Source organism: Vombatus ursinus, unplaced genomic scaffold (assembly GCF_900497805.2).
Source record: "Vombatus ursinus unplaced genomic scaffold, bare-nosed wombat genome assembly UNPS02014799.1, whole genome shotgun sequence".
NCBI lineage: Eukaryota > Metazoa > Chordata > Mammalia > Diprotodontia > Vombatidae > Vombatus > Vombatus ursinus.
Genome location: NW_020954577.1, coordinates 28,104,573 through 28,176,661, shown reverse-complemented (window position 1 = coordinate 28,176,661; position 72,089 = coordinate 28,104,573). Strand labels below are relative to the sequence as shown.

Below are 72,089 nucleotides of genomic sequence, written 5' to 3'. Positions count from 1 at the left end.
GCTGGGGGTGTAGGTATGAGAGGACTGGCAGCTGTCTGGAAAAGGCCTCCTAGTCTCTAAATAAAACCAAAGTGGGTTTGTGATGATGGCTGATGCTTAAAGACGAGGTACCAGACAAAGCCTGTCTTTGATCCTGCCTTCCTCCCACCAGTTGACAGATGGCGGGGTAAATGGAGGCAGAGATGGCCCAGAGGAGGCGAGAGGCTCCAAGAGTAGCTTATCCATCATTGTAAAGTGTGGCTGTGTTGGATGGTGGAGAGCAAAGGGTGATGATCTCAGTAGCTACCGTGCATATAATGCTTTAAGATGTGTGAAGCACTTCGCATGTCTTTTTTGATCCTCACAACAACCCAATGAGGTAGGTGCTATTATTACAGATGAGAAAACTGAGGCAGACTGAAGTTAAGTGATTTGCTTGAGGTCCCACCATATCTAGTAAGGGTCCAAGGCAGTATTGGAGCTAAGGTCTTCTAGCCTCCCGGTCAAATGTCATATTGCTGCCAGGGTGCTCCTCTCCCACCCCTCCTTCCCCCGACTCGCAACCACCTCCTCCCAGACCTATCAGTGACTCTGCGATAGACAATAGCCCCTAATATCAAAAAGGAACAGTGAGGTCAAAGTGACGGGGAATTCTTCGGTATCGGCTAGGTACAGAAGCCGCACTCTCCTTTCTCCCCTCTGCTGCCCTTCCTCGGCCGCATTTGCATTATGCTTCTGGGCTGATTTTCATTAAGAATTGATGTCGTGGGCATTTATTTTTACAGTAGCCGGGGGAGAGAAAAGGTCACCATCCTCAAATGTGCCCATCCATATGCATGACTCCTGCCAGCTCTCAGAGGTCCTCCCTTTGATGCTGCCAGCGCTCAAAGGCTGCTGGGGGATCTCGCTGAGCCTTGGCCTGCAGGGAGAGGAAGTAATCCAAATGCAATCCCCTCTAAGTTGCTAAGCATCCCTTCTTCCCCCCAAAATTCTCTCTCCCCTTCCCCCCTCTTCCCCTCCCCTTCCCCCCCCCCCCCCTTCCCCCCCCCCCGCCCCCCCTTCCCTTTTCCCTCCCCCCTCCCCCTTCCTGCTCTTCCCCTTTCCCTTCCCCTTTCCCCTTCCCTCCCCAGGAATGGGAAAGAGAGAGACAGAGGCCTAGCAACACCAGGCCCCCCACCCCTGATCATGAGCTCCTGTGTTAGAATGGAGGCAGAATGCAGCAGCAAGCTGGAAATTTTCAAGGCTGGCCTAACTCTGCCTGAACTTGGAATAAGCATTTTGGGAGAAAGGAGCAGGACTCGATGTCCCAGCTCTCAAACCCTACATTGGGGAAGGGGCCAGCCTGCATCAGTAGAGGGAGTTCCCCATACCAGTGAAATCCCAGGCCCGATCTTTATTGTGGCCTGGGTGACCTCTATTTCCCTTCCAGCTCTAAATTTATAATTGTTTAGTAAAGACAGACAACAATTCTGGATTCCACCTAGCAGGAGGTGGGAGCTCGGAAGATGAAAAGAGCTGGCTTAAGAAGCCTAGAATTTGCCAGCCGGGGACTTCGGAGATGCTCTAACCCAGGGGCCTCCGTTTACAGGAAGGAGGAGGCTCAGGGGAGGGGAGGGGAGGCTCAAGGGAGGGGAGGGGAGGGGGCTGCCCAAAGTCACAGGCTCCGGGCCCCTGACTCCCGGTCCCGGATCTGTCCACTGTAGCAGCGTGTTGTCTGTTCTGCTTTGTTCTTGGCATCTTTCTCTAGTGATTATGAGATCGCCTCAAAGACCTGTTGGAGACTCTCTGTCTCCTCTTTCTCACTGCCTACCGAGAGGGAGCAATTCCTCACGGCAGCCCTGGAGAATCGTAGGATTTGGGGATTATGCCACAAAGGCCATCTAGTCAGGTGATTGATTGTTTTTCAAATGAGGAGACTGAGTCCTCAAAAGAAAGTGACTTGCCCAGATAGTCAGTGGCAGCTGGAGTTTGAACTCAGGTCCTGTGACTTCAAAGCTGCTATAACCCAGCTGAAGGGAAATAAGATGATGAAACCGTTTGCCTGGGGCCTGGCAACAGAAGGTCTGGTCCTCCCTACATCCCAGCCTGTCGTCCCGGGAGGCTGGGCTCCAACCCAGTGCACTCCCTTCTCAGCTTGCTCTCAGCTTTTCACAGAGGCTTGCTGGCTCCGGGCTGCTGGCTTGAGGGCCAGCTGGGCACCGACTGGGGCAGAGGCCAAAGGGGACTCTACTCGCTGAGTAGATTTTTACCCTACGTCACCTGGGACAAGGCAGGTAAGCCTCTTCCTCAGGCTCCGTTTTCTGTGGGAAGTAGCTTAAGGTTGATCCTTTGGCTGAAAGACACGGAGCAAGGGAAGCTGGTTCAAGTCTCACCTCCACTGTTTGTAAGCCCCTCTGTCTCACAGGGTCAGTCCCCTCATCTGCAAAATGGGGATAATAATACCTGGGCCCCCTGCCTCACTGGGATGTTGGGCAAGCACTTTGTAACTCTCAAAATGCTGCAGAAAAGGGAGTTGTTTCATTCTTACTGCTTCTAGGCTGCCCTCAAATGCTTCATCGACTTCTAAGTTTGCCTGCATGGGAATGCCGAGCAGAAGTTGGGCATACGGTGGTCTCCAGGACCCTGGTCTTTGAACCCTCCATCACTCTGTTGTTTGGTGGTGTCCAACTCTTCATCACCCCTCGGACCACAGCACACCAATAGTGTCCCTGGGGTTTTCTTGGCAAAGATACTGGGGTGGTTTGCCATTTCCTTCCCCAATGGACCGCCTTTTGTCCGAACTCTCCACTACGATTTGTCGCTCTTGGGTAGCCAGGCATGGCATAGCTCAGTTTCATTGAGCTACCCAAGCCCGTCCACCATGACAAGGCAGCAATCCAGGAGCGGATCCTCCATCCCTACTCTACCATAGAAACCTCTTCTCCTTGGGGTTTACCTCATCCCTGTACTTCTCACACTGGAAGTACCTTCCCTCCCCTCTGGCCTTTTTTCTATCCGGTCCTTCTAGAATCTCCATTTTAAGGAAGATACTCAGGCTAGCCATGTCTTCATTTCTCTCCAAACTTTGTCTACCATGCTTTTAAGCAGGTACCTCCCCTGCTCTTCCCATCCATCCATCCATCTCCATTTCTCCCCTGCCCCAAACATACACACTTCTGCTCTTCACCTTCCTTTTGTGCATTGTCTTCTTCTATTAGAATATAAGCTCCTTGAGGGCAGGGACTGTCTTGCTTCTGTTTGTATTCCCAGTGCTTAGCGTGGTGCCTGGCACGTAGTAAGCACTTGATAAATGTTTATTGACTTGTGTTCTCAGTGTTGTTGAGTTGTTTCATTAATGTCTGACTCTCTGTGATCCCTTTTTGTAATTTTCTTGGGAAAGACACTGGAGTGGTTTGCCATTTCCTTCTCCAGCTCATTTTACAGATGAGGAAACTGAGGTAAACAGGGTTAAGTGAGTTGCCCAGGGTCACACAGCCAGATTTGAACTCGGGGAGATGAGTCTTCCTGACCCTAGGTCTGGCACTCTATGCCACTGTGCCTGGCACATAATAAATGCTTAATAAATGCTGATTGACTTGACTCCATCTTTCTCGGGATGGATTCATTCATTCAATGCCTTCTATATGCTGATATATAGTGCTTCCCACTAATCTAGGCACACGCAGACATACCAAGATTAAATAGGATATGGTCCCTTCCCATCGTGGAACTTACATTCTGGTAGGGATGATGTCAGGGCAGGGCTGTGCATGAATTTTGTACTAATGGGACCCCAGAAAATCATTAGCATCTCTGGGTCTCAGTTTCTTCATCTAAATTTAGAAAATAATATGACCTTATGATTGTGGCAGGGAGAAGACCCTTGCCTCTCCATCCTTCAACCAATGTCTCCAACTAATGACTAGATGCTCTGTGTTCAATTGGGTGCTCATTAAGGGTGTAATTGCTTTGTCTGATGTAGAACTTCAGATCCACCCACTCTGGGCAACGTCTGCATGAACCCTGTAAGCTAAAGGATGAACCCTCTTCCTTCACTTTTCTTGACCCAATATCTCCTAGCCTCACCCTTCTGCACCCCATATATGGCTGCTATAGAATCCTCAGGGTTTATGGCCTTGCCCATAGTAGAAGCCTAAGAAATGGGGAATAGTATCTTTCTCACCAGCATAGTAAAAACTGATACTTACATAGCCATTTTCACTTGGGATGGTTTTCATCCTCTTTTTACAGAGGAAGCGGGTTCAGAGAGGTTGTAGGGTCATACAGCAAGTCCATATCTGAGCTAGACCTGGGATCCAGGTCTGCCTGACAACCACTGAGTCAGGCTGGCTTCCCTTCTAAATAACTAGGGGTAGGAGGCTTCTATCTGGGATGGGCCAGGATCCCCAAGTGTCCCCGGGGAGCCCACCCCCCACATCATCCCCACCGTCCTAGGGACGGCTCACTTTGTTCACCAGATTGTGTCTTTGTGGGTTTCACTTCACAGGAAGCTAAATGGTGGTTCTGTGTCCACAGGCTGACAGTGGGAGCCAAGAGGTCAGCCCCGTTTCCTCCCATCCACCGTACTAAGCAAATAACTCTCAGCAGGGCAAATGGACTGTCGGCCCATTTGTCCAGGGAGCTTCTACCCCGCGCCCCACTGTTTGCCTAGCTGAACGCTGGCTGCTGACATTTGTAGAAAGGTCAGTGCCCTCTTTGGGGACCCCAGAAAACCTTGTGGTGCTCCTGAAGGTCTCTCTGCCAAGACGTCTGATTGGGCGTGGGCCTGATCTGTGCTGCCATCATCCTCGCCTGGTCCTGCAGTAAAGCTCCCCCCAAGCCAGACCTCTTCCCACACTGCCTCAAAGAATTTTGGAACTTGCAGGGATCCTGAACCCCAAGTCTTTGTCTTTCTGATTCTCCCTATTCTTCACCATTTCTGCAGCGTCTTTAGTTAGATGTCCTTCCACCCTGTCAAAAACAGCCAAAAATCCTTCCTTCACTGAAGGATTTTGCAATCCCTTTGCTTCATCAGCTCCAGAGAAAAGAAAGTCCTTATTCTGAAAGCCTTTGATTGTATCTGGAAGAGCTCATGGAAATTCATTCAAAACCAACTGGACCAGGGGTCCTTGTTCCATCTGACCATCTGAAGCCTAGGAACCCCTTCTCAGAGTCCCAGTTTTAAAGGCATAAAGCAAAATAAATAGAATGACAGAGGAAACCAGTTATATTAAAATACAATTATCAAAATGAAGAAAAAACAAACCCACAACCAAGTTCACAGAGCACAGGTTTAGAATTTCTGATTAAATCCAACCACTTCATTTTACGCAAAGAGAAACTGAGACCCAGAAAAGACCATATGCCTCGTGCAAGTTCAGATGACTGAGAATTGGGATTAGATCCTTGGCTTCCTACTTCCCTCCCCTTCTAGGGCTCTTTTCACTGTTCCTTGTTCAAAGATCATAGGTTTAGAGCTGCAGGGGGCTTTTCAGGTCTTTCCAACCCTCTCCTTTCAAAATCATTCAATTGGTTATGCAACTGGTGGCCCAGGGTATAGAGTGCTGGACCTGGAGTCAGGAAGGACCCGAGTTCAAATCTGGCCTCAGACACTTATGATCTGTATGACTCTGGGCAAGTCACTTAACCCTGTTTGCCTCACTTTCCTCAACTGTAAAATAAGGATCATAATAGCATTATGGTTGTGAAGATCAAATATTGGTAAAGGGTTCAACACAGTGCCTGGCACATAGTAGGTGCTTTAAAAAAATGCTTCTTCTCTTCTCATCCCCTATTCAACATGCAAAATGAGTTTAATTGTAACATCATTCAAAGCCACCCATCTCTCTCTCCCTCCCTCCCTCCCTCCCTGCTTTTCTCCCTGACCACTACCACTCAACTCTACCCTTTATGTCTTGCTAGATTCCAGCTTCTCAGACTTGCCATCTCGTCCCTCCAGGGATGATTTTTCTCATCGCCTTGGCCATCCATTCTCCAAAGTACCAGCCCCAGCCTCCTTATTCACAAAGAACCCCACAGAACTGACTGATGCAAAGGGAGACTTTAGCTTAAAGGAATCTCATTCTATTAATTAATCGAAGAAGAAAATTAAAATGGAAACTAGGGCCAACCAATTCCCCCAACAGAGAGCAGCAAATATACAATGCTTTTTGAAGAATAATTAAAACTCTATGCCAAAAATCATTTAAACGCTATTAAAATGAAAGCACTTCAATTTCCTTCCTTGTAGGGACACCCTAGAGAAGGCAAGGCCTTGAATCTGACCTACTTTAAAATCGTAGTAATCTTTTGGAGGGATTATCTCACGGATGGAAAAGAATTTGTTTTTTTTCCCCTCCAATTCCATCGGCGTTGCTGTGACTTTTTAATAACAGTAGTTCTCTCTGTGTGTCTCTGTCTCTCTCTCTCTTTGTATCTATTCCTCTCTTTCTCTGTCTGTCTCTATTTCTCTCTCCTTCTCTTCTTGAGCTTGAAGTGAATTTTTTTTCCCTTCTGCTCCTCCAGGGAATAGTCGTCCCTGATCGTGTGCCTCTGAAATAAATATCCAGTTTCTAGAGCAATGCTTTGCTCTATTAGTTGCTGATGGGAAAACAAAAGAGATTTCTGGAATGTTGGGGGGTTTGGGCTTTAGAAAGACCAGGCAATTGGAGGTGCCAAAGGAGGGAGGGAGTGAAAAGAGGAAAAATAGAAATATGAACTTGTGTGGTCCCCATAAGCACCTCTGGGTGTTTTCTACTGAGAAGCTTCTCTTGGGAAATACCTCAAAGTGCTTCTGCAGAGTGTGGATAGAATGGATTTGTTTGGAATAAAGGAGAGAAATTAGGATCTGAATTTGGAGCTGAATCGGTTCTTGGAGGTCATCTAGTCCAAACCCCCACACGCACACTTGATTGAGAAACTTGCATTTTAACACCACTCACAACCTGGCCTCAACCTACCTTTGCAGACTTGTGCTGGATAATTGCCCTTCCCCAATCTGCCTTGTTGCTATTCCTCATGTAAGCCATGCCATCTCCCATCGACTCGTAACCGGCCTTCAGCAGTCATTGGTGAATAAATGCTTCCCCAGTTTGGACCACTTGTAGGTAGAAACAGTGTTTTCAATTCCACAAACATTTATTCTGTTTTCTTCAGACACTTGTTTGGTCTCCCTTTAAATGTGCTAAGGATAAATGTAGAAGGCTCTGCACCTACAGGATAAATAAATGAACAAGTGTTCGTTCTTATAGGCAGGTTTAAAAATAAGGCTTCTGTGGGTCCCTGAAGCAATAGTCCTGTATTATTCATTTAACTAGGAAGGCTTCCAGAGATATTTCTTAGCCTTCAATAATATGTCTTGCATCTATTTGATTCAGTTCATAATCACACATTTATGCTTTAAAAAAATCCAGCCTAGTATAAATTGAGACTACGGGAGCTAGAACAGGGGGAGGAATGGAGAGAGGGACAGGGTGATAAGAAAGGTGGCGGTAGTACCACTTCCTATGCATACCAGAGTTAGACTGAAAACAATGGTCATGGTCGTTTAGAAGCTTCAGGAACTGAGAGACCAGAGTGTTTGAGGGGCGCAGGGGTTAGGATGGAGATTATGTAGATTTATTGACAGGGAGAGGGACAGTTGAGAGATCTCTGGATGTCAGCATGAAAGATCCAGACAGGATGGAGTGAACTTTCAAGGAGGAGGAGTTGTTGAGACATGGTGACCAAGGGAGGGTCTGAAAGTAACCATTGGGAGCAAGGAGTATTCCCCCTCCTCCTGGTCCCTTGTGTCAAGGTTAGGGAAGAAGGACCAGCCAGTGTTGGAGAGAGTGTTGAGATGTGCTGCTACCTTCTGGAGGATGTGAGGTTTCAGGGAACACCAGAAGATGGAAGGAGAGATTTAGGAAGAAGGGAGTTTGTAAGAGAGGAAGGTTCCACAGGGCACAGAAAGGGATGGCAGGTGAGGATATAGGTCCTAGGGAGGGTTGTGGCTGGGTTTACAATGAGAGATTGGGTTACCGGAGGCTGGCTTATGCTACCGTGGGGCAGTTAGGTGGTGGTTGTTTGTCCTTTGTTCTCGAAGAGGACCATGACATCAGGGAGGTGATGCCATGACATGCAGGTGAATTGGATTTAAGTGAGGGAGGGCAGTCAGGTATCGTAGTGGATAGGATGCTGGTCCTGGAGTCAGGAAGACTCATCTTCCTAAGTTCAAATCCAGCCAAAGACACTTACTAGCTGTGTGACCCTGGGCAAGTCACTTAACTCTGTTGGCCTCAATTTCCTCATCTGTAAAATGAGCTGAAGAAGCAAATGGCAAACTACTCCAGTATCTTTGCCAAGAAAACCCCAAATAGGTCATGAAGTCAGACTTCATGACTGAAACTACCGAACAACAAAATAACAATAAAACTGGTAGTGTTGACCTTACCAGGTTAGTGTTAGACTGAAATTAAGATCCTATGTAAAGTTATTATAACAGTCCTCAGGCTCCCTAAAATGGTATTATTTTTCTGGCTACTTTTCACACCAGAGGCTATCCTATAATGTATTTCTAATTGACTGAGAACAGGAAAGTATCATTTCCAAGTACACCAGTGAGCCTTCGCCCTTTGTCCGTTCCATGATATCTAGAGGCGTCTGACCGCTTGAAAAGGAGTGCGGTCTGCCACCAAAGGGTCTAGTGCTCCGTCTTCAATTTCTCTGCAGTTCTGCCTGCAACCATTAACATTTCCAAATGGAGATGTGGTCAGAGACCTGTAAGTGATTTCAATTGAGGGGAGTGACAATGGAGTTGCGTGTTTCATCTGAGTTCTTGATTTTATGAAAGCATCATTTATAAAAACCTATCTTTATTTGGTCAATGAGGAATGTCATGTCTCTTTAAGAAGGACATAATAGAGCTGGAGAAGGATCAGGGGAGGGCAGCAAAACTGATCTAGTGGCTTGGTCTTTGATGTGAGGTGGAAAAAAAAAGAACTAGGTGGTGCCATGGTGCACAGAGCACTGGCTCTGGAGTCAGGAAGACTCCTCTTCCTAAGTTCAAATCTGACCTCAGACACTTCCTAGCTATGCCACCCAGGCAAGTCCCTTAACCCTGTTGGCCTCAGTTTCCTTATCTGTAAAATGAGCTAGAAAAGGAAATGGCAAACCACTTCAGTTTCTTTTCCAAAAAAACCCCCAAATGGGGTCACGAAGAATTGGATACAACTGAAAATGACTGAACAACAAAAAACCTACTGAACTTCCAGTTGGAGAGATGAAGGCCAAGGACAGATGGTTAAAGTCTCTGGATAAGATGAATATGGACTTGCACTCTAGCTGCCTCTAACTCAAAATAGAGGACATGCACTGGAACTTGAAAGAGAGGAGTTTTAAGAAAAATAATAAGTCTTTGCTTCTATAGCAGGTAGTAGGATGACATAGGATGACTGATAGAGCCTTTTTAGAGATTAGTTTAGGTAAATTAATGAATTCAGCAGTGTGAGATCAAGTGATGTCACCATCACTGTTGGAGATCCCTTCCTCTATGGTGGTTCTATACTGCAGTAAGTGGCCTTTGAATGAGTTAATGTGACAAAAGCAAACAAAAAACAAAACCAAAAAAAACCAAAACTTGTCCTTGTGGCCAATACGTAAGTGATGGGAGTCTCGGGACTCAGCCAGGCAGACCAAGCATTTTCTACTTTCAAGGACCTTCCGGGGCTTATGAAACAGAAGATCACCGATTGGATTAGAGACACAGGACTAGAAGGGACTTCAGAGGTTGTCCAGTCTAAACCCCTCATTTCACAGATAAGGAAATTAAGATCCAGAGGAGTTAAATGAGTGTTCTAAGATAACACAACTGTTGTTATTGTTGTTCTGTTGTTTTTCAGTCATTTCTGTTTCTTCGTGATTCCATTTGGGGTTTTCTTAGTAAAGATCCTGAAGTGATTTGCCATTTCCTTCTCCAGCTCTTTACAGATGAGGAAACTGAGGCAAACTGGGTTAAATGACTTGCCCAAGGTCACGCAGCTAGTAAATTTTTGAGACCAGATTCTAGCTCAGGTCTTGTTGAATCCAAGCCCAGTGCTCTATCAACTTAGCCACCTAGCTGCCCCAAATAAGGATAGGGATTTGTTGTTCAGTTGTTTTTCATCATGTCTGAGTCTTTGTGACCCATTTGGGGTTTTCTTGGTAAAGATACTACAGTGGTTTGCCATTTCCTTCTCCAGCTCATTTTACAGATGAGGAAACTGAGGCAAATAAGGTTAAGTGGCTTGCCTGGGGTCACACAGCTAGTAAGTGTGAGAGGCAGGATTTGAATCCAAGACCTCTCCTGACTCCAGAGTCAACAGTCGTTCCATCATTGGTACAGTGGGTACATGGAGAAGGATTTGAGTGAAGATCTAATATGTGTTCATTTCAAGTCATTGAGAATGGCTATTGACTCTAGACATGAGCACAAAGTATCAAGAGAAATTAAAGGGTAAAGTGAACAAGTCTGGGAGAGTTTTTACTTTGAGGGAAAATTGGCCAGTGACATCATGAGAGCTTTTGAGCTGCTCTCGTGACAAGTAATTAAGATCCTGCAACGCCCTTGGCTGTGACAAAGGAGGTTTCTAAGAGGCAGCTTAGTTATTTTCTTAAGCCATTATCGGCTTCACAGCAGATGTAGGGTCCTGTCTGTTAGCTCTGTTTAGAAATGTCAATCCCTGGTCTCTAGTGGAGATTCATGAAGGCTGTTGAGTGGTGCCTGTCCCCAGCAGGCCAGGCCTGCTCCCCTCTTAGTACCTACAACCGAGGGGTGAGAAGTTACCAAGTTAGTCCTCCCCTCTCCTACTTACTTCTCTGGGGAAAACATCTCTTTGTCTTAACTGCGTTTCATATTAAGAAAATATTTCCGGATGTCCACTCAAAACACTTTTAATTTGACCCCGTTTCCATACTTGCTCTTTGGACACTGGTGGAGGAAAATTCCCAGTGTGGCTCCACTCTTCACCCAGGCAGATCTGTCCCTCCTCAGACTCTGCCTGGGGCATTGAGAGGTGGAATTTGTCTAGGGTCCCATGGATCGTAGGTGTGCGAAGCTCAGAGAGCTCCCTTCAAACATCATAGGATCATCTATCCAGAGATGCCAAAAACTGCAGACAGCTGCGAGTTCAGCCCTCTCCTTTTTCAGACGATGACAGTGAGGTTCAGAGAGACTAAATAAATAGCGTGAGGTCACACAGATGATGTCACGTCAGGTGAGAGGTGGGATTCAAACTCAGGTCCTCTAGAGTCAATATTCTTTTCCATTGCAGCCCCACTCCCACTTCCAACCCTGCCAGTCTTATTCCCATTGTGCCATGGAAATTGGGCCAGTTAGGGTTGCTCTCCTGACTTTAATTGAGGACATCTCTACAGCTGATTGGCCAGACACTTCGAAAAGGGATGGGAAGGGTATTGAGTAAGGGAATGTGGGTGACTTGGTTTAAATCCCTCTCTACTAACGAAAAAAATACAACTGAAACCTTATTCTCTGTGAGCTTTTTTTTGTATCATACTTTTGAAACCAATATTGATTCAGTTCAATTAATGTTTATGAAACATCAATGGAAAAATGAAACAGATCCTGTTTTCAAGGAGCACACATTCTATTGGGGAGTGCAAGGTACACACAATCAAATACAAAATTATTGAAGAGGAAGCTCTGGAGGAGTTAGGGAAGGTGGCACCTGAGTTGAGCCTTGAAGGAAGAGGATTCTGAAAGGCAGAAATAGGAAATAAATGAATTGAAGATGTGAAGAGCAGCCCGAGGAAGTAGGTCAGATTGGAAATGATTCAGTTGTGTGATGGGGATTAAAGATGGTATAAGGCTTGAAAAGGTAGGCTGAAGCAAGATTATGATCTTAAATTTCAGGCTAAATTATCTTTTATTCTAGAGGTCATACGGCGTTGTTGAAGGGTTTTGAGTGGGGGAATGCCATGGGAAGACCTAAGCATTAGGAAGGTTATTTGGACAGTTGTATGAAGGAAGGAGTCCAGTGTGCTCTTTGGCGCATCCCCTATTTTTTTATTTTTTACGCCTGGTACTTCGTCTCCCCCCAGTCTCAAACAGGAAGATTGTAGGATCTCCATGCTAGGAATCTCTAACACTGATCTTTTAATTTAACATAATATTTTATTTTTTCACCAATTACATGTAAAAATATTTAATATTTTTCTTTAAAATTTTTTTTTTAAGTTCCAGATTCTCTTCCTCCTTCCTCCTCCCACTGAGAAGGCAAGCAATTTGATATCCGTTATACATGTGCAGTAAGAATGGTCTTTTTTAAGAATAGACTCCCATGTGTGTAGGACAATTCAGAACTTTATTTACCTGAAGATGGGTTCTGAGGGTGGGGCAAGGCAGGGCAGAATCCAGATGCCCTTCCTGACTGTTTTTCCAAAAATGAAGCAATTTTCTTTCAGCTCTATATTTAAAACTTACAAATTAGGTAGGTAGAATATGGGCCTGACCTCATTGACCCACAATGCTTAGGGCTGAGAGAATCTTATTCATTGGGGGAAATCCTCTGAATTTCCTTTCCTAGAAGGATGGTCATGAACCCACAGAGTTGTGACATCATTCTGCCTGCAGTCTGATTAGGTGAAGGCAGAATTTTAAAATCTCTAGGAGGGTCTTTCAGGCATGTTGGTGAAGATGGGAGTAGTGGCTGTGTGGAGAAGAGAGCATGCAAAGACATGGCATATTGTTTCTGAAATGCAGACCTTGATGGTGGTCAGAGAGCCCCAGAAGCTTTGGTATATTTGGCATGAGGTAAACGTTTCTCCACCCTGCCAAGTGAGTGAGAAGGGGAGATAATTAGGTAATGGAGGTCTGAATTCTAAGCTGAAGCCAAGAGTTAAAACAGTCCATTTGCTATTTTTGGAGTAAAAGAGGATTGAGGAAAGTTGATTAGCACTCTGGCAGTTATTGGTGTATGGCTGCTGAGACATTTTACTACCTGATCCAACTCCTCAGTAGTTGTCTCCCTTTTCTGTTTTAATTAATGCTTTTTGCTTTGAATTTGTATTTGATTTGCCATGGTCTAGTTTAGGAGAACATCAGTGGGGGCTCGGGGTTGTGGCATGCAAAGATGACCAAAACAGTACTCTGAATATGGGCGCAACTGAGAAGAGTGTTTCATTTCAACTTTGCAAATAAGTGAGAAACATCCAATTCATAGACACTGCTACCAACTTACCTTTGGCCTTTTGAGGTGCCCAGAAGCAGTGATAATCATAGGTTCATAGAGCTAGAAGTGACCTTAGTGGCTCAGTGAGTTCGATTCCTGTCCTTTCCCATAGGATGCTCATTTCCTGTGATATTTTTATTTTGTCTTTCAGGGGGAAAACACAAATAGGAAATTGGTTTATTTGCAGCAGGGTTGGCTCGGTTCTCGAATGAATTAAGTAGCCAATCAATGCTTATTTTTAAGAAGATGGTCCAACAGTGTTGACCTTCATTAGTAGTTTGAGAACCTCAGGCGCTGTTAAAGGGTCCTTGCCCAGGAAGACGGCTGAATATTTCACTGACAAAGCTATATACAGCTCTGATCAATGACTCTCTTAGACAGGGCCAAGACCCAAGCTCAGGACAAAGCAAGCATTTTGGTGCTCAGGCTGTCAGGCCAGGCTGGACCGATAATGAAGTTGGTGTTGACGGATCTAATTGACTTATATCCTGGAGCAAAAAAGCGAAGGGATCTCTCTCCCCTGCCTTTATCCCATTTTCTTCCCATTCTGTTTTTCACCCCTCCTCAAGGGAGTGTGATGAGACAGACAGCTCTGCCGAAATGGAGCAATTTCACTGAACTGTAAATAGGAGATTCTTTGAAGGCTTGTCACAGACTCTACCAGCCAGGGACAAGATGAAACTGCCCTCGGCCCTCAGCTCAGCAGACTAGCCGTGTGTGCCCACGCAGCCAAGCACATTCTTCCCCACAAGCAACACGCCCCTTCACCCATGTCCCTCAGTCTGCAGACTGGCAAATTGCTGTTTTTCTGTTTCTGTTTTTGTTTTTAACCCACTTTCTTCTTGAGTATTAAGCTACTAAAAAGGGTGGATATAAGGGGAGAGAGAGAGAGAATCCTATGAAATACAGCATACACATGTACAAATCCTTTTCAGTTTGGAGAGAGGGTGAAAAGCTGCTTTCTAGCTTTCCATGAAAACCTCTCCTTGCTTTGTAGAGAGGCTTGAAATAGAGATGGCACACACATGTTGGGGACTGTGGTAAGTTGTGTTCAGCTGCATCCTATTGGAATGAGCAGGAAACTTGACCAGCCCAAGAAAGGATTTAGAGGCCAAAGGGACAAGTCCTAAGGGAAGAACTGTGGTAGTTAAGGGACATTTCTTCTTTCAACAAGCATCTGTTACATAGATACTATGTGCCACACACTGCACCATGCTAGGCACAAAAACAAAACTTTCTCTGCGCTCAAAGAGCTTTCACTTTCCTAGGAAGAAGAAGCTTGTATACAGATATCATCTATGGCATCTGCCCATGACTAGTTGCCAATTTATATCAATTATTCCTCTTCAATATGTCTAATTTCAATTTCAATCTCTTTGACCTGGAGTTTAATTTCTGAGGGCTCCTGGCAGTGGTATGCTGGTAAATGTTTAACAACTGGTTCTCTGGTCAGGGAGGAATGGACTTATAATACACTTTTAAATTTAATCTACATTACTAACATTTTCTCCATCACATTCTTAAGTCTAGACAATTAAGACAATAAATCAAGCTCTGATTTGTAGTATTTTCAATTTTTGGAGGTGTTAAGGCCCACCCTGAAATTTCTGAAGGTATAAATGCTCACATAGAAAATTTAATACCCAACTCCTATGAGAGGAGCTGGTTCCAGCACACCCTCGGTTTCTGGTTTTGATAAGAACGCTCAAAAAGGTGGTTAAAAGATTATGTCTTTGTTGATATGGCAAAGACCAACCCTTTGAGGGCTTGAGACTGGGGTTTTCTTAGCCTAAAGTGAAACATTAAAAATCTAGACTAAAAGTCAACAATATTCATCCCTTTCTTGGTGGTGGAGACTTGGTTAACTAAAAGACTTTGCATGAGATCAAATTAGAGAAAGACATTCATGCCAGGGCTAGGCAACCAGATACAGCCCAGATGGTTAGACTGGCTTGAGCTTTTCAGCCTTAATATTTGTCTGCTATTGTGAGAGCTTCATAAGCAACCAGATAAGGTCTTCTTTGGTCCATATGGGTGGTGGTCTCACTGTAGGGCTGGTGGATGTTGTCCCTGGGTTTGGGGATCGAGGGCATGTTCAAGTAATCCAGAGGAAAACTGCTGTTCCTTGGGAAAGGAACAAGAGAAACCAGTGGCTTGTGGTCATTGTATGGGGAAAAAAATTAGATGGCACCTAGAGAAAGCCTAGAAGATATCTAAATACTTAATTAGAAGTATTTGCCTTATAATCCATAAAGATAATCAGCTCATTTCCAGTTGACTTTCCTGATTTCTAACTCTTATTCCTTCTCTTCACTCTAACATAGGAATCCCTAAGGCTTTTTCCCTCAGACCTCTTCTTTTGGTCTCCAATAATAGTAACCTCACATTTATATAGCGCTTTAGGGCTACAAAGTGAGATCCTGACTAATTCTTTGAGGTGTATTGTGGTGTGTGTGTGTGTGTGTGTGTGTGTGTGTGTGTGTAGCCATCCATTTTATAGATAAGAAATTGAGACCTAGGGAGGTCAAAATACCTTATTCAGATTCATAAATTCTAAAAGTTAGAGCTAGGATTAGAATGTAGGTCTTCTGACACTAAGATCACTTCTTTTAACTATATTTTCTTTTCTTTCCAGTTTCATCCATCCCGCTCGCCCCCTCAGCTTTAACCGTATTATCTCTATGTGAGTGACTCTTAAATTTATATTTGTAGCCCTGTTCTTTCCTCTCAGTTGTGGACTTGCTGGGTATTTCACTGGCACCTCACCGTGTCCCAAAGAGAGCTTAATTTTTCCTTTAAAATCTTTTCTCTTGGCTTTCTTTTACTGGTCATGACATTATTATCCCCCAGTAGTGCGTGTTTCCTTTTGTCATTCAGTTTCTCTTCCTTTCCTCCAATATTCCATCAGTTGCCAAATCCAGTCAATGCTTTTGTTATTGCTCAGTCATTCAGTGGCATCCAACTCTTTGTGATCTCATGGACCACGGCATTTCCAGAGTTTGTCCAAGCTCACGTTCATTGCTTCCATGACACCGTCTAACCATTTCATCCTCTGCCATCTCCTCCTCCTTTCGCCTTCAATTTTCCCCAACACCATGGTCTTTTCCAATGAGACCCATCTTCTCGTCATGTGGCCAAAGTATTTAAGCTTCAGCTTCAGTATTTGACCTTCCAGTGAACGGCCTGAATTAATTTCTTTAAGTATTGACTGATTTGATCTCCTTGCTGTCCAAGCACTACAAGTTGGAAAGTATTGATCCTGCAGCACTCAGTTCTCCTTATAGTCCAGCTTTCACAGCCATATGTTACTATTGGAGAAAACATAGCTTTGACTATACGGACCATTGTCAGCAAGGTGCTGTCTCTCCTTTTTAGTCTGCTGTCCAGATTTGCCATAACTTTCCTTCCAAGGAGCAGGTGTCTTAATTTCATGGTTGAAGTTGACACCTGCAGTGATCTTCGAGCCCAAGAATATAAAATTCTGACGCTGCTTCCATTTCTTCTCCCTCTATTTGCTGGGAAGTGATGGGACCAGTTGCCAGGGTTTTAGTTTTTGTTTGTTTGTTTTTATGTTAAGCTTCAAGCTAGCTTTTACACTTTCCTCTTCTGTTGCCCTTTAGATTTTGACTTGTGTTTCAGTTAAAGTTTAAAACAGAAAACACACACCAACAAATCCTATTAGAAGCTAACAAGTACTGTACTCCTGCCAAAGTCCCCCAAATTATCCTGTACTTTCCCACCTCTGTGCATTTGTTCTTGTATTTCCTTGTGCCTGGAATGCCCTCTCTTGTCATCTTGGCCTGTTGAAATCCCACAGTCCCCTGACTTCTTCCTTCCTTTATTCCAAGTTCCTCCCCATCCAAATGCCTTTAGCTGTCTCAAAATTCTCCTAGTCCTCAATATTTGTCCCTGTGTTTGGGCTGCAGCTTTCTATGCTCATGTCTTAGAGCCTTGTAAATACCACAAGGTCAGGGGCCCATGCTTATACCCTTGCCTTCCCCAACCTCCCAAACCTAGCACAATGCCTAGCTCAGAGTAGACACTTGCTAAATGTTTGTTGGCTTAAATTACCTTTTAGTTCTGATCCCTTGAGGATTTATTCTAAGGGATTCCCACTCAGTTATGATTGGAATGATGGTTCCCTTGTACCTCCACCTCTTAGCTTCCTGGACTTCCCTCAACTATCAGCTGAAGTCCAATCTTCTGTAAGGTACCCTTCCTGGCCCCTCCTAATGCTAGCACCTTCCCCTTGAGATTATCTCCGATTTATCCTGCATATATTTTGTTTGTACATAATTGTATGCATATTGTCTCCCCTCTTAGACTGTGAGTTTCTTGAGAGCAAGTACTTATTAACTGTTATTAATTTTTTGCATTTCTTTGTCTCGCTGGTGCGTCAATAGTAGGCCCATAGTAGGCACTTACTAAAGTTTAGTTGATTGATGATAACTGGCATTTATACAGTGCTTTGAAGTTTGCAAAACACTTAGTATACACGATCTTATATTATGTTTATAACACTCCCATGAAGTAAATGCTATTATTATTATTGTATTATGATTAATAATTATCACCATTTTCCCTTAGACTGGATAGTCTCTGAACTACCTTTTGCTTCTGAGATTCAAAGGTCAATTCAGAAGCCATTAAATTGAAATTCTCTCTTACTGGATTCTTTGACTTTTTGTGGGTGTCACGGACACTTTGGGCAGTTGGTAGAGCCTAGGAACTCCTTCTCAGAACCTTAAAACATATTCAAGGCAATGTTAAATTTTAGTGGGAAGTTAGTGAAAATAAACATGTGACTTTTTTTTTTCCATGCAAGATCATAAAACCCTCCTTAAATCTATCCAGGGATCCCAGATCAAGAACCCTTGCTCAATTACCATGTGGGCTAAGAATTTCTCATCCGCCCTTTGCTAGAGAAATTATTTTATAAGGGAAATTTGTTGTTGTTCAGTCATTTCCGTCCTGTCTGACTCTTCATGACTCCATTTGGGGTTTTCTTGGCAAAGATATTGGAGTGGTTTGCCATTCCCTTCTCCAGTTCATTTTACAGATGAGGAAACTGAGGCAAACAGGGTTTAAGGGGTCACATAGCTAGTAAGTGTCTCAGGCTGGATTTGAACTCGTGAAAAGGAGTCTTCCTGAATCCAAACCCAATGCTCTATCCATTGTGCCGCCCAGCTACCCCATAAAGAAAACTAATTTGGAAAACATCCCAAATGAAGGGAACTAAGTTATTTTGAAATGTGGCTGCCTTTCTTTAACCTTTTTTTTTTCTTTCCGGTAGTCACTATAAATGTTGATTCCTGCTTTCCCCAAATATCTGGCATGCCCCATCCAGTTGTCACCTACATTCTTACTTTCTTTTACAATGAATCTTTTAGCATCAGCCTCAGAAAGCAGCTGCACAGTCATGACACAGTCTGTCAGATTCCCCAGAGCTCAGCTTTTGAGGAGGTGGGTTGGAAGAGACACCGGCTTAACGTTAATAAGAGAGTTTGAGTGAGCAATACAGCCTGGATAAATCCCATCAGACACCCCAGACCTTTCTGACTCTCTCTCAGAGATGATGACAATTTTACTTACACATTTCCTGTGAAATAAGCTAGTTTTTCTTCAGAGTCAAATTTATACTGATGCACAAGCAGGCAGTTATTGACTTGGTCCCATTAGCTGAGTCGGAAATATACTGCTGTCAAAACTGCTATGAGAGAGTGGTATTCAGTTACGCCCTTCTCCAGATCGGGAATCCTTGTCAGTGCTAGGTCAGAAGTTTGGGGTTTGGCTTAAGAAGTCTCATTACCCTCCTTGTCCTCCTCTCCCCAGACACTTATAAACATTACAAGGGCACTAACACTTTCATGTAGAAGTTGCTTCTGGAGCCTGAAGGACAAATAGAAATTCTTTTGAACTGAAAAATAAAAACATTTTTTGGGGGGAAGAGGAGAAGTAGGTTGACAGAGGAGAGAATAGTTGGATACAGTTGTGCCAGGAGAGAGGGCAGCCCACCTCAGAGTATGACCCCTCTCGTCAGTGCCCTGTGGCAAGGCCCCCGTTGTCCTACCCTAGGTTAGGACTCAAAAGAGAAATTATTCATCTTTGTCTCATTCATACCCCCAAAATGTGCCAGTGAATCTCACAAGTCTTTTCTGAACCAAAGGTGGCAGCCAAGTTGAAATAATTTGCTTTTGTGCTGCTAAGGAATGCATGTGTTAAGATTAATTCAGCCTGTCTTTTTTACATGAGCTTCCTCATTAATCACAAAAAGGAAAAACAAAAAAAAAGAAAGAAAGAAATGAGTGGTACAAAAAGCAGCTGCTGCTCCTTCTGAAATGACATCTAAGAGCAGAGGAAGAGAGCAGAGCCAAAAGCCAGGAAATAATGAAATCCGGGCCAGTCACCCTCACACGTAACTAATGTTCTGTAATTGACAGCGACGCTTTAATCTCCTCGTTATTCCAAGAATCCAAAGCTGTGAAGGCAGATTCTGAGTATGTGTCATCATTCTGTCCTGTGTGGAAAGAGCCCAGTGGTCTGTTATTATGGGGCCTTGACTTGACTCTAGTACAAACGTGTCAGGAGAGACCGCGGAGTGAGCCGGGCTGACAATGGGGACTCCACATTACCCAATCCTGTCTTTCTACCTTCTGCTCCCTCACATGGCGACCATCCCACTCAGGCCTTCATCCCCTCTCACCTGGACTAGTGTAATCGCTTCCTGATTGATCTCCCCGCCTCATGCGTCTCCCCATCCCATCCATCTTCTATTCACCTGCCCCAGTGACTTTACTGAAGTAGAGGTGTGACTCTCAATCCCCACCCTCACCTCTACTCAGCGGTTCCAAGATGAAGCATCAAGTTCTCTGTTAGTATTTGTGCTTTTGGGTTTTGGAAATCCTCCAGATGGGGAAAAAGGAGAGATGGTCCAGGGTGGTCAGTGAGCTCCAGTCCTTTCTGTTAGGCCAAAGCTTTTCTGCTTCCTGTGGGGAGGCTCTCATTGCTGGACCACTTAGAAGGTGCTTTCTTCACGACAACCATGTTCAGATATCACTCCCATCTTGAGGAAATGGATGTTGAGAGATGTTGTGACTTGACTGGAGTTAAGTGGCAAGAGTCCAGGACCACACAACATGTCCAGTACCTTCTTTAATTAACCTTGCTACTTTTTTTTTTTAACTTTTCTGGACCTCTGTGCTAATCCATAAAACAAAGGTGTTGGAAAAGATTAGGTCCCTCTGGCAAAAAAAGATTTTAATGTCTGCTTCAAGCAGACTCTAAGCCCCTTGAGGGCAGGGATACTTTTTGTCAAGCATTTTTCTGCAAGGTCATGTAACAGATAAAGCTCCTACTTCTAGGTCAAGTTTTTTCTGATGCCTCCCCACCTTCAGCTGCTAGTGCCCTTCCCACCCAAAATAACATTGTCTCTATTTCATATGAAGTTACATATGTATATCTTGTCTCCTCTATAAAATGTAACTCTTTGATGGAAGGACTTTGCGCCTCCATATTCATTGAGCCAGTACAGTGTCTGGCACATAGTAAATACTGAACCAGTGATTATTGGCTTTCTTCTGTAGTTAAGTCTCTTTCTACATGTATACCTGGAAACATGGACTGAATAGCCTTAAGGAGACTCCGTGAACACCAGATCTTTGATTTTTAAATAAGTTTTTATTGACGTCTTTTTAAAACTACAACATCATAGTTTTTTCTGGCATCTCTTCCTCTCCCCTCCCACCCCATATAACAAACAGCATCTTATTAAAAGACAAAAAGAAAGAAAAAGGGGAGAAAGCAGGACAATCTATCAGCGCTGGAAAAAGTCTGAAAACTTTGCAATGTTTTTGTACTTTGCAACATTGCAGTGTGCACCACCTTGGACTCCTTCCTCTGCAAAGGTGGGGGTTGGCAGTGTCCTCATATCTCTCCTTTTGAGCCTTGCTTCATCTTTATAATTTTGCAACATTCACTTTTGATTTTGTTGTTGTTCTATGTTGTATGACAACATCTACACTGTTGTAGTTACTGTGTATCTATCTATGTTAAAGGTGATCCAGTAGAGAAGGAAAGGGCAAACCACTCCAATATCTTTGCCAAAAAAACCCCAAAGACAGTATTGAGCCTGGTATGTTATGGTCAGGAAGAGTCAGACATGACCACACAGTTACTGTGGATGTTGTTTCTTGGTTCTGCTTACATTACGCTGTGTGATTTCATACAGATCATTCCATGCTCCTCTGTAATCAACACATTGATCATTTCTTACAAGATAATAATATTCTATTCAATTCATCACCACAATTTGTTTAGCAATTCCTCAATTGATAGACATCTATTTTTGTTCCCAATTCTTTGCTTTCCTCAAAAGTGCTGCCATAAATATTTTGGTATATTTGGAGACTTTGTTTTTAATCAGTGGCTTCCTTTGTATATAAGCTCAGGAGTGGATATTTAATCACTTTGTTTACATAATTCTAAATTGCTTTCCAAAATAGATGTACCATTTCACAGCTCCACCAATAATGTATTAGCATGCTTATCATCCCACAGTGCGTCAATACTAAGTATTGCCCTTTTGTGGTCTTTTTCAAGATGACAAAAAAATTTCACCTCACATCCAGTTGTGCAGGGTTTGATGTGAAACTTGAAGTTTGTTTTCATATTTTTCTTATTATTAGTGATTTGGAGCATTCTTTTGTATGGCTTTTAATACTTTTCAATTCTTCTTTTGAGAAGTTTTTGTAAATATTTTTTGACCATTTATTTATCGGGGAATGGCTGATAGTTTTATATATATATATGTATATATAGAATTATAATACACATAATTATATATAATTATAATACACACACACATATATATTGTTCATATATCTTGGATGCCAAACCCTTATCCGAAAAATCTGGTAGATATTTTCCCCATTTTTTACCACTTCCCTTCTTATCCTAAGTACATTTTTATCTGTGCAGAAGTTTTTCCATTACATGTATTCAAAGTTATCTATTTTGTCTTTTCTAATTGCCTCTATCCATTGTTTGGTTAAGAACATGTCTCCATCTTGTAGCTGTGAGAGGTGTATGATCTGTTTCTCTTCTAATTTTTTATAGTATGATCCTTAATATTAAGGCCATGAATCCATTTGGAATGTGTATTGTGAAATACGGCATAAATTGTCGGTCTATTATCTGTCAGACCATTTTCCAGTTTTCCCGGCACTTTTTTTTTTTTAAATCATATAGGGAGGCCTTTTCTTGGAAATTTATGTTTTCTACTTTATTGAATACTGGGTTGTGAGCTCCATGGTTTGTGATTCTCTCTTATTAAGTCTGCTTCATTGACCTATCTCTATTTTTCAACCAGTGCCAGATAGTTTTGATGACTGTTGCTTTATAATGCACTTTGAGGTCTGGAAATACTATTCCCCATTTGTCCCTAACGGTTTCTGTCATTTCCTTTGACATTATAGATCTTCTATATTTCTAGATGAATTTTATTATATTTGATCAAGTTCTACAAAGTATCCAATTGGTAATTTTATTGGTATATCATTAGAAGTGCAAATTGACTTTGGTAGTATTGTCATTTTTACTATATTGGCACAGCCCAACCATAAGTACTGAATAGCTCCCGCTATTTGATATTTACTTTTTTAAAGAACACTTTGAAATGGAATCTATCGAAGGCTTTTGTGTGCTTTGGCAGATCAGTCCCCAGATATTTTATGCATTTTGTAGCTAATTGGAATGGGATTTCCCCTTCTAGTACTGCTTCTTGGATTTTGTTACTATTACAGAAAAATGCAGTTGAATTTTGAGATGCTATTAATTATCTCAATTAGGATCTTTACTGATCTCAAGAATAGTCCAAGTCTACCTTCGGCAAATGGGCATAGTTTTAGCTCTTCTTTACCTATCTTTATGCCTTTAATTTCTTTCCCTTTTCTTATTGCTGTTGCTACCATTTCCAGAACTATATCAAATAAGTGGACATCCTTGTTTTACACTCATATTTAGTGGGGAATGTTCTAGTGTATCTCCATTGCATAGGATGTTGATTTTGGTTTTAGATAGATGTTTAAGATATTTTTTTAAAAGGTCCATCCATGCCTGTACTTTGTAGGGTTTTTAGCATAAGAGAATGCTATATTTTGTCAAAGGCTTTTTCTGTATCTGTTGAGATGATTATGTGGTTTTGGATGTTTTGGTTTTTAATATGATTAATTATGTCCCAGTGTTGAACTATTCCTTGCATGCTTGGCAAAAATCCAATTTGGTTATAACGAATAAATGACTTCTTAGATAAATTTCTGCAGTCTTTTTTGACAATATTTGGTTGGAAACTTTTGAATCAATGTTTATTATTTATTATTATCCATATTTAATCAATGTAATATTGGTCTATACTTTTCCCCCTGTTGTGTTTTATCATTCCTCAGTTAACGTATTAAAACTGTATTTGTCTCTTAAAAGGATTCTGGTAGACTGCTCTCTCTCATTTTTTTGAGAATAATTTGTGTCGTATGACTACTAATTGTTCTTCAAAAGTTTGATCAAATTCTCTCATCAGCACCAGGAGTTTCTCCCCTCCCCCCCCCAACCCCTTTGGCAGTCCCTTTAAAGTAAATTCTATTTCTTTTTCTGAGATTGGGTTATGATTTTTATCTGATCTTCTGATAGTTTGAGTATTTAAAATTTTTGAAGATGTTCCTCTCTTCTTTTGTGTTCTGAGTATTCTTAGCACATAACTATGTATAACAGGTTCTGATTATTCTTTTTATTCTAGTTTTGTTGTGACTTTCCTTTGCTCATTTGCTATTTTATTGATTTGATTTTCTGCCCTCTTCTTTTGGATCAAATTAGATTTATGATTTTTATTAAATTTTTTTCAAAGAAGTAGGATTTAGTTTCATTCATCATTTGTTTTTTTTTTAGTTTCCAGTTAATCTATTTCTCTTTTAATTTTTAATATTTTCACTTTTGTGCTTATTTTAGGCTTGTTTGTTGACTTTTTTATTTTTAAAATGCACATTAGTTTATTAATCTTCCATTGTCTTAAATTTATATTTGTAGGGATATAATTTTTCCTCTAACACCTGCTTTAGGTATATTCTAGAAATTTTGTTGTTTTATCATTTTTAAACATAAATACTGTTTCTATGATTTGTTCTTTGACCCATTCATTTAGGATTTCAATGCTAAGTCTCCATTTGCATCTCAACAATGACTTATTAATGCATTATGGTCTATAAAGGATACATTTGCTATTTTTTCCTTTTCTCCATTTATTTGCAATATCTCTGTGCCCTAATACAGTCAATTTTTGTAGAAGTTTCATATCATACTAAGAAATATGTATATTCTTTTGTAGTCCATTTAGAAGATGCCACAAGTCTTTTGGTTCTGGATTCTCCAGCAATTTGTTCAATTCTACATTTTGCTGTTTTGTTTATCTTTCTGTTAAAATTATCCAAAATGGATATCAACATCTCTTTTCATTAATATGTATTATCTATAGATAATGTTTCTTTTTTAATTTGGATGCTAAGGCACTTGGAGCATTTAAGTTTAATATTGATTCTGTTGTTGTCTTGGTTCCTCTCAGCATAATGTAATTCCCTTGTTTGACTCTATTTCTTGAATTTTTTTTTTTTTTTTTTTTTTGCTTTGTCTAAGAATGTTATTACAACTGCCTTTTTGGATTCGTTTAATGCACGGTAAAAAAAAAAAATTCTAGTCCCTCATTTTTATTCGTATGTCTTTGTTTTTAAAATATTTCTTAAAAGCAACAGATTGTGGAGTTTTGTTTTATACAGTCTGTCGCTCTTTGTTCTATTGGATTGTTTATTCCAATATTCCATATTTAATGTTGAAGGGTGTGTTTATATTTTCCTCCATTCATCTTTAAATTTTTTTAAAGTTATGATTTTTCCCCTTTTCTGCTGTAAACACAATTCTTCAGTTATTTTAGTTTAATTTTAAAAAAAATTTCCCACCAGCTCTCTTCCCTTCACCCTTAAACCCCACTCCCATTTGTTGCCCCTTTTCTTTGGACTTTTGCTTTTTAGTTTCTTTTTCTTTCTTGCTTTTATCTGGTTAACTAATTCTACCTTCTTTTTCTACCTCTCATTTAGTCAAGCAGAATCTCCCTTCACTTCCCTTTCAATTTGCTTTGTTTGTTTTTATAAATCTCATTGTGCATTTTTTCTAGAATGTTTCCCTCCCCTCCCCTTCACTCTCTTAATTATTTATCTTTCCTCTCTACCTAGTGTAGACTTTTATTCTCTGGTTCAAAGCCATTATCATTTAGTTCTGTTTTTATCCTCTGTATTCCTCATGAAATCAGAACTTCTGATGTACCTACTTTGGGTTCTCCCTTCTAGTGGGTTACTGTCTTGCAGTTTGCTCCCTGAACCCTCTGATCCCAATGTGCCTCACTCTTAGAAAAATGCCAATTCATGCAGGTGACAGAGAAGATAATGGCCCTGGCTAGGATTCTTCCTATGTCCTTGACGATGCAGCTCATCACGGACCTTTGCCCTACCCTTGGTAATTTTCCCCATTTGTCTCAAAATCTTTCCTGGGTCCTTCTGTGTCCTCCCCTCTCTTTTGGGTATCGATTGCCTTCAGGACCTCTGATTCCCCTTCTCCTGAGGCAGGATTAGTGGTCTCTCTAAGCACCACATCCTTTCAGATAATACCCATTGAAAGGTCCTCGTTTCCCTTTCTAAATTATCTTCCTTCATTGTCAGGAACATTCATCAGTGGTACCCTCTCCAAACCATTGAAGCAAGGTTTCTCTTTTTCCCTTCCCCCTTTCCAATCTCTTCTATCTTCTTCCTCTTTTTATGCACCCTCCAATTTTATAGTTTAGTCCAACAAAAAGCACAGATTCACCTGTAGGCCAGGTGTTGTAAAGTCTACTCCATGATATTTCAGGCATGCTTCTCCACCATCACATCTACTTTGATTTCCTTCTCCTTTGTCTCCTGATGTACATTTAGAAAGAAGTCTCTTACTGGTGTCTCTGATGTTATCTTCTTGTAATCCTTTGCTGCTTTCATTTACTTCTCTCTTTTGAAGTAAATAATCTCATTAGGACTGGTTTTTCTAAGGATGTTTCAAATGCTTCCTTATTATTAAACATCTATTTTTTTTTTCATTTAGGATTAAGCTCAAATTTCAACCACAGTTCATGGGCTATATCTTGAGCACCATTGCTCTTTGGAACACATTAATCCATTCCTTCCTGCTTTTTCTGGTGAGTGAAGAATAATCTTGTGTTATCTGAATTTCTTTTACTTCGTATTTGAAGGTCCTTCTCTTGGTCCTTTGCAGAATTTGTTTCTCAATGAAACTACTCAATTTAACCATTATGCGTCTTGGAGTTTGCAGCCTTCGGTTTTGTTTTGTTTTGTTTTTTCCCTGGAGGTGATCTATGGATTCTTTTGCAGTCAGAGCAAATTTCTGCCTTTTGGAGGGTGGATCTTTGTGGCACTAGAAGGAAGCCAGGGGTCAAGGCATAGAGTTTAATTCTATTACAAGCCCTGACATATGTCCTGCCCCATTCCCTCTGTTCCCGGCTGAGCTCTATTCAAGCACAGAAAACTGCCATATGAACTACTGCAACCTCAGCAAAATTCCGGCCTTATGGAGTTTGGATTTCCCTGGCACTGGGAAAGGGGGTGGGGGCATTGGAGTGTGGAATCATGTTCTATTGCAAGACCTTGCTAGCATCAGGCAGCTAGTGCCACCTTGCTGCCAGTCACTTGATGGCTAGTGGGGAAGGAGATGCTGTGAGTAAATGTTAGGTATTAATTGATACGGTTCTTACCTTTTAGGGATACTTTGTGTCCTAGACCATGGCGAGAGCTGAAATTGATTTATTTTTGGTTCATAATTTCTCTTTTGGAGAGATTTGAGAGGTTATGAGGATTGGAAATAATGTCTGGTCCTCCATTTTGTTGGCCATGTGACACAGCAGTCCTGTGAATACTAAATCTTAATTAGTTGTAGGAGTCAGGCTGGTTTCCTTGAAAAGTGTGGTTGATTCTTTATAATAGTGGCAATTCCCATTATTAGTATTTGGCAGCTACTCGCTTATCAAAATTTTATTAATTTGAAAATTAAGTTTATGATTACAGTTATTTCATTGTTTGAAATGGCAGAGAAGAGTAAGCTTAACATAATATAATGTGCTGGCCTAGGGTAAGGGAGGAAAATTGCATTGTCTGGTTGTTAGCTTTAAAGACAAAACAAACTCTCAAAAAACGCTGGGATCCCTTCTGCTTCTCCAAAGAAAGTACTACAAGGCAGACGAGATCCCATTTCTCTTATGACTAAGCTTTTTTCAATGTCCTGTCTCAGCACATTCCCTGAGGTTTCTTAGGTCATTAAATTCCTATGATCTGCAGCTAATTTTAGGAGCAGAGGTAGGCAACACACTTTTAATCTATAAGAGAAATCAATATTTTAAGTCTCAAGCCATAAACAAGGAGCAAAACGAGAGGCATATAACCTTCTAAAGATGAGTATTTTTTAGGAAAAAGGACCTTTTATTAAAACTATACATTAGGCCAACTGAAAACTCCTCTGCAATGATAATATATGGGGTCCTAGTTCACTTAAAACTCGGATAAATTCATCTTAAGAAAATGAATGCATCTAAGACTGGATAAGTACAATAGGTATTAATTCCTCCTCCGACTCTGAGTGACACTGGGTTCTGTACCTTTACAAGGCACCTGCCATGTAAAATGTTGAATCCCAGGGATGTATTTCCGTTTTTCAATGCCCGTGAAGGCAGGAGTCCTGTCTGGTCCAAAATAGGATTTCTTCCAGGACATAGCAGAATTCCTTTTACAAAGAAGGTGCTCTGTCTACTGATGTGGAAGGAATAAATGGAATTTCTATGGTAGGACAGGGCATGCGTTTGACAAGACAAACACACGCAGGCTCCTTTGGGAAGCAGTTTGAAAAACTGCTATCCTTCCTTCAAAATGAGTGCTGAAATCTCCTAGACTGAATATGATCATTTCCCTTCACGCCAGAAATCTGATCAGGGACTCAGGTCATCACCGTGTAGTGATGGGAGAGGGAGAAGGAAGGCATAAACTGCACATGACTGGACATTGGACGCTTTAGGGAGATTCTTTATACAAGTAAGCTGAAACGCACTAGGTTTGGCAACTCCTCGCTTCATTACCCCATTACATTAATCTCTCAAAGTAGAGGAGAAAAACTGACTAAATTGAATTCAGTTCTGAAAAAAAAATAACTAATATAACTGTATCTATTTGATAAGAAGAGAATGAAGTCCACAACATTATTACAAAAAAAGATTTTTTAATATGCAGACTGCTGCCCGGCTTAAAATTCAACATCAATGAGCTCTATTTAATACCACGTTTTACAAGTCCAGGTTGAACCGTTCACTTGACACGAAGGGCCCAGTGTGCTACCAGTAAGACTGTGGAAAGAAGGAGGTGGTGGCTGGCTCTTCGTTCCAGCTCTGTAACGTCCACCGAAAATGAGAGTCCGCCACGTGCAGCGATGTTAAGTGTACACGACAGAAGGTTCGCTGGGCTGATAAACATCGTCAGCATATAAATCTTCTGGTAGCTCCTCTCCGTTATCATTATCGGGAAAATAGGTAGGGAATGGCAAATTTTTGGCGAAGTCTTTATAGGAAGGCAGGGAAGAATCCCGGATCTAGGAAAAGAAGTACTACATTACTAATCAACGCTGCTACCAAGTGCCGACTGCCCTAAGAATTATGTAAAACAAAGCGATCCCTCCTGTAATCATGGTTTGACAGACAAGACAAACACTGATCTGTTGTCCGTGGTCTCTCTTTCCTTCGGCATCTGCTGATGTACGTCACTGATCGTCAACATTTTGTTGAATCGCAGCCATCCCAGAGATCACTCATCTCTCCAATTAATACGAACCTTAAATTCCAAAGCACCACTTGTAGTGGCACATTCTATACAAAATTCATTCACTCAAAATCTGTTCAGACATTTTCAGTCGTGTCTGAGTCTTTGTGCTCCCATCTTTTGGGGGGGGAGGGGAGCAGGGTGGCAAAGATACTGGAGTATTTTGCCATTTCCTTTTCCAGCTCGTTTTACAGATGAGGAACGAAGGCAAAAGGGGTTAAGTGACTTGCCCAGGGCCACGCAGCTCGTAAATGTCTGAGTCCAGATTTGAATTCACGAAGATGAATCTTTCTGATGTCAGGCCCAGCATTCTATCCACCATACCACCTGGCCCTCAAAAAAGCAAATATTAAATGCCTATTATATGCAAGGATTTTAGAAAGGAAGGAGTCAATATAAAATCTACTGACCTAAAAGCCTCTTAAATTTTAATTTCTACCTCTTGAAAGCAGGCTGTTCGGTGAAGCTGAGAAATGAAACTATACCTCATCTGAAATCTTAAAATGCAATTGGAAATGTGAGTCTGAGATATGATCAGTGTAAGAATGTGTGTCTGTGTGTATTTTTTTTTTAAACAAGGCAATTGGGGTTAAGTGACTTGTCTAGTGTTACACAGCTAATAAGTGTCAAAGGCTGGATTTGAACTCGGGTCCTTCTGACTCAAGGGCCAATGCTCTATTCACTGCGCCCTCCAGCTGCCCCTTATATCCATTTATCTCCCATTCTATTCTGAATCTTCATACAGGCCATGGTGACACACATTTCTGTTACTACTTATAGTGCTAAATAATAGCCACTAGCTGTGGCTCTGGGCAAGTCGTTTAACCTCTGCCTCAGTTTCTTCAACTGTAAAACAGGGATGGGATCATACTAGTTCTTACCTCACAGGGCTGGCTGCGGAGATGAAATGAAATAATTCTAAAGTGCTTAGTACGATGCCTGGCACATAGGTGGGTACTTAAAACGTGCTTATGTCCTTGCCCTTCCTTTCATAAAGAGTCAAGGATACTTCATACCCTATCTCTTGTGGTGATTTTTTATTATGCTATGATATTATGATGTTACCTGGTAATTCACAGAACATTTAGTTATAGTAAACATATTGGTATGTTCTAATTGGAAAAAAATATCCCTGACTTCTCGACAGTATTTGACTCATCCATAGTCCTCATTCACGGAGAATTTTTAAAAATTACATATAATTATATACACACAGAGAAAAATGAGGCATAATCATTTTGGCAATAAGAAAATGAATAGCTTGGGTGAAATAAGTACATGGCTGCTATACCTATAGAAAAATAGATCTATTTTAATCTTTTTAAAATTGTTCATGAAATTCTTAAAATATCTTAAGCTACTTTTCTTATTTCACTAAACTTGAATTCAATTTCAATAAAAGTCCTAGTCTTATACTTAATAAGGTTGGAAAGTTCAAAGGTTTCTAAAATACATTTCCCATTGGAATGATGCTACCAAACTATAGCTTAACAATCTTTAAGGACTCAAGTGTTAACCAGGTTGAGAGTGTGAGGTGTGGAAGACACTCCACCCCCCTACTCCTACCCCCAGCCCTTCGGCCCCCCACCTCATTAAGGGTACAAATAACCAACAATAAAATTCTCTATGCTTCCATTAATCTATGCTATAACCAAGTCACTTTTTGTGTACAAAATGCAGCTTTCTAAGAGGGAAATACAAAACCCAGGGAGCACCAGTGGTAGTGCCGAGGGTCCACGTTTTGACAGGGCTCGGCAGTGGCGGTAAGGTGACAGCTCATCTCTCAGAGCACAGGCTTGCCAGGGCACAGGCATGAGTTCTGATGGGAAGACAATGCCAGGGAGACGAGAAGAGCTACGGTGTGTGAGAAACGGGACAATCAGATAGAGGCCAGGTGTGAAGGGCTTCAAAAGCTAACCAGAGGAGATTCTATCGTCCCCAAATTCAGGGTGGTGACACAGGGGAGTCCGGGAGGCCAATCAGGAGGTGAAATAATCCAGGCTGGAGGTGGTGAAGGACTGGGGGTTGCTGTGTGAGTAAAGAGAAGGGGTCACAGGAGAGAGGCTGTGGGGGCAGAAATGATGAGATTTATTAAGTGACTGGAGGTTCAGGGTAGGGCGGGGGCTTGAGAATACTCGGGCCACGAATGTGGGAGACTAGAAAGTTGATGTCTTCAACAGAAATAGAGGTTTGCAAAAGCGGGGGGTGTGGGGGCAAGATAATGAATTCTCTTTTGGACATTCTACATCTGAAAGCTCTAAGAGGAAGGATGTCAGGAAAGTGACTAGGTCTGGCTAGCGGAACATCATGACTATGGAGATATTCAAAGGTATGTATGAGCTAGATGAGAATAGCAATTAAGTCCCCCCTACCCCCCAGGAGGACTCGCACACCAGACCTCCCTGTAACCCACGAGCGTTGCTCCCATCTACACTAACCTCCTCAGCTGAGAACCCGCCTTCTTTCTTCACGGAGCAGACTGACACCATTTTAAGTGAGCTCCCTTTTCTCCCATTCTCTTAATCTCTACCACTCTGAAGTTCTCCTTCATCGCCTCCTTTCCCCCAGCCGCTGATGGGAGGTGGCCTCTCTCCCTGCCACAGCCAACGGTCTCCATGCACCTCTGGCTTTGTTCCCTTCTATCTTCTCTGTTCTAGGTTCCCCTATTTGTACCTCTTCTGCTGTAGGCTCCCTCCTCCCAGGGCTCACCACATCTATGCTGGACTTTGTAGAGACCCATAATTGACTCGAGCCCTCGCATAGTTGTGACTCTCAATCTCAAGAAATCCACCAGCCTCTCGGGAACAGCGATTACAGGTGTGGGCCATCATGCCCAGTTTCATTTCTCTTTTCTGAGGACTCACCTACCTAATCCAAGAAAGGCACACCACAAGTATGTGATAAGAATTCTTTTCTGGGGGAGGGGGTCATGGAAACTCATGAAATAAAGAAAAATAAAAACAGCTCTTGGTCCCATGCATCTTCATTCCCCTCTGTTTTAGTGTCAGAGGGGCAGGAATAGGGGAAGCGGGAGCTAAGAATCTTGGTTTCTAGACCGCTCACAAACTTCCACTTGAAAGTTGCTACAACAGCCGACTTATCAACTTTGATGACGTGTGTCCTCCGCTTGGTGGGAGGACAGCTCACAGACACTTCGTCACAAGCTGTGTTATTTCACGGGACCTGGAGTTATCACATCCTGCAGGATGAGTGACAATATATGCCCAAGGATCGTCACAGAAATAATTCAGGTTTATGCACTAACGGTGAATGCAGAATAGCAGAGAGACTCTACAAGGAACTTGATAAGACCCTCCGACACACATGTGGATACCTGGCCTCTTAAATGCAATGGTGGGAAATGGAGAAGAGAAGGGCAAATAGAGGAGAGACGCTAAGGTCTGAGAGGACAAAGCAACAAAACGAGAAGGAAGTAAACGAGAGGCGGGCACACTGTGGGTGAGTCTGGACTGCAGGCTGTTTGTGTACAGCCTGCGAGCTGAGAGAGGTTATTGAGGTTGTTACACCTGAGGAATTGATGATTCCTCCCCTCTCACTCAAGGCAGTAAACTCTGGATCACATATATTTAACCCCAGACAGTGAAAAAAAAGTATACTTACCTTTACTAAGCAATTCTTATGTCCAGGCACAGAGCCATTCACATAGATGATATTGTGTTTCGTGTTTATCCTCCACACCTAGGGCATAAAATGAAAATTAAAGTTTCAATTACATAACTTTGAAATCTGCTTTCTACAATCACCCAAGAGCTTCAAAAGTGAGTCTGAATGCTTTCATGAGCTTTGGTGAAGTACAAGGAAAACGATCACCTATAAAATGTCCCTCTAAGAATCAAACAAGTGCTTTACAGCGTTAGAATACAAACTGCAGGAAAGCATAAGCAACATCATGGATCCTTTGGACTCTGCTGTTGGACCCTGCACTGTCACCAATGACAAAGCTGCTACCTAATCTAACTTTTTTGAAGTTATTTAAGAAGGTCTTAGGAATGCTATCAAACAGCGAAGCAAACTGTTTAGTGTGTGTGCTTTACTTGGAAGGAATCATCTTATTTTAAGCGATGGAGGCTGAGACTCAATGTTTCTGGTACCTTTCAATGACAAAAAGCTCATGTCATTGTGGCTCTCTTTAAGAAACCAGAGGAGGGGAGTGGATAGAGCACCAGCCCTGGCATCAGGAGGATCTGAGTTCAAATCCAGCCTCAGACTCATAACATTCACTAGCTGTGTGACTTTGGGCAAGTCACTTAACCCCAATTGCCTCGCCAAAAAAAAAGAAAGAAACCACAGGAGGCTGGGGTTCACTCTTCTGTCTCCTCAGAGGATAACTAGTTCATTATGCTTCATTTATTTTTGTTTAGTTTTGGGTTAGGCAGTGGGGTTAAGTGACTTGCCCAGGGTCACACAGCTAGTAAGTGTTATGTGAGTGAGGCTGCATTTGAACTCAGGTCCCCCTGAATCCAGGGCCGGTGCTCTATCCACTGCGCCACCTAGCTGCCCCTCATTATGCTTCATTTAGATAGAAACATTATTTCATCACACTTCAGTTCATGAGAAGAGGACTCGCTTAATGCATGAAAACTGAAGTAATATAACTGGGGTTCTGCCAGCCAGCACCTTCCAGTTCTACAACCAACTGTAAAGAGTGTAGGGTGTGGAGCTGGACAGGGACTGGAGATTGTCTGCAATCCACTGAAATTCTTCACTTGACAGCTGAGGGAGGAATGGGGCTCAGAGGCCCTGCACCTTGCCCAAAGTCACAGAAGTGCTTTGAGATTTATTTGAGGTTTTTCTTCTGAAATTTGTATGAGACTACTATATGAGATCACCATTCATGAAAGGTCAGGTTGGTTTACAAGATACTGAAATAAAAATAAAGTTTGTTTATAAACTTTTTAGAAGAAGCATTCAAGATATTCTTTGCATAAGTTGAAAAACTTCAACTCTAAACAGAAGGCCAATCAGCTTCTGACTTTTACCAGGTAAGAACTCAATTTGTTGAAAACAACTCAACTGGTATATTCCGAGTTCTAACTAGGGGTAGACTGGGCATCTCTATAGATTTACAGATGATTTATTCCAAGGAAATTCACAAATTTCGCCAGGAAATCCAACTACATCTATATCATTTAGGATGATAGTGTTAGTGAATTATTAATCATTTCTAATACCTTTAAGGCTACACACATAAAATTTGCCAACTGCATACAACTGCAAAGCTGAGGCAAACACATATGTAACTCTCTCAGGCTAATCCTTTTAAAAATGCCAGATTCTCAAGACTTATCCATACTTTTTCATTTAAAAAAAAGCAAAACTACTGGAAGAACCACAGATAGGTATATATGAATATATTTTGGTATCTTCCTGCTTAGTGTAAATGTTCCCAGAATGTATTTTCTTTACACCAAATCTCACCTTCAGTCCAAATTCTGTTCGATATATGTTACCCATTTTACCAGGCATTTTCTTTCCAGGCCAAACTCTGGCAATGTCCTATAAGGGAAAAAAAAAAGTAAGATGAATCTGATATGTTCTTGATTTCCTAAGGGCATTTATTAAATTTTAAAATCCTTTACATCAAAAGGTGTTAAACAGTCTTTCCCCCCTAATGGTTATTTGTGAAATACCCTTAGTAAGTTACATATCCACTCAAAATATACTTTGTCTAAAAGGATTACTTTCTAAATTGGACTGACAAGATAAAAATTGGATGAGGCAGGGAAGAGATTTTACCAGAGATATCAATGACAGATTGTACTGTAACAACAGACTCCTAGTTGCACAGGTGGTACTTAGGAAAAAGTAATAAAGAAAAATAGAAGGACCTTGCTACAACAACACAGTCAGTCCCTAACTGAAGGCACCGCCATCTAAATGGGCCCCAGCTCTCTGAATGGCCCCAGTCCTCTCATTCCTTCTTTTGATGTTACTTCTTCCTTGAGGCCAGGGGTGAGTAAAGGACAGAATCAGTTCCTAAGAGAATGAGTTTGTTTGCCCGGTCCTGGTAACATCTTATTCAGGTAATCAAACAGCGTCCCCCAGCCAAGGCCAATTTGAATCTAATGATAGATGGCTCTAACAGACTGGGAGGCCATCTCACTCAGGAGCTGTGCAAAAGCTTCCCTGCAGCATGTGGATTCTCAAGACATAAAACTTCTTTAGGTGTTCATAAATGGAGAAGACTCCACGAGAAGGCTGTATACCACATTATCAGAGACTTAGCGCTTAATAACACTTAACTCCTGCACTGAAGTCTCCCCAGAGGCAGCAGCCGAAATAGGAGAGAGGGGGTGAGCTCCAAGTTCTGCCCCCAACACATTCCAGCTCTGTGACCTGGGGCATATCACATGATGGCTCGAGGCAACTTTCAAAGCATATAAGGAATAGGTCTGCTGCTGTTTTGCAGGGGCAAAGAAATTTTCCATATGGGGAATGTCCTATACTACTGATATCACAGATCTGAATCAAAATAATCTAGATTAAAAAAAAAAGTCTAAACTTTCACGCACCAAGTTCTTCAGAGTATTAAGCTGAATACTTTTAGACAAGACCACCTGATTAAAAGCCCCACCCTCCCACCCCCACTGTGATCAGTCACCATCACCCCTTGACTGTCGGGAGTCAGAAGGTAAAGGAGGACCTCTTTGTACCCATCCCAACATAATTCAACAGACCATTTGGAACTGATGAAGTGGTTCAAGTGATGGAGGTAGACTTTGCACCTCCAGAGGTCCACATTGCCATTACTCTGAAGGCCTCACAGGAGATCCTGGTTTATAGGAAGGGCACAGCTTGCTCTAGACCCATTTTACCCCCCAAATTTGGGAGAGTTTATAAAGTCTAGAACAGCCATTGACTAGGCCTCCTTTGTTTCTTCAATGGAGCAGAAGCAGCAGTTTCTATCAGCCATGTGCACTGGAGGAGACTATGGCCATAGAATCTGCTGTTGTTGCAAGGTACAGAAGGAAAAGATCCTTTGGATGCTGTGAGCTTCAGGTGCCCCCCCCAAACCCTGGCTCACAGCTCTTAGACATGGGTGTCTCCCTGCAAAGCACTTAATGTTCCCCCGACCCTCTCCTGGAGCCTGCTGGCTTTGTAACTGAGAAGAGCAGGAAGTACCTTTGGGTACATTTGTGTTGGCTTCCTCCAGAGCTGAAGAATGCCTACAATTCTCTGTTTCCAAAACAGTAGTGATAGGAACTAATTTTTTAGTGTATTCACTGAATACACTTAAGTGTATAAACATTTTCTTCCTTTCAAAGATTTATTAGTTTCTGCACAATGTCTATACTAGTTATTGCAGAAGATAAAAAGGAAGCTGGCACTCCAAGATCACTTTGAGCAGTAGAGGTAATACACGGAAAAGCAAGGTAAAGATTCACTGTTCTAACTCCTCATCGTATGCTTGTACCTAAATTTGGGGTGATACTCAAATAATATCGACTCCCTATAATACTTCACTGATTCCACTTTCAGATTGTGCCATCCAAAGAAAAGGCAAGATTTTGGTTATAAGGGAAAGTATGAACATATGCAGGGAAAGGGGAGCCGTCAGTCTAAAGAAAGCCCAATGTTCACGTTTCCATTCCTATCTTAATGAGTAGCTCGTCTCACAGGGCACCAATGACTGACTGAGGGCAGACAACAACGGCAGAAGGCTAGGTTAAAGACAACAAGTTGGGTCTTCTCTCTTCCATCTCCTCAAACAGTGGAACAAAAGCCAAGTTTGGAGTCAGAGGGCCTCTGCTTGAGTCCCGGCGCTGCCACTAACCAAGTATTTCCGGGCTTCAGTTTCCTCCTTTGCAAAATAAGGACCTCCCCAAACCCTTCCATCTCTTAAGTCTGTGATCCTTGACCCTTTCCAGTTATCACCCACAGAGCACGTGAAGCAATCCATCTTAGCGTGTACACAGAGATGAAAGGAGGGAGAACCGAAGGTGTTAAAGCTGTATGTACTCTAGGAAGCCAAATAACTTTCTAGTTGTCTCCTAATTTTACACAGAATGGAATACACACTGACGGGCCATCATGAAGCCCCAGCTCACTCTGGAAACTCAGGTCAACATTTTAGGACTCAGTCCTTCAAGGCCGTGTACGTCAATCCTTGATTCATCTCGAAATCTTCAATGGATTCCTAATGGTATCAGTGTGGGTGCTGCCTTCAGCTATATCAATCACAATCCTCCATGCTACTCTCATCTAGCCTCTATACATACCTTTGGATATCTCTTCCAAAGAAGATGAACCCAACATGCTAGACAGAAGGTTGTTTTAATATTTCCTGCACAATACACCAATGCTCAAGCTTGTCATCTCTCACTCTCTACATAACCAATCCACTTTCTTTTCTTACCATCCATGTCACTGGTGATATCTTTTATGGTCCGTGCGCATCAATCATGGCCGACCATGAGCTGTAGCCTAAAACCTACTCATATCCCTTAAACGTCTTTACTTAGAATACCTAAATGAGAAAATACTCATAAAGGCACACTGCCTGGCACAGAGTAGGTGCTTAATAAATGCTTCCTTCCTTCCTTTCTTCACCCCGGTCACTGGCAATACTGACTCTTCAAAGACTGTGATGTGATATCCCGTGATTCGCTGGCATACACCACTGCTGGAAGAATACTAGTTTTAAAAAGATAGGTTTGGGCAGTGGCAGGGATGCTGGAATCACTTGAAAGCATCTTCTTGTTTCCCAAATCAGTATCATCTTCTTTTCACTGCCCGTCTGCAGTACTACTCTAGGACACATGCTCTGATTATCTAACTAAATGGGTTGCTCGTGCAATTACATGTCAAAATCTGAAAAACGCTAGGTATAGACCGTATGGACATGACCTCTGTTCTTGGCTCCACTATTTAATTACTTGTGTGCCAGAGGACGAGTCACTTATCTCCCTGAGCCCGAGGCTCCTCATCGAAGGTTGCACTAAATGCCCTCTAAAATCCCTTTGAGCTTTAAATATAAATCTATGTTTCGGTATAGATCCATCAACTTTATTTTTCCTACACTGGTACAATTTTGTAAATGACCATGAATTCAGTGAGGAGAGAGCAAAGTATTTCATAGCTAGATCTAATTAACAAAATGTCACCCACAGAACTTCTCTTTCAATAAAATCACTTTAAAAATTCAGATTCCTGAGGTTTACAGCTGTAGAATGTGAGGTCTGGCAAGTTCTATGGAGAAGGAAAGATGCAAAAAACCCACTGGTGGCCGTTCACTGACCAACCTTCCTAAACTCCAAGGTCCTCCTCCCACCAAACACTGGCCATAAAATGATGAATATCTGAGACCACGGCAACTCATGATTACAATCTACTCCAACATGGAGAGGGTTCTGATCCACACCAGAACCATGAGTTCCCCCATGAGTTAAATGATGGTTGTTCTAAAGAGGGCGTAGACAGAAGGAAAAAAAAAAGCCTGCCTATACTTACCCCAGTTGCTATTGCTCCAGGTCTCCTATGGGTTTTGGTCTGACCATGAGTGGCGGGTTGTCCTTTAAATCCCCACCTTTTCATGACTCCTTGAAAACCTTTGCCAATTCTGGAACCAAATGAAAGGACAATGGTTTAAATTATGAATAAGCCTATAATTTTCTCACTTACCTGATGGCACCTGAGAATTTTAACAAAGGTCATTATCTTTCACTGCCTTAGCCTAGCAGTTCTTAAACTTCTAACAACCCAAGACAGACACATGTATCTGACAGCTCACACACCCTCAGCCTTATCTTGAATTTTATCCTTTCCTCGACTGTCATTTAATGTGGGAAAAAAAAAACCAACGCACTATTAAAGATCATTACATTACTGTAAGATAAAAAGTATAATACCATTATTTTTACATAAAGTGGGCCCACATAATTCTGATAATTTATAGATTATAAAATTGAACTAAAGTGCTATCAACCACAATAACACAGAAAGGTGTGTTTGAATTTCTGAAACATCAGCATTTTTCATAATATTTTAATTAAAATTTTTAGGTAATGTAGAATTTTTAATTAAATTTTGAATAAAGTAGCTTTTGAATCTACAACTTATTCACTTTCTTTTCCTTTTTCCATTTTTTGGATGGATTGATTAGTATAGATATGAAGTTATGTAATATTGTTGCTAAACACATAATTCAAAAGACATGCACACAAAAATATTAAGATTGCCATGGTTTTCTATGTGATAGAAACTGAACCAAATGAGGTTTTCCTAAGCATTTTTTTATTGTGATCATGTAAATTGTACACTTAGAAGAAATGAAGGAACAAGTCAGGATTATAGAGAGTTTTATCTTCATAGATTTGTAAGGGAAAGTAGTATTAAGAAGTTTGCTGAAAAGCAGATGTTGCTTTTAATCAGCGGTGTCAAATTCAAATGGAATGAGGGCCACTAAGTCATACATAACATTGCCTGTGGGCTACATATTGATTTAGAAAACCATATATTGACATTATTTGTGTTCTGCTGTATTCTTATTTTGTTAAAATCTCCCAATTACAATTTAATCAGGTTCAGCCACACTTGGGAGTGCTTCGGGTCCCATGTGTTTGACATCTTAGCTTTTAATAACTCAAAAGTACTTAAAAAAGTAAATGGTACAAAACTATTCCTGAGGATCTGTGATCTCAGTGATTTGGGCTCTTCCATCCTCTGGCTTTTGTCCTCCTTCACATATATCAAAGGGAATGCACCCAATGGGCTGGGTTCCTTCCTTTTCCCTTTGACATCACACGAACAACAATGGAGCACATGAGCAATCCATCCCTCTTTCTCATCCTAAGACCAGTCAACCTTTTCACTCGCAATCTTTGATGACATCCTTTACAATCCTTGTTTGCAATGTGCTCCAGTCCACTCACACCCACCAGGTAGTGCCTCTGGATTACCCTCCGAGTGATAATCATTCTCAATTCTTCAGAGACAGCAGTATAGGATTCCATGTGTCGCAGACACAAAATATTAGTTTAAAAAGCTGAGCCTTTGTTTCAGAAAGGTTAAAAGAATCCTGCCATTTCCAAAAGTAAGACATAGAACAATCTCCTTGTCTTGTTCAATTCTAGCCCTAACTCACTGTCCATATGTGGTGCCTGCCCAAGATGTTTGATGTCACTGTTGTATGGCCCAAGACATAAAGCTCACACAGTAATGATACTCAAAATGCTAAACTTAATTTCCTTTAAGTTTCCAAAGTTGATATATAGATTCATGAATAAAGTGGAAGCCATGGAAATTTTTTTAAAAGTATGTGAAATTATATCCATTTTTGCTAAGTCATTTCACCCTCAAATTAACCAGATATAATTTCATGGAAGAGTTGGAAGTACAAAACATTTTATCTCTACCTCTTCATATCAAACAGATGCAAAGCTGAAGTGAAATCCTATCTGAAACTCATGAATGGAAAATGCTATGTAAGAACCGTGAAGAATCTTTTTGTAAAGTAAATAATGGATTTTCAATTTACATGCTTTCTAAGGTTTAATTTTTAAATACTGAGCTTCCTTCAATCATAGTACATGTAAAGTAAATTTCAAAATCGATCTACAAGTATTTATTGAGGATATGGGACATGATTCTAGGCACTATAATTACATGATGTGTATTAATATATAAACTCCCTGTGGGTGGTAACTGTGCAACGTTTTTTCAGATCCCTGACACAAGAGACCTGAAAGAAGAACGTGGCATAGTCAGTCTTCACGGGAAGTTTATAATACTGGGGAGATGAAAAGAATAAAAGATAGTAATGGGGTTATAAAAAGCATGATGCAATTTCCCAAATATAATCTAATTATACTATGCCTAGTCAATTCTGAGACCAATTCAGTGCCTCATCTGCAGCAGTTGTCCAAGATAAATATGCCGAGGAACAAGATTTTTGGGCTGTCTCTTTGTCTACGTGTCACTGTGTTTTGGTGGTTAACATAGACAAGTGTCCAATTATCTATCAAAGTAGACACATAAAAGAGGGACATATATTCCCCAAAAAGGATATCTTGTAGTACGGCTAGTGCAAAGCTCAATTGAAAGAGTCCCAAAGATGGCACCCATCCTCAAGATGTTAATGTTTGCAGATGTCTTAAGATAGTCTAGAGAATAAATAGATGTTTTAGAGAAATCAAGAATTGTGCTACCTTTAAAGACTCTGGTTTTACACAAAAAGCTGTAGCTCAGTTGCTGAATCACCAGCCAATATTTGTACTAAGCTAAATTGTTTTACACCCTTCTCATATTCAATTACACACATATCAGAGTATGCATAATTGACTGTATTTCATTTTTGCTTCAGAATCCAAAGTAATGCTTTTTTTTTTCTGATCAAAGGGCTAAGATAAGCATCTGACAGTTAGTTACATAATACAAAATCTATACTCTATGACTAGATGTAAGAGACTGGTTGAAACTGATGAACAATATCTAGAGCAGTGAGGCATCAAACTCCACACTGGGCAGCTTGCTGCCTCTCCCCCCAACCCCCCGAAGTACTTTCTAAGAAAAAAATGACATTAGATCTAAAAATGAAATCCCATTAAAAAAATCTGCCCGTATTTTTACTGCCTAATATTTGGTAGAAATCTTTAGAGATCTTTTCAAGGTAATTTTAGCTAAACTTACCCTCGTGACAAAACTCTCTCTCCCCCCCACCTTCCCTTCTCTGTAAATTATAGAAGATAATTTAGTTCACTTTAAGAATAAATGATCTAAGATGACAGGGGTGCACTAACAATGCTAATTATCTGTGCCTAATTACAGACTGTTTTTCAATCTAAATGTTCTACTACATACAATGGAAACCTCTTCAATAAATAACTTTAAACAAAAGGCTAAGAATCAGGCTTACTAAATTACTGGCTTACTTGAGAAAACAGAGAATAGAGTACAACCGCTGATTTCTGGTTGATGCAGGTATTATGTGAACTTAGCATTTCTAACCATTCTTTCTATAGACAAAAATAAATAATAACCTTTACTTTGTTTAAATGGAAAAACTAACAAAACAATCTGGTAAGTAATTTATAAGCATCTAAGACAACCTCACAGCAAAAGTCACAATAACATAGGGGGAAATAGTGCAGGATGTCAGACAATACAAAGTAAAAACAGGCTGAAAACTGGACATTGAGGGATGTTTTACAGTGTCATTACAAAGCCTTTTTGACACTTGTAAACTGTCTATTAGAAAATTCTCCCTAGTCCTCAGCAGAGTACCGGCACACAGTAGGTGCTTACTGAATGTATACTGACTGATGGCTACATGCACATTTTACTCCCTTGGTAAAATCACTCAATCAATAAGCATGTATTAAGAGCCCCCTTCACACCAGACCCTTGGCTAAATGACCTTGATACAAAGATGAAAACAAAACTTGGCTTCAAGCTTGCATCTACTGGGGGAGAACATGGGTTTATGCACCTGTGTGTTTATTTTTTTAAAGTATATACAAAAAAGTACAAGATTTTTTTGAAGTGGAGGATGTTCCAGCAGGCAGAAGATGGAACATTTACTTGAGCAGTCATAGGAAAGAGACGGAGAGTCATGGGGAAGCTGTGAAGGCCAGTTCACCTAAGATATAATATGGCTGGAAAGGTAGGCTGAGGCCAGGCTGCTGAGAGCCAAACGGGACTGTCTGTGACCACACGGAGAAGAGGGAGTCCCCAGAGTTTACTGAGTAGGAGAGTGACATGGTCAGACCTGTGCTCTAAGAGGACGTCTAGAGGCTGCTTGGAAGATGGTCTGGGAAAGGGAGAGATGCCTCCAAACAGGAGCCCACTGTAATAACCAAGGTGAGAGATGCTAAAGGCCTCAACGAGGAGGTGGAAAGAAGGGGGCTGAGCTAAGGAATGTGGGAGCAGCACTAACAAGACTTGGCAATGGCTGGCTATGTAGAGAGAGAGAATGAGGGGTTGAGGAAGAGCCTAAGGATGAAAATCTGGGTATTTGCAAAAGGTAAAGTGATTGGCTCAAGGTGCACACAGGTGACAATCTGATAAGCTAATCATAGAGCCTAGATGTCCACTGCTCTTTGCAAATGGCCATCTTGTCAGCACCATGCGAATGCTGACCTTGTACAAAAACAAAACAATAAACCTTCTGAAGTTCAATCCCCAGACAACAAAATACATTTGCAACAAAGAAAACCTACCTACCATTCACTGATCCTGAAATGGACTGCCCCCAAATGCTTTGCTGAGGTGATTTGTAAGAAAAAAACTGCTATGGATAGTAACATTTTATCTTTAAAAGTAATTTCAAAAATGAACCAACGGCTCAATCCCAGTTGTTAAAGGACGTCAGGATTCCATAAGACTTGCAAACCCTACTATTTTGAAGCCTTCAAAGCCTTCAGAAAGCTTGCTAGCACTTGCCCTGTAACCTACATTCCCTCATATTTGGAAATATCTGAGAAGGATGTACGTAATCAGCAAGTTATGACACTGGAGGGCTCTTTGCTCCATTTAAAAATCCATTTACTGCTGAGGATTAACCCACTTTCATCCTTCAATGTTCAACCCCTCTTCAATCTCCAGACAACTAAACCTCTAACTTCAGAGACAGAGATTAAGAAAAATGCCAGATAAGGAATCACGAGAACTGGGTTTTCTTCCCGGCTCTGCAGTGGACTGTGTGACCTTATAAATCACCTCCTTCCTTCATGAATCTCAGTTTCCTCCTTTGTAACATGCAGTGTTGGTCTCTGTGATCCCTCGTGGTCTCATGGGATGATTCTTCACAGAGCTGACCAAAAGCTGACACCACTGCCCAGATTATTCCAAATGTGCAAAAACACCTTTATTCCCCTCACTTTGTTTTCTACGTATTTTCGAGAGTGGAGAGGAGAATGGTGGGTAACACTGTTCCACGCTGGGCCACATGTCATTGTTCAGTCATTTTCAGTTGTGTCTCACTCTTCAGGACCCCATTTGGGTTTTCTTAGCAAAGATCCTGGAGTGATTTGCCAGTTCCTTCTCCAGCTCATTTTAGATGAGGAAACTGAGGCAAACAGGGTGAAGTGACTCACCCAGGGTCACACACATAGGGAAGTGTCTGAGGCCAGATTTGAACTCAGGAAGAGGACACAGTGCCAAGTATGGCGCTCCATCCACTTTGACACCTACTTGCCCCTCGCCACCTCGCTGGGCCGTATGGCTGACCCTCAGTCAAAATGCACTCAGTGATGATCAGTTTTAAAAAACAGGAGCGAAGAGATGCTATGGATGGAATAGGTAGGCTTTTAGATTTCATTTTCATTTCCAAATAAATAAGGAGCAACCATGAGAACCCAAAGGAATGTCCCATCTATCCCCACTTCCTGGCCTACTGTCCACATACAAAGACCACAAACATATCACTGACACAAGTTCAAAGCTCATCCCAAGAGCTGATAGAGCAAATGCTTCATATTTACCTGGGAGGGAAAAGAATCACCACTACCTTCTAACGTCCTGGAGGGGAGGGGCCTAACCTCCGCCACAAAAACCAGACTGCAGCAATCATAGTAACACAATGATAACTCAAACTGGCAGAATTTGATGCAATGGAACCACTCCCGTTATTAGGACAGGAATAAACTCTAGAGGTTTGGGGTTTTTGTTTTTTGGGTAAAACCTCCACACACAGCCTTCTTTGCAGCAACAGTTTTCAAGTTAAACCCAGAGTGAGCTAGACAAAGAGTCGTATTTCAAAGACCAGGACTTCCCAAGGCCCTGTTAACAGTGATACTGTCAAAATCCTTCTATCAATGTGTGTGATATATAGGAGAGAGGGAGTCTCTCCTATGCTGTCAAAATTGAATTGAAATCTTCTCAAAGCATTAAATGAGCAAATAGCTATGGCAGAAAAATAAAAATAATCTTTTGTTGGGAATGTGGATACCCCTCCCGCTCCAAATCAACTTCACATAAGAACAGTCGCTCAGGATTGGGCATGTTTTGAAAAAGCACATTTAAAAATATCAATGCATTTTTATTAGACTCAAAATACCAATTTCAATTTGATTACTTAAATATAGAGTAGTGTCCAAAATGATGACAACCCAACCAAAGTACCTCAATATTATATGAACTGATTTCATGTTGCTGTTAGAAAGAATCTATTAAAAGCCTTTTACCTTAAAGAGTGGGTGGCCTCCAGCTTACCGTCACACACAAACATACAAGGACATTTAAAAAGCTACACGTAACTCAGATTTAAAAAAAAAAAAAGTCCTACTCAATTTTTAAATAGCCTCAGGTCTGTGGAAATAAAGTAACTACATCCCATTGGCACCACGGTAATTTCTGCAAACCCAAGAGAAAGTTCTTGCTTCTATGTATGTTTTAGCTCAACAACTAAATCTGGAAGTTGAAGACAGTAAATATTGGGAATATTTAAAAATTTTGGAAGACTCAACTTTCCTTGTAGGCAAATGTCACAGTTTTCATTTCACAATCAAAACACGAACATTCGTATTAAGGAGGAAATTAGACTTTAATTTCAAATCATTTTCTTCCTTTATCCAAAGAAAAGGGAGATACTAAAATCAGCCACTTTCTAAAGAATCCAATTTTCAGGTTCATTTTAACCAAAGTGTTGATTTAATATGATCACTTCTATATAGGGTGCTATTTGAAAACACAAGTAAAGCAGTGAAGTACTGGTTTCTTTATAAATGGCATTTTTGTGTTGTAAACTGAACAAATTTAGAAGTAAAAGAGGGAAATGCCATGGTGAACATAACAAGGACAATAAAAGCAGCCTTGCTTATTCTGTGGCACCTGGAGTCTTCCTACCGTCTCAAAGTGACCTCCAGACCATCTCACTACACAAATGGATCCAGAACGGCCTCAAACTCCAAAATGAAAAAAAGCATTTCCCAATGCTGTAGTCTAGAGGCAAGAAGACTTGGGAGTTTAATACTGGCCGTCTGCTTATGCCTGTAATGTAACCACGTGAGGGTTCAACTTCCTCATTTGTAAAAACAGGAAGTGTTCCTCAGTGACCTCGAAGGACAACCTTTATGGTCCTAAACTGACCCATTAGACCTTAGAAAAGCAAGAGCCAATAAATAAGTGAGTGAATCAAGTAGAAAAGTACAGGAGAAAATAAGGACATGGAGGCAGAAAATGAAGAGAAATCATGAAAGAAACATGGAGAAGGGCCTGGCTGAAGTCAGCCAGCAAACCTGATCCCACCCCAGAAGACAGCTGTGCCCATCTGAGGGGAAACTGGAGGCTCCTCTAGTCAGCTCTTTGTCAAAGGCAAAGGGAATTTTCCCCAAGGGTCGATAATCCCACTTTTAGAAATTCACACTGAAACTTTCACACACATCATTTCTACTAGAGTAACAGGTAATCTCATCATGTATTGAGGAAGGAATGGATATTATCTGAATAGGCTCTGGCAAACCAAATCCTTGCCAGAGACACCACAGAGTAGAAAGAAAACTTGGCTCAGGGGACCTGGGTTCAAATTTTGTCTGCCTGTATAACCCTGGACAAGTAAGTCACCTGAATATGCTGTACCTCAGTTTCCTATTTTGTAAAATAAGGAGGATGGGCTACATCCAGCTGTGACACATGCAATCCTAAACTGTAGGGAGGCCGCAACACTCCCAAATGGTGCCCATGCCAGATTAAAATATCATTCCTGTCTGATTTTAATGTTGATGTATTAATAAAAAAATAATAAGCATGCTGGTTCTGCAGTCAATATGCAGTCCATAGAGATCCTTGTTAACAGTTTTTAGAGGCTCTCATGTCTGTCTGAGTTTGACGCCCCTGGACACACTATTGCTCTGCTCCCTTCAGCCCCAAATCCATGTAATCTAATGCTTTTCAACACCTGGGATGCACATTTCTAAGCAAAGGGAAGCCTGGCACCCGTCCATCTTTTCAGACTGACTTCCTGCTGCTCTGCCCCTGCGTTCCACACTCTACCTCACCTTGCCTACTTGTTGTACCCAATGTGACACTCTGTCCCCTACATGGTTCTCTGCCTTTGCCAGCGGTGTCTGCCCTGCCTGAGGCAGTTTACCTCTTAGGCTCCTCCATCCCTTTGAAGGTGAGGTTCAAGGGTCTATGGGTGTTTACCATCACAAAAATGCTGCTACAAATACTGGAACACCTCACTGCCATCCCAGCATTTAAGGTCCTGGGAGGACAGGCATAATCTGAATTTTTATGTTGTTGCCCACAGGCATATTAGGTATATTCAGAAATCCATGCCAGTGTCTTCACATGACTACACAGAAATTGCCTCAGTATAAGTTACAAAAAGGAGTAGCAAGACAGAATTAGTATTTTCATAATTACTTGAGCTATTTCTCTTGGACTTGTGATTTCATTGGCATAGGAAACTCTCAGGTGAGGAACTGACCTCAATCAATGCAGGTCAACACATTCTCTGGGCCTTGGAGTCTAACCAACATGCCTGGAGCCCCGAGGGGCCCCCTGCTGGGGTATGACAGGGTGGAGCGTGAACCCTGGCCTTCCCAGCTCTGAGGTGAGCTCTCTAGATGCTTCCTGCAGCCTATTCAAGAGATGCTCTGAATCACAGATGGGATTTTTCCTGCATATCTCATCACCACAGTGGATGTGGATTTTAGGTTGTTCTTCGTAACTGATTATTTCCTCAATGCACACTGCCACCCCGCCCATGCTGCCTTTTCCTTAGCTCCATTTTAGTTGGAATCAGTGGCCTTCACATTCTAATGTTTTAAAACACTTACGTTCAATAATATTTAAGTGTGAGATTTTAAATGAATGTCCCCTAGTGGCTTCTAGACATGCGAAGGAAGCTATATGAAGAGAAGAGAAAGAGGCCCTCAGTGGACTTACGTTTTGGCCGTGACGTCCACGTACTGTCCCGGGCGGAAGTGAGCAGCATACAGAGGTGTACCTTTAGAAAGGAAAAACTTTCCATGAGATTTCCCAATCAGGAAAACAAATTCACATCCAGAATGCTCCCTGAGTTGTCCCACCATGCCTTGGCTGCCCGCTTATCCAGAACAGGCCCTCCCCTTTGCAGTCCACTCCTCCCACCAGTGAAACCTTCCAGGAATCTCCATTCGAGGGTGTACCAGGCCAGCTGGCCTTCATTCCTCTCTGGGCTCCACACTCTGGATTCTCCGGCCTTGGCCGCCACGCTCCCAAAAGAAGTAACGCCCCCTCCCTCGAGGGCCGGGCGTGTCTTGGTTTTTCTTGTGCCAGATGCACATTAAATGTTTAATAAATGCTTACTGTCATGACTATACTATACAGAGAAAGCCTAGCCATTGGAAAATCCCATACAGAAATGAATTATACCTCATACAATAGATGTGTTTCTGAAAACATGCACAAAAATAAAATCTAAAAAGTACTAAAGAAATTGTTTATTCAAGAGAACTCTGTGATGAATCATTTTAAAAAGCAAGACTTATTTTGTAATATGATATGGAATATCCCCCAAGCATTTTTTAAAATCGACACTTGCCTTATAGGAGAATTATCTAATTTTTGATGCAAACTTACTAATTAGCCACCAATATTTACAGAGAACTTTTGTTCTTAACATCATGAGTGGTACTCAAAATTACAGAACCTGGTTTTTGCCTTGGCTAGCTCTGATTTCATTAATGTGGTCACTCTCTCCAAAGAAACACATGAAAAGGCAGCCAATCACAGCTTCCCACCAATCTTTTTTTTTTTTTTTTTTTTGCTTTTTGGTAAGGCAATCAGGGTTAAGTGACTTGCCCAGGGTCACACAGCTAAGTAAGTGTCAAGTGTCTGAGGCCAAATTTGAACTCAGGTTCTCCTGACTCCAAGGCTGGAGCTCTATCCACTGCAAGACCTAGCTGCCCCAGCTTCCCACCAATCTTGAACAAAAGTCCTGCCCAGTATGCCCAGTGGCCTTGCTCTAGATATCCTGACATTATACAGATACTAAAGGAGGAAGCAGACTGCCCAATGGTTATCCCCCTCTTAATGTGGGACTGGTCATGTATCTGTCTGATGTTATCTGACATGTTTTATGCCATTTCTACCAGGCCATTCTTTGTTGTGATATGCTACAACCTATTCGCGCCCACCGATCAAATGCATTCTCTAAGTACCTTCTATGTGCCAGGCACTGGGTATACAAATATAACCAATTTTCATTGGTTATAATAATGCCTACTCATGAGGAGCTTACATTCTGATTAGGAGACAACAAGGGAGACCCACAATGTGGTTGTGTGTATGGGCACATGTAGAATAAATACAACTAAATGCAAAGTAGTTAAATACAAAGTCATTTGAGAAGAAAGGTTCTAATACTTGATGGGATCTGGAAAGACTTGAAGTATACCTCCTACACTATGTAGAAGGTGGTGCTTGAGCTGCTAGTCGAGGGAAGTCAGGGATTCTATGGGGTAGATATAAGAAGGGAACCATGTTCTTTGGGGGTCCTGAAATTGCAATTCTTTAGAGCAGAGACGTCAAACATGGAGCAGGCAAAACTTCCAAGTGTGGATAGAACCAGATTAAAATGTAATTGAGAAATATTTAACAAATAAATAAAAATACAATACAACATAGCTAATGTTAACTTGAGGTTTTCTAAGTCAGTCTGTGGCCTGCAGGAATCTGGTTTCTATTTGAGTCTGATACCACAGCTTTAGAGAGTACGATATTCTATGACTCCCAGTCATACATAATTACTTGAACAACTGTCCTGGTGTAGGTAGCTTATAGTAGCTAGATGGTTGGACCTGGAGACAGGAAGACCTGAATTCAAAGTCAGATCACAGACAACTACTAACTGTATGACCCTGGGTAAGTCACCTAATCTCTGTCTGCCTCAGGTTCCTCATCTGTAAAATGTAATAGCACCTACCTCCCAGGGTGGATGTGAGGATAAAACGAAATATTTGTAAAGTGTTTTGAAAATCTTAAAGCACTATATAAATTCTAGTTATTACAACAACTATTGGTGTTGCAATTTAAAAAACAGGTCTTTGTTTCAGGGAGAACTGATTTTTCCAAGGCAATCTGGCCTGTTCTCCCCTAGGGCCTTTTCAGTTGTTAGCCCGGTTCACCGTTTGTCCGCCTAAGACATCCATGTACCGATAGAAAAGCCCTGTGGTCTGTCTGTCTGTCTGTTTGCTAATCAGAAACTGGGCAACAGCCATTCTCCGCCTGCTTTGTTTTTGTTGCGGATTATTAGCCTGAACTCTTTGAATGGTCGTGGGTCTCATTAAGAAGCTCTGCAATGCTCCTAGGCTTGATGCCATCATTAGCCTACTATCAGGGACAAGCAGGCCCGTCTGGAAGATCTCTGCTTTGTACTCTGTGCTGGACGGCCTTCCCAGTAGCAACGAACAACTTTGGAGAGCAAGGATCTCACTGTTTTATGTCTCATTCGACGTGATAAAGAGGATCAAACAAAACTCTCCATTTGTTACATCTTTCAACGAATCTTACACGATTCTGACATCAATGAGAATCATCTTAATGGAGGAGAAGCTTTTAATAGAGCATTCTGTTATTAGGGATCAATTGTTTCTTTGTAGTCCAACAATAAGCCCCATGGGATGCTGCATTCTGGCAGGCCCTGGGACTTTCTAATTCCCTCCCCATGGGATGTTTCCTCCATGAGAGTGAGCTCCTTGAGAGCAGGCCTGTCTGCTCAGTGCACCGTTTGCACACAGCGAGTGCTTAAAAAATACTTCATTCACTGGTACCTTTCTGTCAGCCTTGTGGTCTGCTCTTGAAAGCCATGAAACAATTTTCTGATTTTTCTCTTCCATACTTTCAAGGTTAGTTTCAATCTATACGTACATTAGTCTCAAAGATTTTTGTACAGGTGGTAAGTAGGCATATGGGTCAATATTTTACATTTTTTCATTTTGGTAACAACAAAATTCACACTCTTTCCCAAGCTGTTTGTATCTTTCTGTTTCCTGTATCTTGAGAATCAATTCTTCAACACTTTCAAATTCATGTTGTCTCTAGTATGGACTTCCTCCTCTATGCATATTTGTTCTAGCCCAGGGGCTTTCTATTTTTATTTTCTTAGGTACCATAGCTCATTGGAGTCGGAGTGCAAATGTGGTTGTTCTACTGTCCGTGATAAAGAAAACAGTACTTTAAGGATTGATCTTCATAGATTTTTTTCCCTCCATTTTGTACTCTCCTTAAGTAGATGTTTTCTGGATGACTAGGTTAGTTGGACATTGGAGGACAGCTTTGCAAACATGCTTTTTCTCTCCACTACTTCTCATTATTTTGAGATGATCCTGTATGTAACCTAATCTTTGATCATCCTTTGTAAAAAAACCAAGTTCATCTTTTAACTCATTTGCTATTGGCTGTCATTTTATTCAGTTTTGCCAGAAAGGACCACTTTTTTTTTTACTGTCTGAGGTGATTTCAAAGGTCTTTTGATTTCATTATGGCAATGGACTGAAAATAGTTTAACTTCTAAGGAAATAGTATCATCTGTGTTGACATTTATTATTCTACCTACTTCCTATTTTTTCAGCTTCAATAGCATTTAAAAATAGATCAAGTTGGAGTTCTCAATTGCATGGCATATCTTAATTTTATTCTTCCTTTTAATTTAGTATTTATCTTGACATTGGTGCTAGTAAGTTGATGATCTGACCATACAGAGCTAATTCAGAAATGACTTACATCAGTAACTAGTTATCTTCTGACTGTTAAAATATAATTAACTTCAGTTTTGTGATGTGATCTGGAACTCACTATATCTGATACCTCTAAAATCTCTGCTTGAGTAAGAGATTGTCCCCTTGATCAAAGAATTTGTTCTGTAAAACTTGGACTCAGTCAAAAGTTCTGTAAAACTTGGACTCAGTCAAAAGGCTGAACCCAAGAGCCTAGAAGGCCACTGATGGCCTTGAGGCCATGAGTTCCCCACCCTCGGCTGTTCCCCAAAGCTGTCCTCGGCTAAACCGGTCAAACTAATTGGGAAATGTTTAATAAAATGAATAAAAGTACAGTGCAACACAGATAATGTTAATGTGTGGTCTTCTAAGTCAATATGCAGCCTGCCAGGAACTTTTTCTATTTGAATTTGATACCCCTGATTAAACATCTTAAGCCTATCTCATTTCTTGCTCCTGACTCATGTTTCACCACCCATGTTTTCCACCCTGCCCTATGTCCTTTGTGCTAATATCACGGAGTATTAAAGGATATTGATTTAAAGTGGAGGGTCTTATTAAGCCTTAGTAAAATTTTTCTACTTCCTCATTCTCAGCAAGCTTTGTTGAAGTCAAACTGTCTTCCTAGCTATTTCCAATCATCTAGAGGCCCAGTCTGGTTGCCTGTTGATCCATCTTTTAGATATTAAGACACTCCCTCTTTCATCTCCACCTCACTGGACACAGAGCTACTTACTGGCCTAATTACCTTCAAACTATTCATTTAATGGAACATCCCAACATATAAATGATGAACTTTAAAAATTAAATGCTTCTTTTTAGAATGGCTTTTCCACATACGTAGCTCTCAGTGCTGCAGAAAACAGTATTCTTCCTGTTACTAAAAATGACGTTTACTATAAAATGCCCCATGTAAAAATAAAGATTTAATTTGTCTCTTGTGATTAAATCAGGTAGCTTTTTATATATACAAATAAATGTTTAGTGTCTTGTACTGTGCTCAAATTTTACCAAAAGGACTGGCATCAAACCAATTATACCTAAGGTATCTTCATCTCCCCTACAATTGACCACTAATTACCTCAATTAATCAATAAACATTTATTAAATGCCTATTATGTACCAGGTACTGTGCTAAGCACTATGATTAATTCTTTAATTAGTTACCTGGTTTAATTATAGCATTATCAGTCACAGGAAATGATGAGAATTTCTGTTTTGGTGGCACTCCAACGTCTCTGTACATTTTCATTAATGATTCAGATTTCTAGGAGGAAAAAAGTACTCATTAAGGGAAACAAAACACATAAGATGAGTATTCAATGTAAAGACATACACTAGATTAACACCACCCATGATACTAAGCCACTTTTCTACTGCCCTTCTTGGGCATATAGATGCCCAGGCAGAGAGGACCTGAGAAGTTACTTAGCGCAACTCCCAAATTTTAGAGATAAGGGAACTGAGGCTCAGGCAGCTTCAATGACTTGCTGAGGGGGGTCAAAGGAGGACTTGAAAGCAGGTGCTAAGAGCTGGCTTCACCCTGACAATGCTGCATCCCTGGCCGTCTTCTACAGTGCTGGCTATACCTTCTCTCACAGACCTTGAACCACCTGGCCTGGAAGAGAAGCTGGAAATCTTTTGCTCCCCAGCGCCATTATGGACTCTCCCATACACTCCCTAAGGCAGTGACCTCTCCTTCTCTGAGATCCAGTCATGGATGCTGTGGGGGTGCTGGGGGGGGCCCCCCCCCCCCCCCCCCCCCCCCCCCCGCTCATTCTCTCTTCTTTCTCCAGGAGTTCAGTGGACGCTCACATTCTGCACTAACATCAAGATTCCCAGCTTCCCAATTCCGTGACCCCCTTCAATCCCACAACCTTCTTTACTCCACCTTAGACACACCTAGGAACGATCACACACTGTATTGTACTGTCACTCACAAGTGTTCTCTTTAATTAACTTCCTTAATTAGAAACTGACAGTTTTCTATTTGACCCAAATTACCTTTCACTCCAGGTCTCTATCCTTCACCCTTCCTATTTTTGCCCTCATCAATAAGTCAATAAGCAAGGCACCGGGGATACAAAGAAAAGTAAAAGACAGTCCCTCAAGGAGCTCACAATCTAATGGGGAAGATAACAAGTAAATAAATACATATGTATGTGTGTGTATATATACATACACCCAAGCTATGTGCAAGATAAATAGAAAATAATTAACAGGGGAAGACACTAGAATGAGGAAGGAATGGGAAAGGCTTCCTATAGCTGGGCTTTTCACTGGGACTTAAAGGAAGCTCAGTAGTCAGAATGAAGGAGGGAGAGCACATTCCAGGTAAGGGAGACAGCCAGAGAAAATGCCTGAAGCTGAGGGATGGAGGGTCTTCTTTGTGATAAACAGCAGAGGAGACGAGTGTCATTGTATCAAAGGACACATGCATGGGTGTAAATATGAGGGCTGGAAAGGTTTGAGGGCAGGGTTACAGGGGCCTCGCTACGTTCTGAAGGGCTTTGAATATTAAAAATACTGAGCAGAGGGGGATGTAACTGGACCTACACTTTAGAAAATCACTTTGGTGGCTGAATGAAGGATGGACTGAGTGGAGAGAGACTTGAGGCAGGCAGGCCCCCCAGCAGCCATGGCAACAGCCCAGGTGGGAGGTGATGAGGGCCTGTACCAGAGTGGGAGCAGGGTCAGAGGAGAGGAGGGGGCATATTCGAGAGATGTCGTGAAGATGAAACTGACAGGCCTTGGCAACAGCCTGGATTTGAGGGTGACAGTGAGGAGTCCAGGATGACCCCTAGGTTGTGAGCCTGAGGGACCGGGAGGATGGTGGTGTTCTCTGCAGTAATGGGGAAGGTAGCAGGGAGGAGGGTCTGGGGGAAAGACAATGGGTGCTGTTTTGGGTACAGTGAGTCTAAAAAGTCTACTGGACATCCAGTTTGAGATGTCTGAAAGGAAGCTGGAAACGTGAGAATGGAGGTCAGCAGAGACTGGGGCAGGATGGGTAGATTTGGGAATCATCAGCATGGAGATGGTCATTAAATCCACATAGGCTGATGAGATCACCCAGTGAAATACCAGAGAGGGGAGAAGAGAAGAGGGCCCAGGACAGGGCGTCAGGGCCCTGCCAATTCCCCTACCCCATCAGTGCTTTCTCAGGCTATCACCAGGGCTCTGGCTTCCCTTTCTTCCTTTCCCAATCCTGGCATCCCCATTGGCTGTTTCAACTCCACACTGTCCTCTGCTCTAAAAGGCCCCTTCCTCCTGTTGCTGCTCATTTTTTTTTTTTTTTTTTTTTTACCAGACCTCCACCCAGGCCTCCTCTCCTTGCTTCCTTTGCTTCTACTCACGCCTGACACAGCTAGTCTCCAAACGGTGTTCCCCGGGTCCATTATAAATCCTGGTTCTCCAGCTTCACCCAGGCAGCCCTCTCTGGTGCACCCGTTCCCTCGGAGCTCTCGCCACACACAGCTGCAGCCCCCTCTCCTCACATTCTCTTCATCTTAAAAGCTCCCACCTCCTTTCTTCTGCAGCCTCCCACAGAAGGTGGCCCCTCTCCTTTCGTGGGCCATCCCTTCATCCCCTCTCTCCCATACTCTCCAGCAGGCTGTGACTGTAACCATCTCCGACCTCTCCCATGCACTGTCCCTTCTCTATCGGCCCTACTCTCCTCTCACAGAGACCGCCTTTGTTCAGGAGCTCAAAGCCTCTTGCCCAGATTCCTGCAGCAGGCTTCTGACTGGTCTCCTGCCTCAATCTCTCATCACTTCAGTCCATCCCACCCAAGCCTGCTAAAGAGATTTTCTCTTCAGTGCAGATGGAGCGCATCATTCCCCTGCTCAGCCACCTCCAGAGGCTCCCTACTAACCTGCCTTCAGAACCAGGTCTCAGTGACCTCTCCAGCCTCACTGGACATTACTCTTCTCACTCAGCAATCCAACCAGACCAGCCTCTCCATTCCTGTTTTTGCAGAAAGCACTCCCCCCCTCACCTCTGCCTCAAGAAACCCTTCCTTCAAGACTAGTTCAAGCACTACCTTCTATTGAAAGCCTTTCCTAATCCCTCCAAAGGATTCCAGATTTATTTCCAGATGATGCTTCACTTCCACCTGACTTTCATTTTAGCCTGTCCTGAACCAGGCCATATCAGAATGATAACAGTAACAACAACAATAATAACCAGCATTTACATACACTTTGGGGCAGCTAGATGGTGCAGGGGATAGAGTGCCAGGCCTGGAGTTAGGAAGACCTGAGTTCAAATCTGACCTCAGACATTTACTAGCTGTGTGACCTTGGGCAAGTCACTTAACCCTGTTTGCCTCAGTTTCCTCATCTGTAAAATGAGCTGGAGAAGGAAATGGCAAACCGCTCCAGTATCTCTGCCAAGAAAACCCCACATGGGGTCACAAAGAGTCAGACACAAATGAAGCGACTCAACAAGTATAACACTTTAAGGTTTGCAAAGTACTTTACAAATATTACTTCATTTTACCCTCACAATAACCTTGGGAGGTGGGTACTGTTATTATCTCCACATTACACTAGGAAACAGAGGTCAAGTGACCTTCATAGGGTCACACGGCTAGTGTCAGAGCAAGATCTGAACTCGAGTCTTCCTGACCCCAAAGCCAGCCAACGAAGCACCATTTTTTATACCACATTTTCTCTTCTCTGCCCTTGAGCTCTAGGAAAGCAGGACGCCAGCTCTTTCCCAATTCAGCACTGTATCTACCCACCCTGCTTCTCCACACAGGATGTGGAGAAACTCTGTGATACAGAAAATTAAGATACTTCTGTGAACTTAAACTAGAAATTAACTCGCTTGGGTTAATCTCCATTTTGGGGATGCAAATAAGATTACTGGCCATCCACGAGTTTGTTAGTTTCTTAAATCAAATCAAAACATATTTGAGATCCCCTCTCCCCCATCTCTAATTCCCCTTCTGTCCCTTTTCTTCTAACTCCACCTTCACCATCTACAGTGGGTGCTAACAGATTCTCCATGGATAAGATCCTCTGAATGCTCCTGGTGTGCAGATGATATTGTGTGGGTGGGGCCCAGAACACTGCAGACCCCCTAGAATAAGTCTGGTTTGTCAGTCTCTGCAGGAGACTCCACAGGAAATGCCAAGTGGACCAAAACATCTACTGCCCTGATTAGGACATGGAGGGAGTTGGCTAACAGAGCAGCTGGGCCTGAAGCCAGGAAGACCTAAGCTCAAATCCAGTCTCAGCCGTGTCACTTCACCTCAGCTTCTTTCCCCATTTGTAAAACTGGGATAATAGCACCGAGCTCCCAGGGGTGTTGTGAAGATCAAATGAGATACCAGAAGTAAAGCACTTTGCAAACATTAAAGAGCTACATCAAGGCTAGGCTGGCTATTATCATTCGAGCTTAGGGGTGTATGTGTGTGTATATATGTGTATGTATGTATATGTGTCTGCACACACACACACACACACACACACACACACACACACACACACACACCCCAAATGGACAATATGATGGGATGAGTATTAAACAGGAACAAGAAATCAGGCTGGATGACTTTTGGAAAGATCCCACACTTCTCCTAAAAATAAAGGCCTATCTTTTTAATGCCAACATTCAATGTGATGTTGTTTGGTTGCAAACCATGTAACAGTCCAGTCTTATCCAGAATGCCGGGAAAAGGCATGTGACAGGCTTGAGCAAGCTGTAACTTACAACACAAAAGGAACTCCAAAGAACGACCAGAACTTCCATTGAATAGAAAAATGGATCGGTCATGTTTCAGGAGCATAAGATGGCAAGTGGACAACCTGTGTGTCAAAAATGAAAAATGTCCCCAGCAGGCTGGGCAGACTCCTGCTGGAGAACTTATGGGAAGGCAAGGACAGAAGTCCCCGGGGATTGGCAGAGATGGGCAAGTTGTGAAATACACTTCTGAAGGAATACCCCCAACACCGAGGTCACAGACCTACTGGGGGGACACATTAGTTTACCTCCCTACTCTGTTCTCAGACTTTACAATGGAGAGTCAGCCTCTTTCACTCTACTGATTTTATTCTTAAACTGTTTCTCATTTTCCTGTGCACACTCTGCTCCAATCAACCCAGACTCTTTGCCATTACTGAACACGGCCTATGCTTTCTGTCTTTTCTGTTGGAAACATCCAATGCTCCCACTTCCCACCCCAATCTCCTAATACCACTTTTTCTGTCAATGTCCTCTCAGGCCCAGCCCCAAATCTTACCTCTTCATGAAGGTTCCCTTGGCTCTCCCCACCCAATGGGTCTTCTCCTCCTTTCTCTAAAGATGCCCTAGCATTTATCACGTTCTGGATCATTATCTGTACACACAAGGAGCTTCCTTAAAACTTTAGGAACTTCCAATTTCATAGTTATGGAAACTCCAGGCCTGTCTATAACTTAGAGTAATTGTGGATCTGTCCACCGACACACAACTAGTAAATGTCAGCGGCAGAATCTGAAGCCTAATTCCACATCCAGCACTCACATTTCATTTTCACTAACACGCTATCAAATACTTGTTGGCAAGGATGACTCTCATTCATTTTTACATCCCCTTTGCACCCAGAACAGTGCCTTGAATAGAAGACTATTAAAATCTTCTTTGAATGAATCAATTATTAAGGGTCTTCTTATTAAGAACTTATTCTCCAAGGGATGGAGGAAGACATAATTTACTAAGTCTAAAGGACTCTCTGTGGGTCATCTACCTTCTGTAAATGTCCTCATCATAGAAAACCAGCACAGCTATCTCTTCTTCTACTTTTACAAGGTCTGTTTATGCCTCACCAATGACCTCTATTATGCTTATTTTCATAACAAGACCAAATACGGACACGGAACTTTCACTAGCCAAACTACATCACTGAATTTCCTTTCTGATCAGATCAAGGGGAATCAGTCTAATAACTTTCAGGATGGAACATAAAACTCATTTTGACAATAGAATAGTCCCAGGTGACAATTAAACAATGGTGTTGTTTTATGAATATTATGGTTTTAAAGTATTCACCTTTAAATATACCCTGAGGCTATTTTTATATTTAACAATAAACATGATAATACCTAAGCTCAACCACTTCCACACAGAAAAAACTATAATGGAAGAAACAAAATAATATGATATTTATTATCTTTAATGAAATGGCAAAATACATCAAAAGTTGTATTTTAGGAACAAAACTTCTAAGATAAAAAGGATTATCAGTCAAATGAAACTAAATATATTAAGCCTGGAAGAGATAACAGCAACATTACAACTAAAGTTTTTTGTTTTTTTAAAGAACCAAATGAACAGTCTCAAAAGATAACTTAAGGGACACTGAGTTCTACAACACTTGAATCATTCCACCTATAAGGAGGCTGCTACCATGACCTGCTACGTTTCCTGCAATATTCTTTTTTCATGGTGGAAACACTTCTCTGCTCCTAAGATGAGATGATTTACGTTAATTTTGGGGTCATTTAATGTCCTAATTGTAGGTACTATGTACTTCTTAAGTTTGGATTTTTAAAGTTGCAAAAGTAAGAAAAAAAAAGTAACTGAATTTAGTTTTAACTTATTTTAAGGCATGAATGTATCACAGATTAAAAGAAAAACTCTAGCAGAAGACAAACAAGGAGTCTTCATAAATTCATTTTAAAATGTCTAAATATTTTATACTCCTAGTTTTTATTTTTCAATTACTATTTCATGCTGTAGTCCTCAGGCAAACAACAAGTGGGAAAAATCATTAGATGATTTTCTTTCAAAAAAAGACCTCTCTCTCGTCTACAGAAAGGTATATTATTTATGAAGAATTGCATAAGACTTATCTTCATATATCACTATAAAGACAGGCATTTGAAGAGACTGATCTTTGTTGCTATGCTCTCATATCATAATCCATTTCCCCCCAGTACTAACAAAACATTTTGCTTTGCCTGATGAAAAGAAATGATTTAGAGGAGCTCCTAAATAAGCTCCTTGCATCAAATCAAAGGTCAGGATCTGGTCAAACCACAGAATCAAGTCCAACTCACACCAGACACACACAAGCTTACTGAAGTTTTTGTTGTTCAGTTCTTTGTCCTGTCTGATCCCATTTGGATTTTCTTGACAAAGATACTCAAGTGTTTTGCTACCTTCTTCTCCAGCTCATTTTACAGATGAGGAAACTGAGGTAAACAGGGTTAAGTGATTGCCCAGGGTCACACAGCTAGTAAGCGTCTGAGGCCAGATGTGAATAAGGAAAATGAGTCTTTCTGACTCCAGGCCCATCATTCTATCCACTGAGCTATCTAACTGTCCTTTAGTAAATTTAGGTCATTAACAATTAATAATTACACAGGCCCCAAATCACTGCAACACAAGGAGACTACCCAGACTATTCTATTTGATTAAAATGAACATTCCTTAAAGATTGACTAGAACTTGGGAATACAATATTATCTATCATAGTAATATTTCTGTTGCAATCTATGGGGAATTCCTCTTCTATTTAGACCTTGTGCAAGACATCTTCTTTCCAGTAAAGAGTTACCTTTGAAAACCATAAAACTTCCTATTTTCTACCTCAATTGACATTAATTACCAGGAGATTGGTGAACAAAATTATATCTCTTGGGTTGCAATTATTGAGGAGTCTTGTATGTACTTAAGCAAGAGACCCCGATTGGAGGAGATTCTAAGGCTGTATTTTGCTCTGCTGAGTCAAATGTCTTTGCAATTAACAACAACAACAAAAATGGAGATCTTGTACTTTTTGGATCTTTCAATTGATGGGGTAAATAATTCTATGAAAGGTTCTAAAAATGTAAGGAAATCTACTTATGGGTCACCAATTATCGATGTTCTCTGTAATGCTTTGGGGGAGAAAAACACTGCCGCAATTATTATCCATGCTTTTTCCATCCTCTGGTATGTTATTTTCCCTGAGATACGTGTAAAGTGATTTCTGATGTTTAAGATTGTTTTTGCAAACTCTGACAAAGATCTCTTCAGTCTATACTTGGCCGTGTTGCCAACTCTGTCTTAAATGCTACTTCTACTTTGAAAAGTAAACTGAGGCCTGAGGTGGTCCAAATGTGGTGGTTACTCTGTGATGCTGAGATGGATCATTAAAAAAATGAGGTATGGTTTCCAAGGAAGCAAAACTGCAGGTGACTCAAAAGGCAATGGAGAAAAACACAGCAGACACGGCAGCTCACTCTCCAGGCGGCATAAGGGATATCGATGAGGAAACGTGTAATCAGAAAAGAAAACTGGAGGGTTGCATGGAACGAGCAAAGGAAACAGCTGAATAGTCCAAGTGACTAATACCCACAAAATAAAAAAAAGCCTCAAAGAAAGCTGCTGGCATGTTGAGGGGCTCCTCTGTGGAGGAGCTATGTAAAAACATGGCCAGGAATGACACAGGATGAGCAGGACTGCACTTGGAACCAGGGAAATGGAGGGCATGCGAGGGCTCCACGAGAGCATTCTGCTGCAACTGTGGTACTCACTGATGAACAGGTGAGGCAAGTCAAGTCTAATCATTAGCACGAATGAACAGAGTTCAGGACAGCACTTCCAAAATTGATCTGGCTGTGCAGTACTGGGGCTTGAAATATACTGAAAGAATCCATAAATGGAGAATCAGTACTTCAGTAAGTAAGGTACATCACGTGTGGAGGGAGGGGCGGAGGTGAGGAACGCTGCAGACAGAATTTGGTACTGACATTGCCACATGTAACAAACATTTTTAACATCTCAGTTTACATTTCCCCATCTAAAATATTAAATGTTACTAGCATGGAAATGTTTTCATAATACCCATATTCACAGAGCCAAAAGTAGTATGATTTTGCAGAACAATTTTGTAAATACTGGTTTAGGGAGATTCTAAACACACACTGGGCTTTTGGTTCTTTCTTCCTCTTTGAAATAAATTTAACAAAATATTCCAAAGTGAGTACATTTTTAGTTTAATTTGCAAAATTCTTCTGAAAGCAGCACGGACTACAAACCACTTGCAAAAGGATAAAGCATTGTAAAAAAGGCACGTGTTTACAAACGTGGTTGTGATATTTAAGGGGAGGGACCAACTGCGCATTAAAAAAGTAATTACAGAAAACCAACACTTGTCATCTAAAGAACTGCACCCATGACATCTGGAACCCATTTGAAAAATAAAAATATTTAACACTGAAAAAAAGATTCTCTAAAAACCTTACCACGGTTTTAAAATACTACGGGAGTCTTGAAATCCTGAATTCATTAAGTCTTCAAAATATTCTTCTTTTCATCAAAAGAGGAATAACTGCCATTTCTATACAGGAGAGTTAAAGATGGCACAGTAGGAAGCAGCAATAAAGCCCAGCTTTCCCCAAATATTCCTCCCAGATTTGGAACAAGTGCCAGACTGACCCATGATTGGGAAATCCAAGGAGAAATCACAAGAATTTATTTTTTCCAGCCCAGGTCAGCAGAAAGAAATGGACAGAGGTCTTTGGGCACTGGGGACATGGTCTATCCAGAAGGGTGCTACACAGAACCTTCCAACTTGGGAACTGGAAGAACTGGGACCTGAAGCTGTGTCCTAAGGCAAGAGGCAGTCCTTGACTCAAAAGCTCAAAAGGTATGGTCCTGAATCTGCAGGGAGCAGAAACAGAAACCAGCGGGCATCCCTAAGACCACTCGCACATCCAGTGCTGACCAAGGAGGATACTTGCACCCACGAACAACTGACCTGTTGGCTGCATCCTAGGGTTCGGTAAAGTCACTGGCCTGAGGCTGGCTACTGGGCAAGGAGAGAAGACAGCTGGCAGCAGCTGAAGCTGGTCAGAGGCTATGGCTGAGGAACCAGGGGCAGGAAACTCTAATGGGGGGAGCCCTCTGTTCTATCATCTATCACCCAGAATAATGGTAACAATGATCATAATGGGAACAACAATAATAACAAGAACTATCATTTACAGATGTTTACAATGTGCTTTATGTTATCTCATTTGGTCCTCATAACAAACCTAGGAGGCAGGTGTTATTATTATGCTCCCATTTTACAGATGAGGAAATTAAGGCTGGGAGAGACCAAGTGACTTGCCCAGGGTTACACAGCTAGTGAGTGTCAGAGGCAGGATTTGAACTAGGTTTTCCTGACTCCAGGTCCAGTGCTATCCATTCACGCTCCATAGCTGCCTCAGAAGGGCAAACAGCCCCTGCCCTCAAAGAGCGCCCAGCCCAATGAAGGAGCGAACATGTAAGTAAAGAGGTGCACCCAGCGCTAATCTGAGAGAGGAAGGCACCAGCAGCTAGGGGAGCCAGGAAAGGACTCCATTAGAAGGGGGAAGAAGAAGCCGAGTCTTGGAGGAAGTGAGAGGGAAGAGAATGCCAGGTGGGAGGGATAGGCTGGACAGTGGCACTAAGGCAGGAGATGGAGACTCTCATGTGGAGCAGCACGGAGGCCGGCGCTGCTGGATCTGAGAGTGCTGGCGAGGGAATCAATGTAAAAACACTGGAACGGGAGGGAACGAAACACAAGATTCCTGTTTGATCCTAGAGATATAGAGAAACTGGAGGGACCTGAGGGAGGTGGGTGACGAGGTCAGAACTAAGCTTCAGAAAAATCCCCTTGGCAATGCAGGAGACACATGAGGCCAGAGGCCGGGTAAGCTTCGGTCAGAAGGCTGTTGTACTGGTCTGGGTGAGAGGCGAGAGGCTTTGTACCACTGGAACACAGGAGAGTTGTCGTATGGGCAGAGAGATTTGACAACAGGATGGATGTGTGGGCTAAGGGCAGGTGAGGGGCCAAGAATGACACCGAGTTTGTGGGTCTGGGCGACCTCAAGGACCACGGTGTCCTTGATAGGAACAGGTAAGTTTGAAGGTAGGGAAAGCTTTTTGGGAAAAGATACTGAGTTCCATTTTTGACATGCTGAGTTTAAGATGCCTATGGAACAGCCAACTCAAGCTTTCTAAAAGGCAACTGGCGGCAGGGGAGAGTATGCAGCTCACAATCTGGGAATCCTGTGCAAGACAGCTGAAGCCTCGGGGGCTAATGAGATTACCAAGAGACAGCACCGAGCCAAAAAGACAAGAGGGCCCAGGACAGTCCTGAGGGATACATATCCATGGTTAGTGGGTGTAACTCAGACTAACTGACCAAGAAGGAACCACCAGAAGAAAGCAGTGTCACAAAAACCTGGAAAGAAGAAAGTAGCAAGGAAGAGGGAGACTGACGGGTCCTATGTCACAGAGAGGTCAAGAAGGATGAGGACTGTGAAAAGGCGACAAGATGTGGAAATGAAGAGATGACAGATAGCTTTAGAGGGGGGAGTTTCAGTTGAATTATGAGGTCAGAAGCCAGAGTACAGAGAATCTGGAGGAAAGTGACAGGAAAGAAAGCAGAGGCGCCACAGGCATACAGCTTTCTCAAAGGAGGTGAAGAGAGGCAGGGACATCAAGATCTAGTGAAGGTTGCTGCAGGATAAGGAAGACATGCATGTGTGCGTGTGCGTGTGCGTGTGTGTGTGTGTGTGTGTGTTTAATGTCGCTACAAATAACACCTTCAGTTCAATCTGACAAACACTGATGAACCTGTCTCCCCTATCCCCCCAATCCTCTCTGCTTCTGAACACGTGACTTCTCTCTAGGGCCCTGCTGCCCTCCCAGGCACCCAGGTGTGCCACCCAGGCACAGCCTCTACTCTTTACCCTCCTCACACTCCACAGCCAATCAGCCACCAAATCCCTCTGCTGCTGCATCTACAATCTCTCTGGTACCTTGTCCCTTCCCTCAAGGTCTTCAAGGCCTCATCACTCACCACCTGTACTACTACAACAGCCTCCTAACTAGCCCCTCTGCCCCAAGCCTCTCCCTCCCCAATCCAGCCTCCCTGTGCCTGCCAAGGTGATTTTCCTCTTGTGAGTCCTGTTTGTTCAAAATCCTTTGTTCAAGACTCTACTTGAGTACCACCTTTCACAAGAAGCCTTTCCTGATGGCCCCAGCTTCTGGGGTTATACCCAAAACTTAACTCATGTTTATTCTGTACATAATTCATCTATCTCTCTATCAACAGGCACTGTTTCATTTCTGTCTTTGTACTCCCAGCATTTAGCACAATTGTGTGCACGGCACACATAGAACCGGTCAAATGAAAAGGAACCGTTTCCCCACTCAGCCACTGCTTTTCTGGACTTTATTAAAGAAAATGTCAGTTGCTATTAAAGTTGGTGGTACGCATTATATTCTAAGCTTATTTTCTGCTTACAGATAATTTACAATTAAAGAAATACATATCTCAGCAACATGAAATTACTACATCTTTCTTTCCAAGAGCTAAGGAAAAACATGAATAAGGAGGAGTTGGTTATTTTCAGGAATTAAGAGATGTGATATCATTTTAAAATAGAAATTTAAAAAGCTCAGAATTATGTCACATTAGCAGTCTATCTGAAGACTTTTATTTTAAAAAAAATTTGATTCATAATTAGATCTTTTTTTTTTTTTTTTGCACCCCAAGCTCTGATAACTGCCAGCAGTATTTATTCCTTCAGGAAAATACTACGATTCTCCACAGAGACTAAGACAGAAATTTAAGTAATTTGCTCACAGACCAAAAAATAATTTGTAGTTCTACAGCTTCAAGACACAAAACAATTCATAAGTAGCTCATGCAAATTACTTACTCTTATAAATAGTAACTTACAGAGAAATGTGATACATTTTTTCCTCCGACTATTAGGATTCCTCGATTCCTCTGACATTCTTCCTTTGGAGAGTATTTTAGGACATGACAGTCTTGGACCTTAAAAATAAACCCATGTAAGGGAAAGGTTAAAATGCAGAACTCCATTTAAATGACATTATTTATATAACACTTAAACTATGGCTACATAAGTTTACTAAATTAAGTAAGAACCTAACTGCTTTCACTATGTCTCTAACAGGGAGCTAGAGTTTTCATTTGGTTTAGATAACCACAGAACTGGGGAGCTGGAAGAAGTCATGAGGCATCTGGCTCAAGGCTGACCCACATGATAAAGCAAATAGAAGAAAAGCACAATTTCAGTTTGAATAATTAGTAGACGGACGAAAGTTCTCATTTGCATCAGGACAATTCAGAATGTACAGAACAAGGTCAATCACGTCGGCGGGTTTATTTGATGTGATCTGGCACCCTGACTCAATCTAGACCAAGTTAAGTTCTTTTTATTCCAGATCAAAGCAAATCGTATAGATCAGTGAGCGTGATGCTGATCCCTGGCAACATTTTAGGAATCGTTATTAGGATCCGCCAAAGTAACTCATCAGAGCGCTTAGCTCCTTAACACACTAATGCCACAGTTATCTGGTCCAGGGTGTGAGAAGGCTAGCCTAGAGGTTGAACCTGGGTTCAAGTCCTTATCCTAAGTAACTCTCCAAGGCTCTAAGTTGCATAGCAGTTACCAATTTGCATTGGTTTGGGGTGTATCCTCATCAGGGGCTCCCTCTACTGATGAAATCCTAGGCCCAGACATCTCTGTGTCCCCCCTGTCCCCACCCTTTGCCCACCAAAATGTCCTGGTCTCACACAGGACATTGGCACGCAATCATATTTATGACCATCTACAATATACATAGTCTATCGATAATCGTTACATATAATTAATGTGACACTTGTTGGGATTGATTCTATTTTCCATTTATTACCTGAAGTAATGTGACTGCATGTTTTTTACCATCCTTGGTCCATAATGGCATCATGCCCAATTTTGCTACAATAAGACCAACTCTTGAGGAACCTAGAAATTGAAAAAGAAAAAAAAAGATTTCACCACTTTGCAACACAACCCTAAAATAATTTTTCTCTCCAAATAATATGGCTTCAACACAAATAATATATACCATTCATGTAGTATTTACTGTGTGCTAGGCACTGTGCTAAATGCTTTACAAGTATTATTTCATTTGATCCTCATAGCAACCCAAGGGACAGGTGCTATTATTATCCCCATTTTATAAAGGAGGAAACAGAGGCAAACAGGTTAAATGACTTGCCCAGGGTCATACAGTTGGTAAGTGTCTGAGACTAGATTTGAACTCAGGTCTTCCTGACTCCAAGCCCAGTGCTCTGTGTATTATACCACCAGCTGTATATCAAATATTTATTATTCAAACATATAAATATTCAACACATGGATGAAATACAGCTATTGGTAACAGACATGCAGGAACTATACTCAATAGTATAGGAATTTACACAAACCAACCAGGGACTGACTGCTCAAACACAATAGTTCTTGAAGCATTAAGCTCACTTTTATTCTTTTGCAATGTTCATCTACTCTCAATGTGTTAAATGGATATTCCTGGACTCAAGGCCCAAAAAGGAGCACACCATGGGCACTTGGGAGAGTCCAGGATGGTGGAAACTGTTACAGCAGATTGGTCAAATCAGCTGCCACAAGTTAGATTTTGCTTATGAACTTTAAGAAGCTACACTCAGCCCCTCTGTTCACTGTACCAGACAAACGCCACAGCAGAAAGCACACAAAGGCCTAGATCATCGAAGCACCTGGAAGAACTCACAGCGAGCACTCTACTGGACTACAGAAGCAGAATCTATGGTAGCCCCTGTATACTGAAACATCCCACGGACACTGATGCTCTAGGAAACACATGAATAACTTGGACCTCTTCCTCCTACTCATCTTTAATTCCTTTAAGTAATCTTTCTTTTTAATTGAGTCTGATTTTGAGTATCTAAGCAAAATGATCCTCTCTCCTTACACAGTTTAATTGTAGAATACAAGATGTCACTCAAAAAATCATTTACTAGTAGGGAACCTTTTCAGTGAAAGGCTAGACGTTTAAGATGGTTTAACACAAACCCCAAATACAATTAGATGATCATTTATTCATCCCCAAATAGACTTTATTATGTCAGAAGATTGGAAAGATACGTATATAAATGTGTGTATCTGACATAAAAAATGTGACCAGAGCCTAAAAGTAAAATCCTCAAACAAATAAGATGCTTACCTGGTTCCCAAGGATGTATGGGCCACGGTTCATCTTTCAGAGGACACAGTTTACTTGCTGTTTGGGCCTTATACTCTTCAGCAGTTAACTGTTTAAGAAATTCATAATTTTCTTCAGACAGATGTTCATGCCACCAGGTAGAACTGGCCCCATGGGTGCTTCTCACAATAAGGCTGAAGTGTGACCTGTCAAGGTAAGAGAAAACAAGTCAAATCATTCCTTCCAATCTGGCATAGAGGAGCACTGTGGAAAAAAAAGGTTAATGATCAAAGAAGGAACTAAAGCTATAAGAACTGAAAAGTCACCTTTAAATCTGAAACCCTACCAGCATTCCTTAAGGGCACATCTGGTCTACTAAAGAGCTCACTGGATGTCTTGTCTCTGGCAATTCTGATTTCTAACAGCTCCAGCACATCCTATCAATTTGATTCACTGATTTAACAATGATAAAGCATTTGCCAGCAACTGGGGCTATGGATACAGAAGTGGGGGAGTTTCCACTCTACTAGGCTGCAAGGGTTCTTAAACCTTCTCTGTGTCACGGACCTCTCTGGCAGTCTGGGGAAATACATGGCCTCCTCAGAATTATGTTCTTCAATGCACAAAACACACAGGATTACAAAAGAAATCAATTATATTGAAATACAATTAGCAAAATATTAAACAAATTCATGGATACTAGTTAAGAACCCCAGTACTAGAGGGGATACGTATTCACAGACAATACAGGATAAACACAAAATGCATATTTTCATCCTTTGGAAAGGAGTTTCTTCCAACAAGCTAACTCTGATTCTTTGAAGAAGGTAGTAGTTCAGATGAGCCCTGAAGAAGGCTGGGGCTTGTGAGAAAAGGTCAAGAGAGCATTCCAGGTATGGTGAATAGCTTGGGCCAAGGGTAGGGAAACTGTAGCCAAGGCCACATGTGGCCCTCTAGGTCCTCAAGTGCAGCCCTTTGACTGAATCCAAACTTTACAGAACAAATGCCCTTAATGAATTTGTTCTGTAAAACTTGGTCTCAGTCAAAAGGCCACATGTGGCCTTAATACTACTGGTTCCCATCCCTGGTTTGGGCAAAGGCATAGAGGTGGGAGGAAGCAGAAACAGGCCAGTTTGGTGTAGTGCAGAGTGTGAGGGGAAGGAAGGTATAATCAGCCTGCAAAGAGGCTGGACTGTGCAGCATTTAAATGCTGAAAAGAGGAGCTAACATTTTATCCTAGAAGCAAACAACGAGGAGTCTCTAGAGCTTCTGGAATATCAGTGATGGTGCTTTAGGAACTAGAGGTCATAAGGAGATGTGAGGAGGGAGAGCATTTTGGGGAAGGGGAAAACCTGTGCAAATCCACAGAGGTGGGAGATAGAACAGCATATAAAGGAATTAGCAAGTAGGCCAGTTTGGATGGAATAACAAGTATATGAAAGGGGTCATGCAAAATAGGTGCACAAAGATTACATAGGATCTAGATGATAAAGGGTCAAATGGAGAAGTCTGTGTTTGATCTTAAAGGCAATAGAGACACTGAGGCTTCCTCAAAGGGGAGTGCTTGGTTCAGACTCATGCTCTAAGAATATCAGTTTAGCTACTGTGTGAAAGACTAATTGGAAATGGAAGTCTGGAGGTAGGGAGACCAGGTAGGAGTCCAATATTGCAGTGGTCTAGGCCAGAGTCATATTGAACTGAACTGGGATGATAATCCTGTGAGTAGAATGAAAGTGAAATGAAGGCTTGAACATCCACCGAGCTAAAATTCTGAGAGGCTCACTGTAAGACTGGCCACTAGATAATTTTGATCCTCGTTTTTATAAGTGTCCGTGGTATCAAAGCTCAAACAGAAAACAGGGAGCCACTAAACCTTTCACAAAGATCCGGCAGGCTGCAATTATCTTAGACAACATTATCTCTTTTTATGTTCTATTATGTTGTATTTTTATTTATTTTGTTAAATATTTTCCTATTCCATTTTAACCTGGTTTGTCCTCACTCAGGAGCATCGCCTGCTGTTAGACAACTCTGTCCTAAAGTAAGGAGATGAGGGGGTTAAGTTTTGGATGAAGTAACAAGACATATCGGGAGGAAATCCCCCTCGTTCTCACTTGGACCAAAACCATCCCTAAATGAACAATGTGTTCCTTATGGAGAGAGGATCTCCAGGGGCTACTACCCCAAAGCACTTTGGTAATGAGTGCATAGACTGTGCAAAAGGGATGGGCCACGTTCAAATGCCCTCGTCCACACTGGCACTCAACCAAAGGCAGGCTTCGGAAGGAGGGCTGCCCCAAGGCCGGGGTCCAGGGCGAAGCCACCGCCTCGGCCTCTGCTCTAACCTCCCCCCCTCCCCCCGGGGGAGGCCACCTTCCTCAGCTGATGCCACCCTTCCCCCACCTTACTTTTCCGCGTCTGAATGCAGTGTCCCAAAAGCCTCGGTGCAGCTTTAAGGGGGCACTGGGTGCTCCATGCTGTCTCTCCCTCTCCTTCCCGCCACGTAAACTCCCTAAGAGAGTATTTGATTCTCTATCTCAGTATCCTCAAGAGCTTAGCACAGCCTCGGCATACCGTGGGCGCTTAATAAATGCCGGCAGACCGATTGCCACTTAGTAACGGTCAGATAGTCGAGCCCTTATTAAGCCCCTACGAGGGCACCACCTGCCGCGCTCCAGTGTGACCTTGAACACGACCCTCCCCCTCCCCCGTTGACCCTCTCCTGTCCCCGATGAGGGGGGGAGCCCTGGCTGCTCGAGCCCCGGGCGCCCCCGCGCCGCCCCCCCCCGGCCCCGAGGCCCACGTACCCGCAGCCCCCGCCGCCGCCCCGGGCCCACAGCCCCTCGGCTGCGCGGGCCAACAGCCTCCAGCCCCCCATGGCGCGGGTAGCCGCCTCTCCTCCCTCTTCCTCTCCCCGGGCAAATCGGCGCTGGAACCGGCGCTCCCGGCGACCCCTTTTCCGGTCCTCCGGACAAAGCCGTCCGGCCGGAAACAGCGCCCGGAAGCCGCGGTTCCCTGCTCACGTGGTGCAAGGACTCCCTCCCCCGGGCGGCCCCACTGATGGGGGGGGGAAGGGGAGCGTCTTCCTGGGCTGCCCGCACCTTCCTGGAAGCGGAGCAGGGAGGGACTTCGGAGCACCTCCAGTCTAACTAACTACCCTTTGTTACAGACCAGGAAAGTGAGGCAGAAGGGGGCTGCCAAGTGACTTTCAAATCCCTGGGATTTGAACCCGCATCCCCTCACTCTGGATATACTCTTAAAGAGCCCAGCTCTGAAGGTCCCTTAGGCCCTTCTAGTCCAGCCCCCTCGTTTGACAGACCTGCCCGAGACCCCCTCTGGCCTGGTGACCCTGGGCAAGTCACTTCATTTGTCCAGCCTCATTTCCCCATCTGTAGAAAGGCAGAGTAGCAATGGTACCCGCCTCACCAGGCTCTGCCAGGCCCCATGCCACCACGGGTGGGCTTTAAACAGCTGATGTTCCCTGGCACAGGAGGAGGACACCTGGGCTCTGTCCTGGGAGACTGCAGGCCGAAGTTAAAGCAAACAGGGGCGGGTGCTAGACTGGAGACCAGAACATGAGAGCCTAGATCGTTATACTGACCTTGGTGCCATGGTCCGTGCCAGGCCCTGTGGGACCTACAGCCTTCTCCTACCCTCCCCCAAGGTCTGGACGTTGCTGATTCCTCTGGGTGAGTCATGGGGAGCAAAGTGTATTGACCACGTGTGTGGTGTGGTGGGATGGGCCACGGAAAACATGTCCAATCCCCTTCCCCCCTTAAAAAATATCTTGTTCGAACATCCCACCCTCAGGGAACTGATCAGGTCTAGTGACTTTTATCATCAGTGAAAAATAACAGTGAAAATCAGTGAAAGTAACAGATGATGAGTTGCTGTATCTGGACATCTATCACCCTGAGAAGCCTTGATGTGACTTGGATGGTGTTGGTCCTGGGGTCAGCAAGACCTGAGTTCAAATTTGGAAGTAAGGAATGTGGGGATGGGGGAGGAGGGGAGGAATAGGAAGAAATAATAGATTCCTAAGGGCCACCCCCCTGCCCTCGGGTCATGCAGCCCTGGCATCTGCCATCTGTGGTATTTAGACCCCACTAGAAATTGCTTCACTGTCATGGCAACTTGCCTGGATGGTTTGCTGAACTGAAACAGAAGAAAAGAAATTGATGAGCCACTCCCCCTCCCCACCCTCCAGTAACTGGAAAATGAGAGGCGACCCAGGAGAAAATACTTAAAATAGCTCATTGAGCTCAACACAGCGAGATGTCCTTGTGGTTTTATTACATGTGAAGCCTCACAGGGCATAGCATTTATTCCCACTTTAAAAAGGG

At 42.2% G+C, this 72,089-nt stretch overlaps 1 protein-coding gene across 3 annotated transcripts; it reads right to left on the bottom strand.

The window, feature by feature from the left end:
- Positions 1–28,494: 28,494 nt before the first annotated feature.
- On the bottom strand, positions 28,495–71,373 carry MRPL3 (mitochondrial ribosomal protein L3). Of its 3 annotated transcripts, none has more exons than XM_027871902.1 (10): positions 71,348–71,373; positions 67,768–67,952; positions 66,436–66,527; positions 65,453–65,551; positions 52,933–53,032; positions 47,954–48,014; positions 38,576–38,684; positions 34,544–34,621; positions 32,726–32,803; positions 28,495–28,877 (listed from the first exon to the last, which is right to left on the bottom strand). In XM_027871902.1, exons 1-10 carry the CDS (start codon positions 71,356–71,358, stop codon positions 28,722–28,724), a joined length of 969 nt encoding a protein of 322 aa, XP_027727703.1. In that variant the 5' UTR covers positions 71,359–71,373; the 3' UTR covers positions 28,495–28,721. The 3 variants fall into 3 exon arrangements, with proteins under 3 accessions (XP_027727703.1, XP_027727702.1, XP_027727701.1); XM_027871901.1 differs by lacking the exon at positions 71,348–71,373 and adding an exon at positions 71,173–71,341; XM_027871900.1 differs by lacking the exon at positions 71,348–71,373 and adding an exon at positions 70,554–70,639.
- Between the last annotated feature and the right edge of the window lie 716 nt (positions 71,374–72,089).

Excerpts from the sequence above, each read along its gene's own strand:
- MRPL3 (XM_027871900.1), bottom strand. The coding sequence starts at position 70,624 with ATGGGGGGCTGGAGGCTGTTGGCCCGCGCAGCCGAGGGGCTGTGGGCC. Across the intron at positions 67,953-70,553 it reads GGCGGCGGCGGGGGCTGCGG|GTCACACTTCAGCCTTATTG; the intron begins GTACGTGGGCCT and ends TTACCTTGACAG. Across the intron at positions 28,878-32,725 it reads ATAAGAATTGCTTAGTAAAG|ATCCGGGATTCTTCCCTGCC; the intron begins GTAAGTATACTT and ends TTCTTTTCCTAG.